The sequence below is a fragment of the Schistocerca cancellata genome, unplaced genomic scaffold, assembly GCF_023864275.1.
Source record: "Schistocerca cancellata isolate TAMUIC-IGC-003103 unplaced genomic scaffold, iqSchCanc2.1 HiC_scaffold_791, whole genome shotgun sequence".
Taxonomy (NCBI): Eukaryota; Metazoa; Arthropoda; class Insecta; order Orthoptera; family Acrididae; genus Schistocerca; species Schistocerca cancellata.
Window position 1 is genome coordinate 1 of NW_026046802.1, and position 72,089 is coordinate 72,089.

Below are 72,089 nucleotides of genomic sequence, written 5' to 3' on the forward strand. Positions count from 1 at the left end.
AAACAACCTGCAGAAAAATGTATGTTTTGGGCTCCTCTGCCGTTTATGTTCTTGCCCCAGAACAATCATAGAAAACCCGCCTGCTGTCTCGTTGGCCCCAGCTAATATATTGCCTGACAAAAATGAAAATATCTGAATGTGTGCTAAATAGTATCTCGAGTGCCAACCACTCATAACAGATCCAAACAAATAAGACATTTTCTATGGGTCCATTTGTGCTATGGTAGGCAGCAAATTTTGCTCACCTTGCATATAGGAACAGTCATATTCTCAAATGAAGAGACACAAAGAATGAGCCATCACAAGCCAACTACTTCTGCTCTCAAAAAATGCACCACTCCTGCTACAGTTCTCACCTACATTTGCTCTACCACTGTGTTATTCATTGCATTCCTTGGTTTATATTCACAGATACAATCACAAAATTTACCCCACAACCATTTGTTCCCTCTCTTCAGTATTCCACATGCAATACATTCTCATAGCACACTGGACCATCATTAAGCTCACCATCCCATTTAAACTATCACACTGTATTATCTGTCACATTTGAACAGTAAATCCACAGTTCAAGGAATACACCAAGAAATGCACTAATAACACTGTTCAAAATGTGAATGCCATGGCTGCAGCCAACCAAATTCTACTGCACAATCACTGCATGAAGGAGATTTACCACCAGTAGCCTTTAGATGAAACATGTAAGCTACATAAAGGTTCAACAAAACCTCAACACCAGGGACTGCATTAGCTACCATACAAATAGCTACAAGCACTTACCTTTCTTTCAATCACTCTGCTCTGCACACTACAGCACATGTATGTATTCTCAAAATGAGGCAAAGCCTTGCACAACATTACAGTTCTTCCTGTCCCATGTAACACACACCACATAGGATACTGTATTCAATGTGAGTGCCCTTACTAGGCACTGTGCAGCCTAACACATCAATCATCTCAAGTCAACAAACTCATTGCCCAATATTATCAACAGCAGTTCCATGGTCATAAGTTCTAATTATCAAGGTGTACACACAGCAGTGTCCAAAAAGGATCAAACATCCATATAATGATCAGGACACAAACACAAATTATAACACTGGCAGTGCTGTGAAAATGATTTAAGTACAACACTGGCCTCCCACACACTCACCAACTCTCACTGTACTGCCCTAGTCTCCTCCACTAAATTCTGACAGAAGTTTTGTCAAATCCTACATTTATCAGTAACCACTGCATGTGTGTACCACTAGTATGCTATGGAGCAAGAATTGCCACTGGACAGAACCACATTTCAACTGTCCACATTGGCATCTTTATTCACACATAGCAGTTGCACAACATCTTACACTGAGGAGAATGTTTCTCACCAGCTGTCAAAGACATGTACACAATTCATCAGTGAACACAGCCTAGTCTGTGTACATGGTCCCTAACAACCATCAGCCAAACACTTCCACAAGTGCAGAATGTGTTCACAGATAAACACAGCTTGAAGCATTGTTTCCATGAGACTTACACCCCCTGAGGAGCTGCCAAAAATTGCCACAGAGTCGGTATTTCACGTCTCTCTGGCGGGGTATTGGTAAAAGTTTTCAACTAGCAATAATCGCACCTCAGTTATACTTCATTGGTTACGATATTGCCACTGCGCAAAGATTAACTACCTTGCGCCTGGCACTGCTATTTATACCTGACGTTCGTTCCAAGCACCTACAGGTACTTGCATCATCGCTACCTATCAGTATTACCTTACACTACTCAAGTTCCTTTGGGGAAAACAAATACAGAAATATACAGAAAAAAAAAACAGTAAAACACATTTTATTAGAGGCAGACTCTCTGTTCTTTGCTCCTTGTGTCTAATAGTTGCTTACACGCCCACTTACCGCCATCTTAAACACTCAAAATTGCACAGTAGTTCTCCCCTTGACCGACAGGCGCGCTACTGCTCACTCGCCTAGCCCCCCCACAGGCGAAAGTAGCACAACCTCATTTAGCAAATACCGGCACACCCATTAAGACTCATCGTTAGATTTTGTTATTTTGTGGCCGCTGGTTAGTACTAGACACCAAGAAAACTGCCAACTGCATTTACATTAACTTAACAAACCATACACTTGTCAGCAAAAGCTGTTTGACGTACTGAGCAGTAGAACGCTAGTTTTACTCGAATCATGCCGTGAAATTGATTAATGTCGATGGGTGAAATATTCGTGTAACAGATTAGGCACCCTGGAAACACAATGAAATGAGATTTACAAATCCTCTCATGTGGCTGGGTTAAGTTGTTGAAATGAGTTTACCTTGCAGGAAAGTACAACTAGAATTCAGTCAGTAAATTGCTTCATAGCGCTGGGAACACATGCTGCAGTCTTAAATATACACGATACACACTTATTCCACATTGCGCCAAACAACCTGCAGAAAAATGTATGTTTTGGGCTCCTCTGCCGTTTATGTTCTTGCCCCAGAACAATCATAGAAAACCCGCCTGCTGTCTCGTTGGCCCCAGCTAATATATTGCCTGACAAAAATGAAAATATCTGAATGTGTGCTAAATAGTATCTCGAGTGCCAACCACTCATAACAGATCCAAACAAATAAGACATTTTCTATGGGTCCATTTGTGCTATGGTAGGCAGCAAATTTTGCTCACCTTGCATATAGGAACAGTCATATTCTCAAATGAAGAGACACAAAGAATGAGCCATCACAAGCCAACTACTTCTGCTCTCAAAAAATGCACCACTCCTGCTACAGTTCTCACCTACATTTGCTCTACCACTGTGTTATTCATTGCATTCCTTGGTTTATATTCACAGATACAATCACAAAATTTACCCCACAACCATTTGTTCCCTCTCTTCAGTATTCCACATGCAATACATTCTCATAGCACACTGGACCATCATTAAGCTCACCATCCCATTTAAACTATCACACTGTATTATCTGTCACATTTGAACAGTAAATCCACAGTTCAAGGAATACACCAAGAAATGCACTAATAACACTGTTCAAAATGTGAATGCCATGGCTGCAGCCAACCAAATTCTACTGCACAATCACTGCATGAAGGAGATTTACCACCAGTAGCCTTTAGATGAAACATGTAAGCTACATAAAGGTTCAACAAAACCTCAACACCAGGGACTGCATTAGCTACCATACAAATAGCTACAAGCACTTACCTTTCTTTCAATCACTCTGCTCTGCACACTACAGCACATGTATGTATTCTCAAAATGAGGCAAAGCCTTGCACAACATTACAGTTCTTCCTGTCCCATGTAACACACACCACATAGGATACTGTATTCAATGTGAGTGCCCTTACTAGGCACTGTGCAGCCTAACACATCAATCATCTCAAGTCAACAAACTCATTGCCCAATATTATCAACAGCAGTTCCATGGTCATAAGTTCTAATTATCAAGGTGTACACACAGCAGTGTCCAAAAAGGATCAAACATCCATATAATGATCAGGACACAAACACAAATTATAACACTGGCAGTGCTGTGAAAATGATTTAAGTACAACACTGGCCTCCCACACACTCACCAACTCTCACTGTACTGCCCTAGTCTCCTCCACTAAATTCTGACAGAAGTTTTGTCAAATCCTACATTTATCAGTAACCACTGCATGTGTGTACCACTAGTATGCTATGGAGCAAGAATTGCCACTGGACAGAACCACATTTCAACTGTCCACATTGGCATCTTTATTCACACATAGCAGTTGCACAACATCTTACACTGAGGAGAATGTTTCTCACCAGCTGTCAAAGACATGTACACAATTCATCAGTGAACACAGCCTAGTCTGTGTACATGGTCCCTAACAACCATCAGCCAAACACTTCCACAAGTGCAGAATGTGTTCACAGATAAACACAGCTTGAAGCATTGTTTCCATGAGACTTACACCCCCTGAGGAGCTGCCAAAAATTGCCACAGAGTCGGTATTTCACGTCTCTCTGGCGGGGTATTGGTAAAAGTTTTCAACTAGCAATAATCGCACCTCAGTTATACTTCATTGGTTACGATATTGCCACTGCGCAAAGATTAACTACCTTGCGCCTGGCACTGCTATTTATACCTGACGTTCGTTCCAAGCACCTACAGGTACTTGCATCATCGCTACCTATCAGTATTACCTTACACTACTCAAGTTCCTTTGGGGAAAACAAATACAGAAATATACAGAAAAAAAAACAGTAAAACACATTTTATTAGAGGCAGACTCTCTGTTCTTTGCTCCTTGTGTCTAATAGTTGCTTACACGCCCACTTACCGCCATCTTAAACACTCAAAATTGCACAGTAGTTCTCCCCTTGACCGACAGGCGCGCTACTGCTCACTCGCCTAGCCCCCCCACAGGCGAAAGTAGCACAACCTCATTTAGCAAATACCGGCACACCCATTAAGACTCATCGTTAGATTTTGTTATTTTGTGGCCGCTGGTTAGTACTAGACACCAAGAAAACTGCCAACTGCATTTACATTAACTTAACAAACCATACACTTGTCAGCAAAAGCTGTTTGACGTACTGAGCAGTAGAACGCTAGTTTTACTCGAATCATGCCGTGAAATTGATTAATGTCGATGGGTGAAATATTCGTGTAACAGATTAGGCACCCTGGAAACACAATGAAATGAGATTTACAAATCCTCTCATGTGGCTGGGTTAAGTTGTTGAAATGAGTTTACCTTGCAGGAAAGTACAACTAGAATTCAGTCAGTAAATTGCTTCATAGCGCTGGGAACACATGCTGCAGTCTTAAATATACACGATACACACTTATTCCACATTGCGCCAAACAACCTGCAGAAAAATGTATGTTTTGGGCTCCTCTGCCGTTTATGTTCTTGCCCCAGAACAATCATAGAAAACCCGCCTGCTGTCTCGTTGGCCCCAGCTAATATATTGCCTGACAAAAATGAAAATATCTGAATGTGTGCTAAATAGTATCTCGAGTGCCAACCACTCATAACAGATCCAAACAAATAAGACATTTTCTATGGGTCCATTTGTGCTATGGTAGGCAGCAAATTTTGCTCACCTTGCATATAGGAACAGTCATATTCTCAAATGAAGAGACACAAAGAATGAGCCATCACAAGCCAACTACTTCTGCTCTCAAAAAATGCACCACTCCTGCTACAGTTCTCACCTACATTTGCTCTACCACTGTGTTATTCATTGCATTCCTTGGTTTATATTCACAGATACAATCACAAAATTTACCCCACAACCATTTGTTCCCTCTCTTCAGTATTCCACATGCAATACATTCTCATAGCACACTGGACCATCATTAAGCTCACCATCCCATTTAAACTATCACACTGTATTATCTGTCACATTTGAACAGTAAATCCACAGTTCAAGGAATACACCAAGAAATGCACTAATAACACTGTTCAAAATGTGAATGCCATGGCTGCAGCCAACCAAATTCTACTGCACAATCACTGCATGAAGGAGATTTACCACCAGTAGCCTTTAGATGAAACATGTAAGCTACATAAAGGTTCAACAAAACCTCAACACCAGGGACTGCATTAGCTACCATACAAATAGCTACAAGCACTTACCTTTCTTTCAATCACTCTGCTCTGCACACTACAGCACATGTATGTATTCTCAAAATGAGGCAAAGCCTTGCACAACATTACAGTTCTTCCTGTCCCATGTAACACACACCACATAGGATACTGTATTCAATGTGAGTGCCCTTACTAGGCACTGTGCAGCCTAACACATCAATCATCTCAAGTCAACAAACTCATTGCCCAATATTATCAACAGCAGTTCCATGGTCATAAGTTCTAATTATCAAGGTGTACACACAGCAGTGTCCAAAAAGGATCAAACATCCATATAATGATCAGGACACAAACACAAATTATAACACTGGCAGTGCTGTGAAAATGATTTAAGTACAACACTGGCCTCCCACACACTCACCAACTCTCACTGTACTGCCCTAGTCTCCTCCACTAAATTCTGACAGAAGTTTTGTCAAATCCTACATTTATCAGTAACCACTGCATGTGTGTACCACTAGTATGCTATGGAGCAAGAATTGCCACTGGACAGAACCACATTTCAACTGTCCACATTGGCATCTTTATTCACACATAGCAGTTGCACAACATCTTACACTGAGGAGAATGTTTCTCACCAGCTGTCAAAGACATGTACACAATTCATCAGTGAACACAGCCTAGTCTGTGTACATGGTCCCTAACAACCATCAGCCAAACACTTCCACAAGTGCAGAATGTGTTCACAGATAAACACAGCTTGAAGCATTGTTTCCATGAGACTTACACCCCCTGAGGAGCTGCCAAAAATTGCCACAGAGTCGGTATTTCACGTCTCTCTGGCGGGGTATTGGTAAAAGTTTTCAACTAGCAATAATCGCACCTCAGTTATACTTCATTGGTTACGATATTGCCACTGCGCAAAGATTAACTACCTTGCGCCTGGCACTGCTATTTATACCTGACGTTCGTTCCAAGCACCTACAGGTACTTGCATCATCGCTACCTATCAGTATTACCTTACACTACTCAAGTTCCTTTGGGGAAAACAAATACAGAAATATACAGAAAAAAAACAGTAAAACACATTTTATTAGAGGCAGACTCTCTGTTCTTTGCTCCTTGTGTCTAATAGTTGCTTACACGCCCACTTACCGCCATCTTAAACACTCAAAATTGCACAGTAGTTCTCCCCTTGACCGACAGGCGCGCTACTGCTCACTCGCCTAGCCCCCCCACAGGCGAAAGTAGCACAACCTCATTTAGCAAATACCGGCACACCCATTAAGACTCATCGTTAGATTTTGTTATTTTGTGGCCGCTGGTTAGTACTAGACACCAAGAAAACTGCCAACTGCATTTACATTAACTTAACAAACCATACACTTGTCAGCAAAAGCTGTTTGACGTACTGAGCAGTAGAACGCTAGTTTTACTCGAATCATGCCGTGAAATTGATTAATGTCGATGGGTGAAATATTCGTGTAACAGATTAGGCACCCTGGAAACACAATGAAATGAGATTTACAAATCCTCTCATGTGGCTGGGTTAAGTTGTTGAAATGAGTTTACCTTGCAGGAAAGTACAACTAGAATTCAGTCAGTAAATTGCTTCATAGCGCTGGGAACACATGCTGCAGTCTTAAATATACACGATACACACTTATTCCACATTGCGCCAAACAACCTGCAGAAAAATGTATGTTTTGGGCTCCTCTGCCGTTTATGTTCTTGCCCCAGAACAATCATAGAAAACCCGCCTGCTGTCTCGTTGGCCCCAGCTAATATATTGCCTGACAAAAATGAAAATATCTGAATGTGTGCTAAATAGTATCTCGAGTGCCAACCACTCATAACAGATCCAAACAAATAAGACATTTTCTATGGGTCCATTTGTGCTATGGTAGGCAGCAAATTTTGCTCACCTTGCATATAGGAACAGTCATATTCTCAAATGAAGAGACACAAAGAATGAGCCATCACAAGCCAACTACTTCTGCTCTCAAAAAATGCACCACTCCTGCTACAGTTCTCACCTACATTTGCTCTACCACTGTGTTATTCATTGCATTCCTTGGTTTATATTCACAGATACAATCACAAAATTTACCCCACAACCATTTGTTCCCTCTCTTCAGTATTCCACATGCAATACATTCTCATAGCACACTGGACCATCATTAAGCTCACCATCCCATTTAAACTATCACACTGTATTATCTGTCACATTTGAACAGTAAATCCACAGTTCAAGGAATACACCAAGAAATGCACTAATAACACTGTTCAAAATGTGAATGCCATGGCTGCAGCCAACCAAATTCTACTGCACAATCACTGCATGAAGGAGATTTACCACCAGTAGCCTTTAGATGAAACATGTAAGCTACATAAAGGTTCAACAAAACCTCAACACCAGGGACTGCATTAGCTACCATACAAATAGCTACAAGCACTTACCTTTCTTTCAATCACTCTGCTCTGCACACTACAGCACATGTATGTATTCTCAAAATGAGGCAAAGCCTTGCACAACATTACAGTTCTTCCTGTCCCATGTAACACACACCACATAGGATACTGTATTCAATGTGAGTGCCCTTACTAGGCACTGTGCAGCCTAACACATCAATCATCTCAAGTCAACAAACTCATTGCCCAATATTATCAACAGCAGTTCCATGGTCATAAGTTCTAATTATCAAGGTGTACACACAGCAGTGTCCAAAAAGGATCAAACATCCATATAATGATCAGGACACAAACACAAATTATAACACTGGCAGTGCTGTGAAAATGATTTAAGTACAACACTGGCCTCCCACACACTCACCAACTCTCACTGTACTGCCCTAGTCTCCTCCACTAAATTCTGACAGAAGTTTTGTCAAATCCTACATTTATCAGTAACCACTGCATGTGTGTACCACTAGTATGCTATGGAGCAAGAATTGCCACTGGACAGAACCACATTTCAACTGTCCACATTGGCATCTTTATTCACACATAGCAGTTGCACAACATCTTACACTGAGGAGAATGTTTCTCACCAGCTGTCAAAGACATGTACACAATTCATCAGTGAACACAGCCTAGTCTGTGTACATGGTCCCTAACAACCATCAGCCAAACACTTCCACAAGTGCAGAATGTGTTCACAGATAAACACAGCTTGAAGCATTGTTTCCATGAGACTTACACCCCCTGAGGAGCTGCCAAAAATTGCCACAGAGTCGGTATTTCACGTCTCTCTGGCGGGGTATTGGTAAAAGTTTTCAACTAGCAATAATCGCACCTCAGTTATACTTCATTGGTTACGATATTGCCACTGCGCAAAGATTAACTACCTTGCGCCTGGCACTGCTATTTATACCTGACGTTCGTTCCAAGCACCTACAGGTACTTGCATCATCGCTACCTATCAGTATTACCTTACACTACTCAAGTTCCTTTGGGGAAAACAAATACAGAAATATACAGAAAAAAAACAGTAAAACACATTTTATTAGAGGCAGACTCTCTGTTCTTTGCTCCTTGTGTCTAATAGTTGCTTACACGCCCACTTACCGCCATCTTAAACACTCAAAATTGCACAGTAGTTCTCCCCTTGACCGACAGGCGCGCTACTGCTCACTCGCCTAGCCCCCCCACAGGCGAAAGTAGCACAACCTCATTTAGCAAATACCGGCACACCCATTAAGACTCATCGTTAGATTTTGTTATTTTGTGGCCGCTGGTTAGTACTAGACACCAAGAAAACTGCCAACTGCATTTACATTAACTTAACAAACCATACACTTGTCAGCAAAAGCTGTTTGACGTACTGAGCAGTAGAACGCTAGTTTTACTCGAATCATGCCGTGAAATTGATTAATGTCGATGGGTGAAATATTCGTGTAACAGATTAGGCACCCTGGAAACACAATGAAATGAGATTTACAAATCCTCTCATGTGGCTGGGTTAAGTTGTTGAAATGAGTTTACCTTGCAGGAAAGTACAACTAGAATTCAGTCAGTAAATTGCTTCATAGCGCTGGGAACACATGCTGCAGTCTTAAATATACACGATACACACTTATTCCACATTGCGCCAAACAACCTGCAGAAAAATGTATGTTTTGGGCTCCTCTGCCGTTTATGTTCTTGCCCCAGAACAATCATAGAAAACCCGCCTGCTGTCTCGTTGGCCCCAGCTAATATATTGCCTGACAAAAATGAAAATATCTGAATGTGTGCTAAATAGTATCTCGAGTGCCAACCACTCATAACAGATCCAAACAAATAAGACATTTTCTATGGGTCCATTTGTGCTATGGTAGGCAGCAAATTTTGCTCACCTTGCATATAGGAACAGTCATATTCTCAAATGAAGAGACACAAAGAATGAGCCATCACAAGCCAACTACTTCTGCTCTCAAAAAATGCACCACTCCTGCTACAGTTCTCACCTACATTTGCTCTACCACTGTGTTATTCATTGCATTCCTTGGTTTATATTCACAGATACAATCACAAAATTTACCCCACAACCATTTGTTCCCTCTCTTCAGTATTCCACATGCAATACATTCTCATAGCACACTGGACCATCATTAAGCTCACCATCCCATTTAAACTATCACACTGTATTATCTGTCACATTTGAACAGTAAATCCACAGTTCAAGGAATACACCAAGAAATGCACTAATAACACTGTTCAAAATGTGAATGCCATGGCTGCAGCCAACCAAATTCTACTGCACAATCACTGCATGAAGGAGATTTACCACCAGTAGCCTTTAGATGAAACATGTAAGCTACATAAAGGTTCAACAAAACCTCAACACCAGGGACTGCATTAGCTACCATACAAATAGCTACAAGCACTTACCTTTCTTTCAATCACTCTGCTCTGCACACTACAGCACATGTATGTATTCTCAAAATGAGGCAAAGCCTTGCACAACATTACAGTTCTTCCTGTCCCATGTAACACACACCACATAGGATACTGTATTCAATGTGAGTGCCCTTACTAGGCACTGTGCAGCCTAACACATCAATCATCTCAAGTCAACAAACTCATTGCCCAATATTATCAACAGCAGTTCCATGGTCATAAGTTCTAATTATCAAGGTGTACACACAGCAGTGTCCAAAAAGGATCAAACATCCATATAATGATCAGGACACAAACACAAATTATAACACTGGCAGTGCTGTGAAAATGATTTAAGTACAACACTGGCCTCCCACACACTCACCAACTCTCACTGTACTGCCCTAGTCTCCTCCACTAAATTCTGACAGAAGTTTTGTCAAATCCTACATTTATCAGTAACCACTGCATGTGTGTACCACTAGTATGCTATGGAGCAAGAATTGCCACTGGACAGAACCACATTTCAACTGTCCACATTGGCATCTTTATTCACACATAGCAGTTGCACAACATCTTACACTGAGGAGAATGTTTCTCACCAGCTGTCAAAGACATGTACACAATTCATCAGTGAACACAGCCTAGTCTGTGTACATGGTCCCTAACAACCATCAGCCAAACACTTCCACAAGTGCAGAATGTGTTCACAGATAAACACAGCTTGAAGCATTGTTTCCATGAAACTTACACCCCCTGAGGAGCTGCCAAAAATTGCCACAGAGTCGGTATTTCACGTCTCTCTGGCGGGGTATTGGTAAAAGTTTTCAACTAGCAATAATCGCACCTCAGTTATACTTCGTTGGTTACGATATTGCCACTGCGCAAAGATTAACTACCTTGCGCCTGGCACTGCTATTTATACCTGACGTTCGTTCCAAGCACCTACAGGTACTTGCATCATCGCTACCTATCAGTATTACCTTACACTACTCAAGTTCCTTTGGGGAAAACAAATACAGAAATATACAGAAAAAAAACAGTAAAACACATTTTATTAGAGGCAGACTCTCTGTTCTTTGCTCCTTGTGTCTAATAGTTGCTTACACGCCCACTTACCGCCATCTTAAACACTCAAAATTGCACAGTAGTTCTCCCCTTGACCGACAGGCGCGCTACTGCTCACTCGCCTAGCCCCCCCACAGGCGAAAGTAGCACAACCTCATTTAGCAAATACCGGCACACCCATTAAGACTCATCGTTAGATTTTGTTATTTTGTGGCCGCTGGTTAGTACTAGACACCAAGAAAACTGCCAACTGCATTTACATTAACTTAACAAACCATACACTTGTCAGCAAAAGCTGTTTGACGTACTGAGCAGTAGAACGCTAGTTTTACTCGAATCATGCCGTGAAATTGATTAATGTCGATGGGTGAAATATTCGTGTAACAGATTAGGCACCCTGGAAACACAATGAAATGAGATTTACAAATCCTCTCATGTGGCTGGGTTAAGTTGTTGAAATGAGTTTACCTTGCAGGAAAGTACAACTAGAATTCAGTCAGTAAATTGCTTCATAGCGCTGGGAACACATGCTGCAGTCTTAAATATACACGATACACACTTATTCCACATTGCGCCAAACAACCTGCAGAAAAATGTATGTTTTGGGCTCCTCTGCCGTTTATGTTCTTGCCCCAGAACAATCATAGAAAACCCGCCTGCTGTCTCGTTGGCCCCAGCTAATATATTGCCTGACAAAAATGAAAATATCTGAATGTGTGCTAAATAGTATCTCGAGTGCCAACCACTCATAACAGATCCAAACAAATAAGACATTTTCTATGGGTCCATTTGTGCTATGGTAGGCAGCAAATTTTGCTCACCTTGCATATAGGAACAGTCATATTCTCAAATGAAGAGACACAAAGAATGAGCCATCACAAGCCAACAACTTCTGCTCTCAAAAAAAAAAAAAAAAAAAAAAAAAAAAAAAAAAAAAAAAATGCACCACTCCTGCTACAGTTCTCACCTACATTTGCTCTACCACTGTGTTATTCATTGCATTCCTTGGTTTATATTCACAGATACAATCACAAAATTTACCCCACAACCATTTGTTCCCTCTCTTCAGTATTCCACATGCAATACATTCTCATAGCACACTGGACCATCATTAAGCTCACCATCCCATTTAAACTATCACACTGTATTATCTGTCACATTTGAACAGTAAATCCACAGTTCAAGGAATACACCAAGAAATGCACTAATAACACTGTTCAAAATGTGAATGCCATGGCTGCAGCCAACCAAATTCTACTGCACAATCACTGCATGAAGGAGATTTACCACCAGTAGCCTTTAGATGAAACATGTAAGCTACATAAAGGTTCAACAAAACCTCAACACCAGGGACTGCATTAGCTACCATACAAATAGCTACAAGCACTTACCTTTCTTTCAATCACTCTGCTCTGCACACTACAGCACATGTATGTATTCTCAAAATGAGGCAAAGCCTTGCACAACATTACAGTTCTTCCTGTCCCATGTAACACACACCACATAGGATACTGTATTCAATGTGAGTGCCCTTACTAGGCACTGTGCAGCCTAACACATCAATCATCTCAAGTCAACAAACTCATTGCCCAATATTATCAACAGCAGTTCCATGGTCATAAGTTCTAATTATCAAGGTGTACACACAGCAGTGTCCAAAAAGGATCAAACATCCATATAATGATCAGGACACAAACACAAATTATAACACTGGCAGTGCTGTGAAAATGATTTAAGTACAACACTGGCCTCCCACACACTCACCAACTCTCACTGTACTGCCCTAGTCTCCTCCACTAAATTCTGACAGAAGTTTTGTCAAATCCTACATTTATCAGTAACCACTGCATGTGTGTACCACTAGTATGCTATGGAGCAAGAATTGCCACTGGACAGAACCACATTTCAACTGTCCACATTGGCATCTTTATTCACACATAGCAGTTGCACAACATCTTACACTGAGGAGAATGTTTCTCACCAGCTGTCAAAGACATGTACACAATTCATCAGTGAACACAGCCTAGTCTGTGTACATGGTCCCTAACAACCATCAGCCAAACACTTCCACAAGTGCAGAATGTGTTCACAGATAAACACAGCTTGAAGCATTGTTTCCATGAGACTTACACCCCCTGAGGAGCTGCCAAAAATTGCCACAGAGTCGGTATTTCACGTCTCTCTGGCGGGGTATTGGTAAAAGTTTTCAACTAGCAATAATCGCACCTCAGTTATACTTCATTGGTTACGATATTGCCACTGCGCAAAGATTAACTACCTTGCGCCTGGCACTGCTATTTATACCTGACGTTCGTTCCAAGCACCTACAGGTACTTGCATCATCGCTACCTATCAGTATTACCTTACACTACTCAAGTTCCTTTGGGGAAAACAAATACAGAAATATACAGAAAAAAAACAGTAAAACACATTTTATTAGAGGCAGACTCTCTGTTCTTTGCTCCTTGTGTCTAATAGTTGCTTACACGCCCACTTACCGCCATCTTAAACACTCAAAATTGCACAGTAGTTCTCCCCTTGACCGACAGGCGCGCTACTGCTCACTCGCCTAGCCCCCCCACAGGCGAAAGTAGCACAACCTCATTTAGCAAATACCGGCACACCCATTAAGACTCATCGTTAGATTTTGTTATTTTGTGGCCGCTGGTTAGTACTAGACACCAAGAAAACTGCCAACTGCATTTACATTAACTTAACAAACCATACACTTGTCAGCAAAAGCTGTTTGACGTACTGAGCAGTAGAACGCTAGTTTTACTCGAATCATGCCGTGAAATTGATTAATGTCGATGGGTGAAATATTCGTGTAACAGATTAGGCACCCTGGAAACACAATGAAATGAGATTTACAAATCCTCTCATGTGGCTGGGTTAAGTTGTTGAAATGAGTTTACCTTGCAGGAAAGTACAACTAGAATTCAGTCAGTAAATTGCTTCATAGCGCTGGGAACACATGCTGCAGTCTTAAATATACACGATACACACTTATTCCACATTGCGCCAAACAACCTGCAGAAAAATGTATGTTTTGGGCTCCTCTGCCGTTTATGTTCTTGCCCCAGAACAATCATAGAAAACCCGCCTGCTGTCTCGTTGGCCCCAGCTAATATATTGCCTGACAAAAATGAAAATATCTGAATGTGTGCTAAATAGTATCTCGAGTGCCAACCACTCATAACAGATCCAAACAAATAAGACATTTTCTATGGGTCCATTTGTGCTATGGTAGGCAGCAAATTTTGCTCACCTTGCATATAGGAACAGTCATATTCTCAAATGAAGAGACACAAAGAATGAGCCATCACAAGCCAACTACTTCTGCTCTCAAAAAATGCACCACTCCTGCTACAGTTCTCACCTACATTTGCTCTACCACTGTGTTATTCATTGCATTCCTTGGTTTATATTCACAGATACAATCACAAAATTTACCCCACAACCATTTGTTCCCTCTCTTCAGTATTCCACATGCAATACATTCTCATAGCACACTGGACCATCATTAAGCTCACCATCCCATTTAAACTATCACACTGTATTATCTGTCACATTTGAACAGTAAATCCACAGTTCAAGGAATACACCAAGAAATGCACTAATAACACTGTTCAAAATGTGAATGCCATGGCTGCAGCCAACCAAATTCTACTGCACAATCACTGCATGAAGGAGATTTACCACCAGTAGCCTTTAGATGAAACATGTAAGCTACATAAAGGTTCAACAAAACCTCAACACCAGGGACTGCATTAGCTACCATACAAATAGCTACAAGCACTTACCTTTCTTTCAATCACTCTGCTCTGCACACTACAGCACATGTATGTATTCTCAAAATGAGGCAAAGCCTTGCACAACATTACAGTTCTTCCTGTCCCATGTAACACACACCACATAGGATACTGTATTCAATGTGAGTGCCCTTACTAGGCACTGTGCAGCCTAACACATCAATCATCTCAAGTCAACAAACTCATTGCCCAATATTATCAACAGCAGTTCCATGGTCATAAGTTCTAATTATCAAGGTGTACACACAGCAGTGTCCAAAAAGGATCAAACATCCATATAATGATCAGGACACAAACACAAATTATACCACTGGCAGTGCTGTGAAAATGATTTAAGTACAACACTGGCCTCCCACACACTCACCAACTCTCACTGTACTGCCCTAGTCTCCTCCACTAAATTCTGACAGAAGTTTTGTCAAATCCTACATTTATCAGTAACCACTGCATGTGTGTACCACTAGTATGCTATGGAGCAAGAATTGCCACTGGACAGAACCACATTTCAACTGTCCACATTGGCATCTTTATTCACACATAGCAGTTGCACAACATCTTACACTGAGGAGAATGTTTCTCACCAGCTGTCAAAGACATGTACACAATTCATCAGTGAACACAGCCTAGTCTGTGTACATGGTCCCTAACAACCATCAGCCAAACACTTCCACAAGTGCAGAATGTGTTCACAGATAAACACAGCTTGAAGCATTGTTTCCATGAGACTTACACCCCCTGAGGAGCTGCCAAAAATTGCCACAGAGTCGGTATTTCACGTCTCTCTGGCGGGGTATTGGTAAAAGTTTTCAACTAGCAATAATCGCACCTCAGTTATACTTCATTGGTTACGATATTGCCACTGCGCAAAGATTAACTACCTTGCGCCTGGCACTGCTATTTATACCTGACGTTCGTTCCAAGCACCTACAGGTACTTGCATCATCGCTACCTATCAGTATTACCTTACACTACTCAAGTTCCTTTGGGGAAAACAAATACAGAAATATACAGAAAAAAAACAGTAAAACACATTTTATTAGAGGCAGACTCTCTGTTCTTTGCTCCTTGTGTCTAATAGTTGCTTACACGCCCACTTACCGCCATCTTAAACACTCAAAATTGCACAGTAGTTCTCCCCTTGACCGACAGGCGCGCTACTGCTCACTCGCCTAGCCCCCCCACAGGCGAAAGTAGCACAACCTCATTTAGCAAATACCGGCACACCCATTAAGACTCATCGTTAGATTTTGTTATTTTGTGGCCGCTGGTTAGTACTAGACACCAAGAAAACTGCCAACTGCATTTACATTAACTTAACAAACCATACACTTGTCAGCAAAAGCTGTTTGACGTACTGAGCAGTAGAACGCTAGTTTTACTCGAATCATGCCGTGAAATTGATTAATGTCGATGGGTGAAATATTCGTGTAACAGATTAGGCACCCTGGAAACACAATGAAATGAGATTTACAAATCCTCTCATGTGGCTGGGTTAAGTTGTTGAAATGAGTTTACCTTGCAGGAAAGTACAACTAGAATTCAGTCAGTAAATTGCTTCATAGCGCTGGGAACACATGCTGCAGTCTTAAATATACACGATACACACTTATTCCACATTGCGCCAAACAACCTGCAGAAAAATGTATGTTTTGGGCTCCTCTGCCGTTTATGTTCTTGCCCCAGAACAATCATAGAAAACCCGCCTGCTGTCTCGTTGGCCCCAGCTAATATATTGCCTGACAAAAATGAAAATATCTGAATGTGTGCTAAATAGTATCTCGAGTGCCAACCACTCATAACAGATCCAAACAAATAAGACATTTTCTATGGGTCCATTTGTGCTATGGTAGGCAGCAAATTTTGCTCACCTTGCATATAGGAACAGTCATATTCTCAAATGAAGAGACACAAAGAATGAGCCATCACAAGCCAACTACTTCTGCTCTCAAAAAATGCACCACTCCTGCTACAGTTCTCACCTACACTTGCTCTACCACTGTGTTATTCATTGCATTCCTTGGTTTATATTCACAGATACAATCACAAAATTTACCCCACAACCATTTGTTCCCTCTCTTCAGTATTCCACATGCAATACATTCTCATAGCACACTGGACCATCATTAAGCTCACCATCCCATTTAAACTATCACACTGTATTATCTGTCACATTTGAACAGTAAATCCACAGTTCAAGGAATACACCAAGAAATGCACTAATAACACTGTTCAAAATGTGAATGCCATGGCTGCAGCCAACCAAATTCTACTGCACAATCACTGCATGAAGGAGATTTACCACCAGTAGCCTTTAGATGAAACATGTAAGCTACATAAAGGTTCAACAAAACCTCAACACCAGGGACTGCATTAGCTACCATACAAATAGCTACAAGCACTTACCTTTCTTTCAATCACTCTGCTCTGCACACTACAGCACATGTATGTATTCTCAAAATGAGGCAAAGCCTTGCACAACATTACAGTTCTTCCTGTCCCATGTAACACACACCACATAGGATACTGTATTCAATGTGAGTGCCCTTACTAGGCACTGTGCAGCCTAACACATCAATCATCTCAAGTCAACAAACTCATTGCCCAATATTATCAACAGCAGTTCCATGGTCATAAGTTCTAATTATCAAGGTGTACACACAGCAGTGTCCAAAAAGGATCAAACATCCATATAATGATCAGGACACAAACACAAATTATAACACTGGCAGTGCTGTGAAAATGATTTAAGTACAACACTGGCCTCCCACACACTCACCAACTCTCACTGTACTGCCCTAGTCTCCTCCACTAAATTCTGACAGAAGTTTTGTCAAATCCTACATTTATCAGTAACCACTGCATGTGTGTACCACTAGTATGCTATGGAGCAAGAATTGCCACTGGACAGAACCACATTTCAACTGTCCACATTGGCATCTTTATTCACACATAGCAGTTGCACAACATCTTACACTGAGGAGAATGTTTCTCACCAGCTGTCAAAGACATGTACACAATTCATCAGTGAACACAGCCTAGTCTGTGTACATGGTCCCTAACAACCATCAGCCAAACACTTCCACAAGTGCAGAATGTGTTCACAGATAAACACAGCTTGAAGCATTGTTTCCATGAGACTTACACCCCCTGAGGAGCTGCCAAAAATTGCCACAGAGTCGGTATTTCACGTCTCTCTGGCGGGGTATTGGTAAAAGTTTTCAACTAGCAATAATCGCACCTCAGTTATACTTCATTGGTTACGATATTGCCACTGCGCAAAGATTAACTACCTTGCGCCTGGCACTGCTATTTATACCTGACGTTCGTTCCAAGCACCTACAGGTACTTGCATCATCGCTACCTATCAGTATTACCTTACACTACTCAAGTTCCTTTGGGGAAAACAAATACAGAAATATACAGAAAAAAAACAGTAAAACACATTTTATTAGAGGCAGACTCTCTGTTCTTTGCTCCTTGTGTCTAATAGTTGCTTACACGCCCACTTACCGCCATCTTAAACACTCAAAATTGCACAGTAGTTCTCCCCTTGACCGACAGGCGCGCTACTGCTCACTCGCCTAGCCCCCCCACAGGCGAAAGTAGCACAACCTCATTTAGCAAATACCGGCACACCCATTAAGACTCATCGTTAGATTTTGTTATTTTGTGGCCGCTGGTTAGTACTAGACACCAAGAAAACTGCCAACTGCATTTACATTAACTTAACAAACCATACACTTGTCAGCAAAAGCTGTTTGACGTACTGAGCAGTAGAACGCTAGTTTTACTCGAATCATGCCGTGAAATTGATTAATGTCGATGGGTGAAATATTCGTGTAACAGATTAGGCACCCTGGAAACACAATGAAATGAGATTTACAAATCCTCTCATGTGGCTGGGTTAAGTTGTTGAAATGAGTTTACCTTGCAGGAAAGTACAACTAGAATTCAGTCAGTAAATTGCTTCATAGCGCTGGGAACACATGCTGCAGTCTTAAATATACACGATACACACTTATTCCACATTGCGCCAAACAACCTGCAGAAAAATGTATGTTTTGGGCTCCTCTGCCGTTTATGTTCTTGCCCCAGAACAATCATAGAAAACCCGCCTGCTGTCTCGTTGGCCCCAGCTAATATATTGCCTGACAAAAATGAAAATATCTGAATGTGTGCTAAATAGTATCTCGAGTGCCAACCACTCATAACAGATCCAAACAAATAAGACATTTTCTATGGGTCCATTTGTGCTATGGTAGGCAGCAAATTTTGCTCACCTTGCATATAGGAACAGTCATATTCTCAAATGAAGAGACACAAAGAATGAGCCATCACAAGCCAACTACTTCTGCTCTCAAAAAATGCACCACTCCTGCTACAGTTCTCACCTACACTTGCTCTACCACTGTGTTATTCATTGCATTCCTTGGTTTATATTCACAGATACAATCACAAAATTTACCCCACAACCATTTGTTCCCTCTCTTCAGTATTCCACATGCAATACATTCTCATAGCACACTGGACCATCATTAAGCTCACCATCCCATTTAAACTATCACACTGTATTATCTGTCACATTTGAACAGTAAATCCACAGTTCAAGGAATACACCAAGAAATGCACTAATAACACTGTTCAAAATGTGAATGCCATGGCTGCAGCCAACCAAATTCTACTGCACAATCACTGCATGAAGGAGATTTACCACCAGTAGCCTTTAGATGAAACATGTAAGCTACATAAAGGTTCAACAAAACCTCAACACCAGGGACTGCATTAGCTACCATACAAATAGCTACAAGCACTTACCTTTCTTTCAATCACTCTGCTCTGCACACTACAGCACATGTATGTATTCTCAAAATGAGGCAAAGCCTTGCACAACATTACAGTTCTTCCTGTCCCATGTAACACACACCACATAGGATACTGTATTCAATGTGAGTGCCCTTACTAGGCACTGTGCAGCCTAACACATCAATCATCTCAAGTCAACAAACTCATTGCCCAATATTATCAACAGCAGTTCCATGGTCATAAGTTCTAATTATCAAGGTGTACACACAGCAGTGTCCAAAAAGGATCAAACATCCATATAATGATCAGGACACAAACACAAATTATAACACTGGCAGTGCTGTGAAAATGATTTAAGTACAACACTGGCCTCCCACACACTCACCAACTCTCACTGTACTGCCCTAGTCTCCTCCACTAAATTCTGACAGAAGTTTTGTCAAATCCTACATTTATCAGTAACCACTGCATGTGTGTACCACTAGTATGCTATGGAGCAAGAATTGCCACTGGACAGAACCACATTTCAACTGTCCACATTGGCATCTTTATTCACACATAGCAGTTGCACAACATCTTACACTGAGGAGAATGTTTCTCACCAGCTGTCAAAGACATGTACACAATTCATCAGTGAACACAGCCTAGTCTGTGTACATGGTCCCTAACAACCATCAGCCAAACACTTCCACAAGTGCAGAATGTGTTCACAGATAAACACAGCTTGAAGCATTGTTTCCATGAGACTTACACCCCCTGAGGAGCTGCCAAAAATTGCCACAGAGTCGGTATTTCACGTCTCTCTGGCGGGGTATTGGTAAAAGTTTTCAACTAGCAATAATCGCACCTCAGTTATACTTCATTGGTTACGATATTGCCACTGCGCAAAGATTAACTACCTTGCGCCTGGCACTGCTATTTATACCTGACGTTCGTTCCAAGCACCTACAGGTACTTGCATCATCGCTACCTATCAGTATTACCTTACACTACTCAAGTTCCTTTGGGGAAAACAAATACAGAAATATACAGAAAAAAAACAGTAAAACACATTTTATTAGAGGCAGACTCTCTGTTCTTTGCTCCTTGTGTCTAATAGTTGCTTACACGCCCACTTACCGCCATCTTAAACACTCAAAATTGCACAGTAGTTCTCCCCTTGACCGACAGGCGCGCTACTGCTCACTCGCCTAGCCCCCCCACAGGCGAAAGTAGCACAACCTCATTTAGCAAATACCGGCACACCCATTAAGACTCATCGTTAGATTTCGTTATTTTGTGGCCGCTGGTTAGTACTAGACACCAAGAAAACTGCCAACTGCATTTACATTAACTTAACAAACCATACACTTGTCAGCAAAAGCTGTTTGACGTACTGAGCAGTAGAACGCTAGTTTTACTCGAATCATGCCGTGAAATTGATTAATGTCGATGGGTGAAATATTCGTGTAACAGATTAGGCACCCTGGAAACACAATGAAATGAGATTTACAAATCCTCTCATGTGGCTGGGTTAAGTTGTTGAAATGAGTTTACCTTGCAGGAAAGTACAACTAGAATTCAGTCAGTAAATTGCTTCATAGCGCTGGGAACACATGCTGCAGTCTTAAATATACACGATACACACTTATTCCACATTGCGCCAAACAACCTGCAGAAAAATGTATGTTTTGGGCTCCTCTGCCGTTTATGTTCTTGCCCCAGAACAATCATAGAAAACCCGCCTGCTGTCTCGTTGGCCCCAGCTAATATATTGCCTGACAAAAATGAAAATATCTGAATGTGTGCTAAATAGTATCTCGAGTGCCAACCACTCATAACAGATCCAAACAAATAAGACATTTTCTATGGGTCCATTTGTGCTATGGTAGGCAGCAAATTTTGCTCACCTTGCATATAGGAACAGTCATATTCTCAAATGAAGAGACACAAAGAATGAGCCATCACAAGCCAACTACTTCTGCTCTCAAAAAATGCACCACTCCTGCTACAGTTCTCACCTACACTTGCTCTACCACTGTGTTATTCATTGCATTCCTTGGTTTATATTCACAGATACAATCACAAAATTTACCCCACAACCATTTGTTTCCTCTCTTCAGTATTCCACATGCAATACATTCTCATAGCACACTGGACCATCATTAAGCTCACCATCCCATTTAAACTATCACACTGTATTATCTGTCACATTTGAACAGTAAATCCACAGTTCAAGGAATACACCAAGAAATGCACTAATAACACTGTTCAAAATGTGAATGCCATGGCTGCAGCCAACCAAATTCTACTGCACAATCACTGCATGAAGGAGATTTACCACCAGTAGCCTTTAGATGAAACATGTAAGCTACATAAAGGTTCAACAAAACCTCAACACCAGGGACTGCATTAGCTACCATACAAATAGCTACAAGCACTTACCTTTCTTTCAATCACTCTGCTCTGCACACTACAGCACATGTATGTATTCTCAAAATGAGGCAAAGCCTTGCACAACATTACAGTTGTTCCTGTCCCATGTAACACACACCACATAGGATACTGTATTCAATGTGAGTGCCCTTACTAGGCACTGTGCAGCCTAACACATCAATCATCTCAAGTCAACAAACTCATTGCCCAATATTATCAACAGCAGTTCCATGGTCATAAGTTCTAATTATCAAGGTGTACACACAGCAGTGTCCAAAAAGGATCAAACATCCATATAATGATCAGGACACAAACACAAATTATAACACTGGCAGTGCTGTGAAAATGATTTAAGTACAACACTGGCCTCCCACACACTCACCAACTCTCACTGTACTGCCCTAGTCTCCTCCACTAAATTCTGACAGAAGTTTTGTCAAATCCTACATTTATCAGTAACCACTGCATGTGTGTACCACTAGTATGCTATGGAGCAAGAATTGCCACTGGACAGAACCACATTTCAACTGTCCACATTGGCATCTTTATTCACACATAGCAGTTGCACAACATCTTACACTGAGGAGAATGTTTCTCACCAGCTGTCAAAGACATGTACACAATTCATCAGTGAACACAGCCTAGTCTGTGTACATGGTCCCTAACAACCATCAGCCAAACACTTCCACAAGTGCAGAATGTGTTCACAGATAAACACAGCTTGAAGCATTGTTTCCATGAGACTTACACCCCCTGAGGAGCTGCCAAAAATTGCCACAGAGTCGGTATTTCACGTCTCTCTGGCGGGGTATTGGTAAAAGTTTTCAACTAGCAATAATCGCACCTCAGTTATACTTCATTGGTTACGATATTGCCACTGCGCAAAGATTAACTACCTTGCGCCTGGCACTGCTATTTATACCTGACGTTCGTTCCAAGCACCTACAGGTACTTGCATCATCGCTACCTATCAGTATTACCTTACACTACTCAAGTTCCTTTGGGGAAAACAAATACAGAAATATACAGAAAAAAAACAGTAAAACACATTTTATTAGAGGCAGACTCTCTGTTCTTTGCTCCTTGTGTCTAATAGTTGCTTACACGCCCACTTACCGCCATCTTAAACACTCAAAATTGCACAGTAGTTCTCCCCTTGACCGACAGGCGCGCTACTGCTCACTCGCCTATCCCCCCCACAGGCGAAAGTAGCACAACCTCATTTAGCAAATACCGGCACACCCATTAAGACTCATCGTTAGATTTTGTTATTTTGTGGCCGCTGGTTAGTACTAGACACCAAGAAAACTGCCAACTGCATTTACATTAACTTAACAAACCATACACTTGTCAGCAAAAGCTGTTTGACGTACTGAGCAGTAGAACGCTAGTTTTACTCGAATCATGCCGTGAAATTGATTAATGTCGATGGGTGAAATATTCGTGTAACAGATTAGGCACCCTGGAAACACAATGAAATGAGATTTACAAATCCTCTCATGTGGCTGGGTTAAGTTGTTGAAATGAGTTTACCTTGCAGGAAAGTACAACTAGAATTCAGTCAGTAAATTGCTTCATAGCGCTGGGAACACATGCTGCAGTCTTAAATATACACGATACACACTTATTCCACATTGCGCCAAACAACCTGCAGAAAAATGTATGTTTTGGGCTCCTCTGCCGTTTATGTTCTTGCCCCAGAACAATCATAGAAAACCCGCCTGCTGTCTCGTTGGCCCCAGCTAATATATTGCCTGACAAAAATGAAAATATCTGAATGTGTGCTAAATAGTATCTCGAGTGCCAACCACTCATAACAGATCCAAACAAATAAGACATTTTCTATGGGTCCATTTGTGCTATGGTAGGCAGCAAATTTTGCTCACCTTGCATATAGGAACAGTCATATTCTCAAATGAAGAGACACAAAGAATGAGCCATCACAAGCCAACTACTTCTGCTCTCAAAAAATGCACCACTCCTGCTACAGTTCTCACCTACACTTGCTCTACCACTGTGTTATTCATTGCATTCCTTGGTTTATATTCACAGATACAATCACAAAATTTACCCCACAACCATTTGTTCCCTCTCTTCAGTATTCCACATGCAATACATTCTCATAGCACACTGGACCATCATTAAGCTCACCATCCCATTTAAACTATCACACTGTATTATCTGTCACATTTGAACAGTAAATCCACAGTTCAAGGAATACACCAAGAAATGCACTAATAACACTGTTCAAAATGTGAATGCCATGGCTGCAGCCAACCAAATTCTACTGCACAATCACTGCATGAAGGAGATTTACCACCAGTAGCCTTTAGATGAAACATGTAAGCTACATAAAGGTTCAACAAAACCTCAACACCAGGGACTGCATTAGCTACCATACAAATAGCTACAAGCACTTACCTTTCTTTCAATCACTCTGCTCTGCACACTACAGCACATGTATGTATTCTCAAAATGAGGCAAAGCCTTGCACAACATTACAGTTCTTCCTGTCCCATGTAACACACACCACATAGGATACTGTATTCAATGTGAGTGCCCTTACTAGGCACTGTGCAGCCTAACACATCAATCATCTCAAGTCAACAAACTCATTGCCCAATATTATCAACAGCAGTTCCATGGTCATAAGTTCTAATTATCAAGGTGTACACACAGCAGTGTCCAAAAAGGATCAAACATCCATATAATGATCAGGACACAAACACAAATTATAACACTGGCAGTGCTGTGAAAATGATTTAAGTACAACACTGGCCTCCCACACACTCACCAACTCTCACTGTACTGCCCTAGTCTCCTCCACTAAATTCTGACAGAAGTTTTGTCAAATCCTACATTTATCAGTAACCACTGCATGTGTGTACCACTAGTATGCTATGGAGCAAGAATTGCCACTGGACAGAACCACATTTCAACTGTCCACATTGGCATCTTTATTCACACATAGCAGTTGCACAACATCTTACACTGAGGAGAATGTTTCTCACCAGCTGTCAAAGACATGTACACAATTCATCAGTGAACACAGCCTAGTCTGTGTACATGGTCCCTAACAACCATCAGCCAAACACTTCCACAAGTGCAGAATGTGTTCACAGATAAACACAGCTTGAAGCATTGTTTCCATGAGACTTACACCCCCTGAGGAGCTGCCAAAAATTGCCACAGAGTCGGTATTTCACGTCTCTCTGGCGGGGTATTGGTAAAAGTTTTCAACTAGCAATAATCGCACCTCAGTTATACTTCATTGGTTACGATATTGCCACTGCGCAAAGATTAACTACCTTGCGCCTGGCACTGCTATTTATACCTGACGTTCGTTCCAAGCACCTACAGGTACTTGCATCATCGCTACCTATCAGTATTACCTTACACTACTCAAGTTCCTTTGGGGAAAACAAATACAGAAATATACAGAAAAAAAACAGTAAAACACATTTTATTAGAGGCAGACTCTCTGTTCTTTGCTCCTTGTGTCTAATAGTTGCTTACACGCCCACTTACCGCCATCTTAAACACTCAAAATTGCACAGTAGTTCTCCCCTTGACCGACAGGCGCGCTACTGCTCACTCGCCTAGCCCCCCCACAGGCGAAAGTAGCACAACCTCATTTAGCAAATACCGGCACACCCATTAAGACTCATCGTTAGATTTTGTTATTTTGTGGCCGCTGGTTAGTACTAGACACCAAGAAAACTGCCAACTGCATTTACATTAACTTAACAAACCATACACTTGTCAGCAAAAGCTGTTTGACGTACTGAGCAGTAGAACGCTAGTTTTACTCGAATCATGCCGTGAAATTGATTAATGTCGATGGGTGAAATATTCGTGTAACAGATTAGGCACCCTGGAAACACAATGAAATGAGATTTACAAATCCTCTCATGTGGCTGGGTTAAGTTGTTGAAATGAGTTTACCTTGCAGGAAAGTACAACTAGAATTCAGTCAGTAAATTGCTTCATAGCGCTGGGAACACATGCTGCAGTCTTAAATATACACGATACACACTTATTCCACATTGCGCCAAACAACCTGCAGAAAAATGTATGTTTTGGGCTCCTCTGCCGTTTATGTTCTTGCCCCAGAACAATCATAGAAAACCCGCCTGCTGTCTCGTTGGCCCCAGCTAATATATTGCCTGACAAAAATGAAAATATCTGAATGTGTGCTAAATAGTATCTCGAGTGCCAACCACTCATAACAGATCCAAACAAATAAGACATTTTCTATGGGTCCATTTGTGCTATGGTAGGCAGCAAATTTTGCTCACCTTGCATATAGGAACAGTCATATTCTCAAATGAAGAGACACAAAGAATGAGCCATCACAAGCCAACTACTTCTGCTCTCAAAAAATGCACCACTCCTGCTACAGTTCTCACCTACACTTGCTCTACCACTGTGTTATTCATTGCATTCCTTGGTTTATATTCACAGATACAATCACAAAATTTACCCCACAACCATTTGTTCCCTCTCTTCAGTATTCCACATGCAATACATTCTCATAGCACACTGGACCATCATTAAGCTCACCATCCCATTTAAACTATCACACTGTATTATCTGTCACATTTGAACAGTAAATCCACAGTTCAAGGAATACACCAAGAAATGCACTAATAACACTGTTCAAAATGTGAATGCCATGGCTGCAGCCAACCAAATTCTACTGCACAATCACTGCATGAAGGAGATTTACCACCAGTAGCCTTTAGATGAAACATGTAAGCTACATAAAGGTTCAACAAAACCTCAACACCAGGGACTGCATTAGCTACCATACAAATAGCTACAAGCACTTACCTTTCTTTCAATCACTCTGCTCTGCACACTACAGCACATGTATGTATTCTCAAAATGAGGCAAAGCCTTGCACAACATTACAGTTCTTCCTGTCCCATGTAACACACACCACATAGGATACTGTATTCAATGTGAGTGCCCTTACTAGGCACTGTGCAGCCTAACACATCAATCATCTCAAGTCAACAAACTCATTGCCCAATATTATCAACAGCAGTTCCATGGTCATAAGTTCTAATTATCAAGGTGTACACACAGCAGTGTCCAAAAAGGATCAAACATCCATATAATGATCAGGACACAAACACAAATTATAACACTGGCAGTGCTGTGAAAATGATTTAAGTACAACACTGGCCTCCCACACACTCACCAACTCTCACTGTACTGCCCTAGTCTCCTCCACTAAATTCTGACAGAAGTTTTGTCAAATCCTACATTTATCAGTAACCACTGCATGTGTGTACCACTAGTATGCTATGGAGCAAGAATTGCCACTGGACAGAACCACATTTCAACTGTCCACATTGGCATCTTTATTCACACATAGCAGTTGCACAACATCTTACACTGAGGAGAATGTTTCTCACCAGCTGTCAAAGACATGTACACAATTCATCAGTGAACACAGCCTAGTCTGTGTACATGGTCCCTAACAACCATCAGCCAAACACTTCCACAAGTGCAGAATGTGTTCACAGATAAACACAGCTTGAAGCATTGTTTCCATGAGACTTACACCCCCTGAGGAGCTGCCAAAAATTGCCACAGAGTCGGTATTTCACGTCTCTCTGGCGGGGTATTGGTAAAAGTTTTCAACTAGCAATAATCGCACCTCAGTTATACTTCATTGGTTACGATATTGCCACTGCGCAAAGATTAACTACCTTGCGCCTGGCACTGCTATTTATACCTGACGTTCGTTCCAAGCACCTACAGGTACTTGCATCATCGCTACCTATCAGTATTACCTTACACTACTCAAGTTCCTTTGGGGAAAACAAATACAGAAATATACAGAAAAAAAACAGTAAAACACATTTTATTAGAGGCAGACTCTCTGTTCTTTGCTCCTTGTGTCTAATAGTTGCTTACACGCCCACTTACCGCCATCTTAAACACTCAAAATTGCACAGTAGTTCTCCCCTTGACCGACAGGCGCGCTACTGCTCACTCGCCTAGCCCCCCCACAGGCGAAAGTAGCACAACCTCATTTAGCAAATACCGGCACACCCATTAAGACTCATCGTTAGATTTTGTTATTTTGTGGCCGCTGGTTAGTACTAGACACCAAGAAAACTGCCAACTGCATTTACATTAACTTAACAAACCATACACTTGTCAGCAAAAGCTGTTTGACGTACTGAGCAGTAGAACGCTAGTTTTACTCGAATCATGCCGTGAAATTGATTAATGTCGATGGGTGAAATATTCGTGTAACAGATTAGGCACCCTGGAAACACAATGAAATGAGATTTACAAATCCTCTCATGTGGCTGGGTTAAGTTGTTGAAATGAGTTTACCTTGCAGGAAAGTACAACTAGAATTCAGTCAGTAAATTGCTTCATAGCGCTGGGAACACATGCTGCAGTCTTAAATATACACGATACACACTTATTCCACATTGCGCCAAACAACCTGCAGAAAAATGTATGTTTTGGGCTCCTCTGCCGTTTATGTTCTTGCCCCAGAACAATCATAGAAAACCCGCCTGCTGTCTCGTTGGCCCCAGCTAATATATTGCCTGACAAAAATGAAAATATCTGAATGTGTGCTAAATAGTATCTCGAGTGCCAACCACTCATAACAGATCCAAACAAATAAGACATTTTCTATGGGTCCATTTGTGCTATGGTAGGCAGCAAATTTTGCTCACCTTGCATATAGGAACAGTCATATTCTCAAATGAAGAGACACAAAGAATGAGCCATCACAAGCCAACTACTTCTGCTCTCAAAAAATGCACCACTCCTGCTACAGTTCTCACCTACACTTGCTCTACCACTGTGTTATTCATTGCATTCCTTGGTTTATATTCACAGATACAATCACAAAATTTACCCCACAACCATTTGTTCCCTCTCTTCAGTATTCCACATGCAATACATTCTCATAGCACACTGGACCATCATTAAGCTCACCATCCCATTTAAACTATCACACTGTATTATCTGTCACATTTGAACAGTAAATCCACAGTTCAAGGAATACACCAAGAAATGCACTAATAACACTGTTCAAAATGTGAATGCCATGGCTGCAGCCAACCAAATTCTACTGCACAATCACTGCATGAAGGAGATTTACCACCAGTAGCCTTTAGATGAAACATGTAAGCTACATAAAGGTTCAACAAAACCTCAACACCAGGGACTGCATTAGCTACCATACAAATAGCTACAAGCACTTACCTTTCTTTCAATCACTCTGCTCTGCACACTACAGCACATGTATGTATTCTCAAAATGAGGCAAAGCCTTGCACAACATTACAGTTCTTCCTGTCCCATGTAACACACACCACATAGGATACTGTATTCAATGTGAGTGCCCTTACTAGGCACTGTGCAGCCTAACACATCAATCATCTCAAGTCAACAAACTCATTGCCCAATATTATCAACAGCAGTTCCATGGTCATAAGTTCTAATTATCAAGGTGTACACACAGCAGTGTCCAAAAAGGATCAAACATCCATATAATGATCAGGACACAAACACAAATTATAACACTGGCAGTGCTGTGAAAATGATTTAAGTACAACACTGGCCTCCCACACACTCACCAACTCTCACTGTACTGCCCTAGTCTCCTCCACTAAATTCTGACAGAAGTTTTGTCAAATCCTACATTTATCAGTAACCACTGCATGTGTGTACCACTAGTATGCTATGGAGCAAGAATTGCCACTGGACAGAACCACATTTCAACTGTCCACATTGGCATCTTTATTCACACATAGCAGTTGCACAACATCTTACACTGAGGAGAATGTTTCTCACCAGCTGTCAAAGACATGTACACAATTCATCAGTGAACACAGCCTAGTCTGTGTACATGGTCCCTAACAACCATCAGCCAAACACTTCCACAAGTGCAGAATGTGTTCACAGATAAACACAGCTTGAAGCATTGTTTCCATGAGACTTACACCCCCTGAGGAGCTGCCAAAAATTGCCACAGAGTCGGTATTTCACGTCTCTCTGGCGGGGTATTGGTAAAAGTTTTCAACTAGCAATAATCGCACCTCAGTTATACTTCATTGGTTACGATATTGCCACTGCGCAAAGATTAACTACCTTGCGCCTGGCACTGCTATTTATACCTGACGTTCGTTCCAAGCACCTACAGGTACTTGCATCATCGCTACCTATCAGTATTACCTTACACTACTCAAGTTCCTTTGGGGAAAACAAATACAGAAATATACAGAAAAAAAAACAGTAAAACACATTTTATTAGAGGCAGACTCTCTGTTCTTTGCTCCTTGTGTCTAATAGTTGCTTACACGCCCACTTACCGCCATCTTAAACACTCAAAATTGCACAGTAGTTCTCCCCTTGACCGACAGGCGCGCTACTGCTCACTCGCCTAGCCCCCCCACAGGCGAAAGTAGCACAACCTCATTTAGCAAATACCGGCACACCCATTAAGACTCATCGTTAGATTTTGTTATTTTGTGGCCGCTGGTTAGTACTAGACACCATGAAAACTGCCAACTGCATTTACATTAACTTAACAAACCATACACTTGTCAGCAAAAGCTGTTTGACGTACTGAGCAGTAGAACGCTAGTTTTACTCGAATCATGCCGTGAAATTGATTAATGTCGATGGGTGAAATATTCGTGTAACAGATTAGGCACCCTGGAAACACAATGAAATGAGATTTACAAATCCTCTCATGTGGCTGGGTTAAGTTGTTGAAATGAGTTTACCTTGCAGGAAAATACAACTAGAATTCAGTCAGTAAATTGCTTCATAGCGCTGGGAACACATGCTGCAGTCTTAAATATACACGATACACACTTATTCCACATTGCGCCAAACAACCTGCAGAAAAATGTATGTTTTGGGCTCCTCTGCCGTTTATGTTCTTGCCCCAGAACAATCATAGAAAACCCGCCTGCTGTCTCGTTGGCCCCAGCTAATATATTGCCTGACAAAAATGAAAATATCTGAATGTGTGCTAAATAGTATCTCGAGTGCCAACCACTCATAACAGATCCAAACAAATAAGACATTTTCTATGGGTCCATTTGTGCTATGGTAGGCAGCAAATTTTGCTCACCTTGCATATAGGAACAGTCATATTCTCAAATGAAGAGACACAAAGAATGAGCCATCACAAGCCAACTACTTCTGCTCTCAAAAAATGCACCACTCCTGCTACAGTTCTCACCTACACTTGCTCTACCACTGTGTTATTCATTGCATTCCTTGGTTTATATTCACAGATACAATCACAAAATTTACCCCACAACCATTTGTTCCCTCTCTTCAGTATTCCACATGCAATACATTCTCATAGCACACTGGACCATCATTAAGCTCACCATCCCATTTAAACTATCACACTGTATTATCTGTCACATTTGAACAGTAAATCCACAGTTCAAGGAATACACCAAGAAATGCACTAATAACACTGTTCAAAATGTGAATGCCATGGCTGCAGCCAACCAAATTCTACTGCACAATCACTGCATGAAGGAGATTTACCACCAGTAGCCTTTAGATGAAACATGTAAGCTACATAAAGGTTCAACAAAACCTCAACACCAGGGACTGCATTAGCTACCATACAAATAGCTACAAGCACTTACCTTTCTTTCAATCACTCTGCTCTGCACACTACAGCACATGTATGTATTCTCAAAATGAGGCAAAGCCTTGCACAACATTACAGTTCTTCCTGTCCCATGTAACACACACCACATAGGATACTGTATTCAATGTGAGTGCCCTTACTAGGCACTGTGCAGCCTAACACATCAATCATCTCAAGTCAACAAACTCATTGCCCAATATTATCAACAGCAGTTCCATGGTCATAAGTTCTAATTATCAAGGTGTACACACAGCAGTGTCCAAAAAGGATCAAACATCCATATAATGATCAGGACACAAACACAAATTATAACACTGGCAGTGCTGTGAAAATGATTTAAGTACAACACTGGCCTCCCACACACTCACCAACTCTCACTGTACTGCCCTAGTCTCCTCCACTAAATTCTGACAGAAGTTTTGTCAAATCCTACATTTATCAGTAACCACTGCATGTGTGTACCACTAGTATGCTATGGAGCAAGAATTGCCACTGGACAGAACCACATTTCAACTGTCCACATTGGCATCTTTATTCACACATAGCAGTTGCACAACATCTTACACTGAGGAGAATGTTTCTCACCAGCTGTCAAAGACATGTACACAATTCATCAGTGAACACAGCCTAGTCTGTGTACATGGTCCCTAACAACCATCAGCCAAACACTTCCACAAGTGCAGAATGTGTTCACAGATAAACACAGCTTGAAGCATTGTTTCCATGAGACTTACACCCCCTGAGGAGCTGCCAAAAATTGCCACAGAGTCGGTATTTCACGTCTCTCTGGCGGGGTATTGGTAAAAGTTTTCAACTAGCAATAATCGCACCTCAGTTATACTTCATTGGTTACGATATTGCCACTGCGCAAAGATTAACTACCTTGCGCCTGGCACTGCTATTTATACCTGACGTTCGTTCCAAGCACCTACAGGTACTTGCATCATCGCTACCTATCAGTATTACCTTACACTACTCAAGTTCCTTTGGGGAAAACAAATACAGAAATATACAGAAAAAAAAACAGTAAAACACATTTTATTAGAGGCAGACTCTCTGTTCTTTGCTCCTTGTGTCTAATAGTTGCTTACACGCCCACTTACCGCCATCTTAAACACTCAAAATTGCACAGTAGTTCTCCCCTTGACCGACAGGCGCGCTACTGCTCACTCGCCTAGCCCCCCCACAGGCGAAAGTAGCACAACCTCATTTAGCAAATACCGGCACACCCATTAAGACTCATCGTTAGATTTTGTTATTTTGTGGCCGCTGGTTAGTACTAGACACCAAGAAAACTGCCAACTGCATTTACATTAACTTAACAAACCATACACTTGTCAGCAAAAGCTGTTTGACGTACTGAGCAGTAGAACGCTAGTTTTACTCGAATCATGCCGTGAAATTGATTAATGTCGATGGGTGAAATATTCGTGTAACAGATTAGGCACCCTGGAAACACAATGAAATGAGATTTACAAATCCTCTCATGTGGCTGGGTTAAGTTGTTGAAATGAGTTTACCTTGCAGGAAAGTACAACTAGAATTCAGTCAGTAAATTGCTTCATAGCGCTGGGAACACATGCTGCAGTCTTAAATATACACGATACACACTTATTCCACATTGCGCCAAACAACCTGCAGAAAAATGTATGTTTTGGGCTCCTCTGCCGTTTATGTTCTTGCCCCAGAACAATCATAGAAAACCCGCCTGCTGTCTCGTTGGCCCCAGCTAATATATTGCCTGACAAAAATGAAAATATCTGAATGTGTGCTAAATAGTATCTCGAGTGCCAACCACTCATAACAGATCCAAACAAATAAGACATTTTCTATGGGTCCATTTGTGCTATGGTAGGCAGCAAATTTTGCTCACCTTGCATATAGGAACAGTCATATTCTCAAATGAAGAGACACAAAGAATGAGCCATCACAAGCCAACTACTTCTGCTCTCAAAAAATGCACCACTCCTGCTACAGTTCTCACCTACACTTGCTCTACCACTGTGTTATTCATTGCATTCCTTGGTTTATATTCACAGATACAATCACAAAATTTACCCCACAACCATTTGTTCCCTCTCTTCAGTATTCCACATGCAATACATTCTCATAGCACACTGGACCATCATTAAGCTCACCATCCCATTTAAACTATCACACTGTATTATCTGTCACATTTGAACAGTAAATCCACAGTTCAAGGAATACACCAAGAAATGCACTAATAACACTGTTCAAAATGTGAATGCCATGGCTGCAGCCAACCAAATTCTACTGCACAATCACTGCATGAAGGAGATTTACCACCAGTAGCCTTTAGATGAAACATGTAAGCTACATAAAGGTTCAACAAAACCTCAACACCAGGGACTGCATTAGCTACCATACAAATAGCTACAAGCACTTACCTTTCTTTCAATCACTCTGCTCTGCACACTACAGCACATGTATGTATTCTCAAAATGAGGCAAAGCCTTGCACAACATTACAGTTCTTCCTGTCCCATGTAACACACACCACATAGGATACTGTATTCAATGTGAGTGCCCTTACTAGGCACTGTGCAGCCTAACACATCAATCATCTCAAGTCAACAAACTCATTGCCCAATATTATCAACAGCAGTTCCATGGTCATAAGTTCTAATTATCAAGGTGTACACACAGCAGTGTCCAAAAAGGATCAAACATCCATATAATGATCAGGACACAAACACAAATTATAACACTGGCAGTGCTGTGAAAATGATTTAAGTACAACACTGGCCTCCCACACACTCACCAACTCTCACTGTACTGCCCTAGTCTCCTCCACTAAATTCTGACAGAAGTTTTGTCAAATCCTACATTTATCAGTAACCACTGCATGTGTGTACCACTAGTATGCTATGGAGCAAGAATTGCCACTGGACAGAACCACATTTCAACTGTCCACATTGGCATCTTTATTCACACATAGCAGTTGCACAACATCTTACACTGAGGAGAATGTTTCTCACCAGCTGTCAAAGACATGTACACAATTCATCAGTGAACACAGCCTAGTCTGTGTACATGGTCCCTAACAACCATCAGCCAAACACTTCCACAAGTGCAGAATGTGTTCACAGATAAACACAGCTTGAAGCATTGTTTCCATGAGACTTACACCCCCTGAGGAGCTGCCAAAAATTGCCACAGAGTCGGTATTTCACGTCTCTCTGGCGGGGTATTGGTAAAAGTTTTCAACTAGCAATAATCGCACCTCAGTTATACTTCATTGGTTACGATATTGCCACTGCGCAAAGATTAACTACCTTGCGCCTGGCACTGCTATTTATACCTGACGTTCGTTCCAAGCACCTACAGGTACTTGCATCATCGCTACCTATCAGTATTACCTTACACTACTCAAGTTCCTTTGGGGAAAACAAATACAGAAATATACAGAAAAAAAAACAGTAAAACACATTTTATTAGAGGCAGACTCTCTGTTCTTTGCTCCTTGTGTCTAATAGTTGCTTACACGCCCACTTACCGCCATCTTAAACACTCAAAATTGCACAGTAGTTCTCCCCTTGACCGACAGGCGCGCTACTGCTCACTCGCCTAGCCCCCCCACAGGCGAAAGTAGCACAACCTCATTTAGCAAATACCGGCACACCCATTAAGACTCATCGTTAGATTTTGTTATTTTGTGGCCGCTGGTTAGTACTAGACACCAAGAAAACTGCCAACTGCATTTACATTAACTTAACAAACCATACACTTGTCAGCAAAAGCTGTTTGACGTACTGAGCAGTAGAACGCTAGTTTTACTCGAATCATGCCGTGAAATTGATTAATGTCGATGGGTGAAATATTCGTGTAACAGATTAGGCACCCTGGAAACACAATGAAATGAGATTTACAAATCCTCTCATGTGGCTGGGTTAAGTTGTTGAAATGAGTTTACCTTGCAGGAAAGTACAACTAGAATTCAGTCAGTAAATTGCTTCATAGCGCTGGGAACACATGCTGCAGTCTTAAATATACACGATACACACTTATTCCACATTGCGCCAAACAACCTGCAGAAAAATGTATGTTTTGGGCTCCTCTGCCGTTTATGTTCTTGCCCCAGAACAATCATAGAAAACCCGCCTGCTGTCTCGTTGGCCCCAGCTAATATATTGCCTGACAAAAATGAAAATATCTGAATGTGTGCTAAATAGTATCTCGAGTGCCAACCACTCATAACAGATCCAAACAAATAAGACATTTTCTATGGGTCCATTTGTGCTATGGTAGGCAGCAAATTTTGCTCACCTTGCATATAGGAACAGTCATATTCTCAAATGAAGAGACACAAAGAATGAGCCATCACAAGCCAACTACTTCTGCTCTCAAAAAATGCACCACTCCTGCTACAGTTCTCACCTACACTTGCTCTACCACTGTGTTATTCATTGCATTCCTTGGTTTATATTCACAGATACAATCACAAAATTTACCCCACAACCATTTGTTCCCTCTCTTCAGTATTCCACATGCAATACATTCTCATAGCACACTGGACCATCATTAAGCTCACCATCCCATTTAAACTATCACACTGTATTATCTGTCACATTTGAACAGTAAATCCACAGTTCAAGGAATACACCAAGAAATGCACTAATAACACTGTTCAAAATGTGAATGCCATGGCTGCAGCCAACCAAATTCTACTGCACAATCACTGCATGAAGGAGATTTACCACCAGTAGCCTTTAGATGAAACATGTAAGCTACATAAAGGTTCAACAAAACCTCAACACCAGGGACTGCATTAGCTACCATACAAATAGCTACAAGCACTTACCTTTCTTTCAATCACTCTGCTCTGCACACTACAGCACATGTATGTATTCTCAAAATGAGGCAAAGCCTTGCACAACATTACAGTTGTTCCTGTCCCATGTAACACACACCACATAGGATACTGTATTCAATGTGAGTGCCCTTACTAGGCACTGTGCAGCCTAACACATCAATCATCTCAAGTCAACAAACTCATTGCCCAATATTATCAACAGCAGTTCCATGGTCATAAGTTCTAATTATCAAGGTGTACACACAGCAGTGTCCAAAAAGGATCAAACATCCATATAATGATCAGGACACAAACACAAATTATAACACTGGCAGTGCTGTGAAAATGATTTAAGTACAACACTGGCCTCCCACACACTCACCAACTCTCACTGTACTGCCCTAGTCTCCTCCACTAAATTCTGACAGAAGTTTTGTCAAATCCTACATTTATCAGTAACCACTGCATGTGTGTACCACTAGTATGCTATGGAGCAAGAATTGCCACTGGACAGAACCACATTTCAACTGTCCACATTGGCATCTTTATTCACACATAGCAGTTGCACAACATCTTACACTGAGGAGAATGTTTCTCACCAGCTGTCAAAGACATGTACACAATTCATCAGTGAACACAGCCTAGTCTGTGTACATGGTCCCTAACAACCATCAGCCAAACACTTCCACAAGTGCAGAATGTGTTCACAGATAAACACAGCTTGAAGCATTGTTTCCATGAGACTTACACCCCCTGAGGAGCTGCCAAAAATTGCCACAGAGTCGGTATTTCACGTCTCTCTGGCGGGGTATTGGTAAAAGTTTTCAACTAGCAATAATCGCACCTCAGTTATACTTCATTGGTTACGATATTGCCACTGCGCAAAGATTAACTACCTTGCGCCTGGCACTGCTATTTATACCTGACGTTCGTTCCAAGCACCTACAGGTACTTGCATCATCGCTACCTATCAGTATTACCTTACACTACTCAAGTTCCTTTGGGGAAAACAAATACAGAAATATACAGAAAAAAAACAGTAAAACACATTTTATTAGAGGCAGACTCTCTGTTCTTTGCTCCTTGTGTCTAATAGTTGCTTACACGCCCACTTACCGCCATCTTAAACACTCAAAATTGCACAGTAGTTCTCCCCTTGACCGACAGGCGCGCTACTGCTCACTCGCCTAGCCCCCCCACAGGCGAAAGTAGCACAACCTCATTTAGCAATTACCGGCACACCTATTAAGCCACCCCTTCACCTACCACCACCCTGACGATGTAACCCATGCCGCCTCCTTTCTCCAGCAGTCCTTGTCTGAGGCCGTGGAGGCCCACGTGCTAACTGTCGCCATCCACCCCCACTGTCCTACCTTACCCCCCACAGGCCGTCCTCCTCCGCCATGAATCCCGCCGTCTCTACCGTGCCTTCCTCCGCACGCGTGACCTGGACACACTATGACGCCACCATCAGCTCCAGCGACACGTTCGTAATTTGCTCGCGGTTAAGAAACGCCGGGACTGGCGACAGACATGCACCCATTTAAATGCTACCCTTCCTATTAACTCGTCCAAGATCTGGTCTACCTTCCGCCGCCTTACCAGAACTAAACCCTCCCCTTACTATTCTCTTCTTCATGATGATCACCCCTTCCCTGACACCCTTAGTAAGGCCGATCACTTTGCCTCCTACCTCTCTGATATGTTTTCCATACCCGATGATCCCCAGTTCGATTACTCCCTATTCCCCTATGTCCGTGATCGAACTGACAACTCTGTCCCTCCCCTCGCGCCTGCTTCGAGTACTTGGACAACATTGCACACACAGAACTCAATGCCCCTATCACTATACAGGATCTCATTGATACACTCCGCACAAAACGCAACACCGCTCCTGGTCACGATAGTGTCGCCTATCATCACCTTTGTGAAACTCCTGTCTCATTCCTCTCCACCCTGGCCAGGCTCCACAATGTAGTCCTGTCCACTGGTTTCTACCCCAACCTGTGGAAAACCTCCCGTATCCTAATGTTCCTTAAGCCTGGCAAACCGCCGTCCGCCGTCTTCTCTTACCGTCCCATCAGCCTTGACTCGGTCTTCAGCAAGGTCCTGGAATCTACCCTCACCCAACGCATCCACCAGCATCTCCGCCAGCACAGCGTCCTTCCCGTCACCCAGTGTGGCTTTCGGCCGTCCTTCTCTTCCAACGACCTTCTCCTTCACCTCACTCATCTCCTTTCCGACCAGATTAATTCCCGTCGCTCCACAATATTCCTCTCCCTGGACCTCGATCGTGCTTATGATCGCATATGGCGTCTCCTCTTCAAGCTCCAAACCTTCGCCCTTCCCATTAACTACGTCCATCTGATCAGCTCCTTTCTCTCCCCCCCCGTCCTTCCTATGACACCATCCATACCACAGATTCCTACACCTTCTTCCCTTCCGCCAGTGTGCCCCAAGGCTCCGTCCTCTCCCCCCTTCTGTACCTTTTGTATACAGCGGACATGCCACCGCCGTCACCCCCCGTCCACCTTCTCCAGTTTGCCGATGACACCGTGTTCCTTGCCCTTGGCCCCACCCTGCAGTGCTGCCCATACCTTCTCCAATTCCACCTTGACCAGTTCACCACTTGGTGCAACCAGTGGTTGCTCAAGGTCAATCCCTCCAAAACCCAGACAATCCTTGTAGGCAAAACCACCCATTCCCTCTGCCTCCTTCATTTCTATCTCACCATCTATGGCCGTCCTATCGCCCTCACTCCCACCCTTAAGTACCTTGGCGTCACCCTCGACCGTCGCCTCTCCAGGACTCCCCATCTCCGGACGATGCAAGCCAAGGCACGCTCCCAACTCCGTCTCCTCTAGCTCCTTTCCAGCCGTACGTGGCGTCTGGACCCCTCCACCATCCTCCACACCTATAAATCTCTCATCCGCCCTATCCTTTGTTACGCCCATCCAGCCTGGATCTCCGCCCCACCTACCTTTTATAAATCCTTCCAAGTCCTTGAACGCTATGCTCTCTGCCTCGCCTATCGCATACGTCTCCCATCCCCCATGCGGATCCTGTACGATCTCGTCCCCTTCCCCCACCTCCTCCTTTAGCTTGAAAGGATACGGATCCTGTACACCTCATGTAAACTCGATCCTCCTCACCTGCTTGTCTCACCCCTCCTCTCCCACACCCACCCAGTGCCGTGCCTGTATTCCAATGTCCCACCTGGTCCCCATCCCTCCACCCTCCTTACCCTCTCCCAAGGTGGCTTCCGCCAGCTCCCCTCCCTGATGATGCCCTCGTCCCCTCCTTCTACCCCAACTTTGATCCTCCCCCACTTCCTGTGCCCTTTCCTTTAGGCACCCTCCCTCCCTTCTCTTTCCTTTTCCTCTGTCCCCTCCCTCCATCCCTGTTCCTCCGGGCTTCCCACCCCATTCCTTTCTTCTCCCTATCTCCCCTGCCCATGGCAACTGCTCTCCCTTCTCCCTCTCCCAGCCGCCCTCCTCCTCTCCTGGCAGGTCCCCGCACTCGTACATGGTTAGTGAACATTCGCGCGCCGGAGATTAACGGTTGGTTGGTTGGTTTGTTGAAGGATTAAAGGGACCAAACTGCAGAGGTCATCGGTCCCTTTTTCCAAAAAAAAAAACAAAAATACCCACAGAGAATAAACATAAAACGTTCAACAGAATAGGAGACAGACGACACAGAACAAAAGAAACGTAGACAAGGACCAGACAAAACGAAATAAAATCACACAGAGTGGGACAGTGGTTGGCCGACCAGAGGAACAAGAAAAGGAAAAGCCAACCACCGAAAACACATTAAAAACTGAAGTTAAAACCGTAGGCCAAAGGCCAGAATCAACACAAGACATTAAAATAAAACAAACACTCATTAAATGATGAAAACCCCCTGCCCAAATAAAACGCAAAACTAAGTCCACCATGGCAGAGTCATCTAGTGAAAGTGCAGAGAGCACGTCAGGCAGCGCAAACGTCTCCTTGAGCACAGCTGAAAGTGGACAGTCCAATAAAATGTGGACCACTGTCAAAACGGAGCCACAGCGACATAAAGGTGGGTCCTCACGTCGCAATAGGTGGCCGTGCTTCATTAATGTGTGCCCAATGCGCAGCCGGCACAGGACAACAGACTCCTTGCGAGAGACCCGCTAGGAGGACCGCCACACACCAGTAGCCTCCTTGATGGCCCAAAGTTTGTTTCGTGAAGGCAGGGCGCGCCAGTCAGTGTCCCAAAGGTCCAGAATTTTGCTGCGTAGGAACGCTCGCAAATCTGTCTCCAGGAGGCCAATGTACGGGTCACCTCATTCGCCAGGTGGTCAACATTCTCATTTCCAGGTATCCCAACATGGCCTGGGGTCCACGTGAAGACCACAGAGCGGCCACAACGCGCAAGGATATGCAGGGAGTCATGGATAGCCATCATCAGACGAGAACGAGGGAAACACTGGTCGAGAGCTCGTAAACCGCTCAGGGAATCGCTACAGATAACTAAGGACTCACCTGAGCAGGAGCGGATATACTCTAGGGCACGAAAGATGGCAACCAACTCAGCAGTGTAAACGCTGCAGCCATCCGGCAAGGAACGTTGTTTGGAATGGTCCCCTAGAGTTAGCGCATACTCGACACGACCAGCAACCATAGAACCGTCAGTGTAAACAATTCCAGAGCCCTGATACGTGGCCAGGATGGAATAAAAGCGGCGGCGGAAGGCCTCTGGAGAGACTGAGTCCTTCGAGCCCTGTACCAAGTCGAGCCGAAGGTAAGGGCGAGGAACACACCACAGGGGTGTACGCAGAGGTGCCTGGAAAGGAGGTGGAACAGGGAAAACCCAAGCCCAGAGAGAAGCTCCTTGACGCGTACGGCGATCGGACAACCCTACGGGGGCCGACGGTCTGGCAGATGGACGACTGACTGTGGGAACAGGACACGGTAATTTGGATGCCCAGGCAAGCTAAAAACATGGGCAGCATAAGCAGCCAGTAATTTTTGGCGTCGTAACCGCAGTGGAGGGACACCTGCCTCCACTAGTATGCTGTCCACAGGACTGGTGCGGAAGGCACCAGTGGCAAGGCGTATCCCGCTATGGAGAATTGGGTCCAGCACCCGCAACGCAGATGGGGAAGCTGAGCCATAAGCCAGGCTCCCATAATCCAGACGAGACTGGAGTAACGCCTGGTAGAGCCGGAACGGGGTATCGGTCAGCGCCCCAGCGGGTGTGGCTCAAACATCGCAGAGCATTGAGATGCCGCCAACACGCCTGTTTGAGCTGCCCGATATGAGGCAGCCAAGTCAATCGGGCATCGAAAACCACCCCCAAAAACCTGTGTGATCTAACCACTGACAGAAGTGCGCCATTAAGAGAAAGCTGCGGCTCCGGGTGGACAGAACGTCGCCGGCAGAAATGCATGACGCAGGTCGTGGCTGCCGAAAACTGGAACCCATGAGCTACAGCCCAAGACTGCGCATTGCGGATTGCGCCCTGTAGCTGACATTCAGCAGCTGCAATGCCAATAGAGCTGTAGTAAAGGCTGAAGTCGTCAGCATACAGGGAAGCGGAGACAGAATTTCCCACGGCCGCAGCGAGACCGTTAATGGCTATTAAAAACAGGCAGACACTTAAAACAGAACCCTGTGGCACGCCGTTCTCCTGGACGTGGGAGGAACTATATGAGGCTGCGACTTGCACGTGGAAGGTACGATACGACAGGAAATTGCGGATAAAGATCGGCAGAGGGCCCCGAAGACCCCATCCATGAAGCGTAGAGAGGATATGATGACGCCATGTTGTATCGTACGCCTTCCGCACGTCGAAAAAGACAGCGACCAGGTGCTGACGGCGAGCAAAGGCAGTACGGATGGACGACTCCAGGCTCACCAGATTGTCGGCGGCGGAGCGGCCTTTCCGGAACCCACCCTGAGACGGAGCCAGAAGGCCCCGAGACTCCAGTACCCAAATCAAGCGCTGGCACACCATCCGTTCGAGAAGCTTAAAAAGAACGTTGGTGAGGCTAATGGGGCGGTAGCTGTCCACCTCCAAAGGGCTCTTGTCCGGTTTCAAAACGGGGATGAAAATGCTTTCCCGCCATTGCGACGGAAACTCACCCTCGACCCAGAGACGGTTGTAAAGGTCGAGGAGGCGTCGCTTGCAGACCACTGAAAGGTGTTTGAGCATCTGACAGTGGATGCGATCGGGCCCGGGAGCGGTATCAGGGCAAGTGGCAAGGGCACTGTGAAATTCCCACTCACTGAATGGAGCATTGTAGGATTCAGAAGTGTGGGTGTGAAATGAAAGACTCCGACGTTCCATCCGCTCTTTAATGGAGCGGAAGGCGTGGGGGTAATTCGCAGAAGCGGAACTCATAGCAAAATGCTCTGCTAAGCGGTTTCCAATGACGTCGGAGTCAGTACAAACTGCTCCATTCATTCAGTGAGAGCGCCGTGACGCTGGCAGGGCTCCGATAGCGGTAAACGCGTCAAATCTTGGCCCAGACCTGCGATGGAGTGACGTGGAGGCCAATGGTGGACACATACCGCTCCCAGCACTCCTCCTTGCCCTGGCGAATAAGGAGGCGGGCCCGCGCACGCAGCTGTTTGAAGGTGATGAAGTGTTCAATGCAGGGATGTCGCTTGTGACGCTGTAGCGCACGCCGGCGATCTTTAATCGCTGCAGCGATCTCAGGCGACCACCAAGGCACAGTCCCCCGCCGAGGGGACCCAGAGGAACGGGGAATGGCAGATTCGGCGGCAGTAACGATGCCGGTGGTGACCGATGTAACCACCGCATCAATGTCATCATTAGAGAGAGGCTCAATAACGGCAGTGGAGGAGAACAAGTCCCAGTCAGCCTTATTCATAGCCCATCTGCTAGGGCGCCCAGAAGAGTGACGCTGTGGTAGTGACAGAAAGATCGGAAAGTGGTCACTACCACACAGGTCGTCATGCACATTCCATTGGACAGACGGTAAGAGGCTAGGGCTACAGATTGAAAGGTCAATGGCGGAGTATGTGCCATGCGCCACACTGAAGTGTGTGAAGGCACCATCTTTCAAAATCGAGAGATCGAGCTGCAACAATAAATGCTCAACGGTGGCGCCTCGACTTGTTGCCACTGACCCACCCCAAAGAGGGTTATGGGCGTTAAAGTCGCCCAGTAACATGAAAGGTGGCGGCAATTGGGCTATCAGCGCAGGCAGGACATGCTGCGCGACATCACCCTCCGGTGGAAGGTAAAGACTGCAGACGGTAAGAGCCTGCGGCGTCCACACCCTAACAGCGACAGCCTCTAAAGCTGTTTGTAGAGGGACAGACTCGCTGTGAAGAGAGTTAAGGACACAGACGCGGACGCCACCAGACATCCTTTCATAAGCTGCCCGGTTCTTATAATAACCCCGATAGCCACGGAGGGCGGGGGTGCGCATTGCTGGAAACCAAGTTTCCTGCAGAGCAATGCAGAGGAAAGGGTGAAGGCTGATAAGTTGGTGGAGCTCAGCTACATGGTGGAAGAAACCGCTGCAGTTCTACTGGAGGATGGTTATGTCCATGGCTGAGAAAGGCGTGACGGGACTGGGAAGGCAGATTACGCCGCTGGGTCACCTGCTGCCTCCGATTGAGCAACTGTGCTAGTGCTATTCATGGCGTCTGAGGGACTGGCGAGATCGAGGTCCTCAGCGGACGCCAGAATCTCCACCTCGTGCTCAGACGCAGAGCTGGAAGGTTGCGGCGGGGTAGCTGCCACCGCGAGTTCCTTGGGCTTAGACCTCTTCTTCTTTGATTTCTCACGCTGCTCCTTGGGTTTAACTGGCTGGGAGGGCTTCACCGATTCAGTCTCCGGGACTGAGGAGGATCGTGAAGCCCTTTTACCAGCTGATAGTGGGCACTTACGCCACTGTCTGTCGTCAGCCTTCCCACTGGTGGAAACCTGGGAAGGGAGGGTCCCAAGGGACCCCTTGCGAGCGTGAGAAGCCGAAGAAGTTGGACATTTCTCCGGCTTAGAAGCGGGGACCGACGTCCCCGATGGGGGGGATGGTGTTGCTCCTGAGGTAGGTGGCACAGCCCCCCACTGACAAGGGGGCAGGAGGAGTTGTACCACTCATCGACCCGGCTGGAAGTCGCGAAACGGATGGGGCGAGCACAGGTGTTGTAGCAGCGGCGTAGGAAGATGTCATTCTCACTGGATGTGATCAGTCGTATTTCCTTTTGGCCTCAGTATAAGTCAGTCAGTCCAGGGTCTTATATTCCATGATTTTGCGCTCTTCCTGGAATATTCTGCAGTCTGGCGAGCAAGGTGAATGGTGCTCCCCGCAGTTGACACAGATGGGAGGTGGGGGCACATGGAGTATCGGGATGAGATGGGCGTCCGCAAATCTCGACATGTGAGGCTGGAAGTGCAGCGGGATGACATATGGCCGAACTTCCAGCACTTGAAGCACCGCATCGTGGGAGGGATATAGGGCTTGACTTCACATCGGTTGACCATCACCTTGACCTTTTCTGGTAACATATCACCCTCGAAGGCCAAGATGAAGGCACCGGTAGCAACCTGATTGTCCCTCGGACCCCAATGAACGCGCCGGACGAAATGAACACCTCTACGTTCTAAGTTGGCGCGCAGCTCGTCATCAGACTGCAAAAGGAGGTCCCTATCGAAAGTAACACCCTGGACCATATTTAAACTCTTACGTGGTGTAATAGTAACGTTAACATCCCCCAACTTGTCACAAGCAAGTAACCTGCGTGACAGGGCAGAGGATGCCGTTTGTATCAGTACTGACCCAGAGCGCATTTTAGACAAACCCTCCACCTCCCCAAACTTGTCCTCTAAATGCTTGACGAAGAACTGAGGCTTTGTGGAGAGAAAAGACTCCCCATCAGCTCTCGTGCAAACTAAGAATCGGGGCGAATAACTGTTGCCTCCATCGTGAGACTTACGCTCTTCCCACGGCGTGGCCAGGGAGGGGGACGTTTTCGGATCGTACTTCTGAGCATTAAATTGAGCCCGAGAACGCTTAGAGACTGCTGGCAGCTGGCCGCCAGCGAGAGATGATGTACCACGCTTCATTGCGGGTCATCCGCCCTGATGCCACCTACTCCGACCAAGGGCCCTCCCCACGGGCGCCACCCAGCCACAGCAAAAGCCACCTCGCAGGATAGAAGTTGCCGGGAGTCCCGATATCCCAGGAGGATAGGCATCTACTCCTTGGCATACATGGGGAGTTAACGGCGCAGGCATCAGTAGAGCGATCCCTGTGTTGTCAGGGGGCTACAACCAACAGGGTACATGGCGGCCCCACCACAATGGACAGGCTACCGTGCTGCATCTTAGGTGCAAAAATGTCCAAGGTCGTCGTCGCAGTTAAAAGAAACACTGCAGAGTGCAGCGTGGGAATCGCGGCCAGGGACGTATCCTCGCCCAAGAGATCGAAAACGAGCGGGACACCACTGCAACGACGAGAAAGCCGGCTAAAGGTCTCAATGCACGACGGATACAGTGCACCATTTAAGGCGCCCTTCCCCAATTAGCTCGCTCTTCGGAATAATTTAGAAAGATGGAGGTCAAACCGGAGAGGGGACCATCAAATAAGGCCGAAACATGTGAGACTCCTTTTAGTCACGACAGGCAGGAATACCGTGGGCCTATTCTAACCCCCGAACCCGAGGGGGGGGGGGGCTGTATTGGGGCACTGTGCCAGGGCTCTTTGGAGTTCCCACAAACTAAATGGGGTGTTATACGCCTCAGGGTGGCGAGAAGCAAAAGAAAACCGTTTGCATTCCTCCTGGCGTTTTAGCGCGCGAAACAAAGGTGGGTAATTCCCTGACGCAGAGGCCCGAACATAGTGCTGAGCGAAATGCTCTGCGATTATATCAGTATCGGAGGATACCGCCCCGTTGATGATAAGCCCTGAGACACCAGTAGAGTGCTGCAATCCAAAGATGCGCCGAATCTTCATCCACACCTGGGAGGGTGAAGTATGGGAAACGTACCTCTCGCAGCACTCCTGTTTCCGCCTTTTGATGAGCCGCCGTGGCTGAGCACGGAGACGCTTGAAAAAAATGAGGTTCTCCAAAGACGGGTGCCGCTTATGTCGCTGAAAAGCCCGCCGACGTTCTTTAATGGCTTCAGCTACCTCCGGAGACCACCAAGGCACTGACTTTCGCCTGGGGCACCCTAACAAACAAGGAATGGTACGTTCCACAGCGGAAACAACCGCTGCAGTCAGTTCCTCAACAGCCACATCGATGGTACCTTGGGGGAGAGATTCAACAGTGGCAGCAGAGGACAACGTTTCCCAGTTTGCCTTGCTAAATGCCCATCGAGGCAGGCGTTCATGGCATCGACGCTGGGGTAGTGAAAGGAAGATGGGAAAATGGTCACTACCACACAAGTCGTCATGGACTCTCCAGCCCTGGGCTGTACAACGACTGATCTATGGTCGAGAACGTGCCATGCGCCACACTGAAATGTGTGGCGGCGCCAGTGTTTAAGAGGCAGAGGTCGAGTTGGGAGATGAGATTCTCGACCTCTCTGCCTCGGCCAGTAACCTTCGTTCCACCCCACAGGGGATTGTGGGCGTTAAAATACCCCAGGAGAAGAAAAGGCGTGGGGAGTTGGGCGACAAGTGCAGCCAATTCGGTCCGGGAGACTGTACCACCTGGAGGGAGATAGACACTGCAGACGGTTATGTCCTGGGTAGTCCTTACGCGTACAGCCACAGCTTCCAATGATGTTTGAAGGGGCACAGGAGCACTATATACAGAGGTAAGGACATACACGCAGGCTCCACCTGACACACAATTGTAAGTGCTACAGTTGCAGTAATAACCCCTGTATCCATGAAGGAGAGGGGTCTGCATCGCTGGGAACCAGGTTTCCTGGAGGGCAATGCAGAAAGCAGGTGTGAGGCTTAGAAGCTGTCGTAGCTCAGGGAGATGGCTAAAATAACCGCCAGAATTCCACTGGAGGATCGTACAAAGCTTATCCTGTAAGGGCATGAAGGTACTGAAAGAGCAAATTACTTCACAGAGTCACATGCTGCCACCGACTGAGTGACTGACGTCGCAACTGCCATCGTTTCTGAGACGGCGAGATCGAGGTCATCTGGGGACACAAAGAGCTCGACCTCATCCTCAGAGGCTGAGCTGACAGGAAGCGTTGGCGCGGGAACCACTGGGTCCTTAGGCTTCTTAGAGAGCTTCTTCTTCTCTCTCTTGTCTTTGGGGGGAGGGTTCACATGCTGGGAGGGCTTTCCTGATGCATTGTCAGGAACAGAGGAAGAGCGTGAAGCCCTTAGACCAGCAGCTGCTGGATTCCTCAACCACTGGCTAGCGTCTAGCGAGACACTGGTAAAATCCTTGGAAGGGACTCCCCCAAGGGACCCCTTCAGAACGAGTGAGGCCTGAGGAGGCTGTTGCTTCTCCGGCTGAGCAGCCGGAAGAGGCTGTTGCCTCTCCAGCTGAGGAGCCGGAAGAGGCTGTTGCCTCTCCAGCTGAGGAGCCGGAAGAGGCTGTTGCCTCTCCAGCTGAGGAGCCGGAAGAGGCTGTTGCCTCTCCAGCTGAGGAGCCGGAAGAGGCTGTTGCCTCTCCAGCTGAGGAGCCGGAAGAGGCTGTTGCCTCTCCAGCTGAGGAGCCGGAAGAGGCTGTTGCCTCTCCAGCTGAGGAGCCGGAAGAGGCTGTTGCCTCTCCAGCTGAGGAGCCGGAAGAGGCTGTTGCCTCTCCAGCTGAGGAGCCGGAAGAGGCTGTTGCCTCTCCAGCTGAGGAGCCGGAAGAGGCTGTTGCCTCTCCAGCTGAGGAGCCGGAAGAGGCTGTTGCCTCTCCAGCTGAGGAGCCGGAAGAGGCTGTTGCCTCTCCAGCTGAGGAGCCGGAAGAGGCTGTTGCCTCTCCAGCTGAGGAGCCGGAAGAGGCTGTTGCCTCTCCAGCTGAGGAGCCGGAAGAGGCTGTTGCCTCTCCAGCTGAGGAGCCGGAAGAGGCTGTTGCCTCTCCAGCTGAGGAGCCGGAAGAGGCTGTTGCCTCTCCAGCTGAGGAGCCGGAAGAGGCTGTTGCCTCTCCAGCTGAGGAGCCGGAAGAGGCTGTTGCCTCTCCAGCTGAGGAGCCGGAAGAGGCTGTTGCCTCTCCAGCTGAGGAGCCGGAAGAGGCTGTTGCCTCTCCAGCTGAGGAGCCGGAAGAGGCTGTTGCCTCTCCAGCTGAGGAGCCGGAAGAGGCTGTTGCCTCTCCAGCTGAGGAGCCGGAAGAGGCTGTTGCCTCTCCAGCTGAGGAGCCGGAAGAGGCTGTTGCCTCTCCAGCTGAGGAGCCGGAAGAGGCTGTTGCCTCTCCAGCTGAGGAGCCGGAAGAGGCTCTTGCCTCTCCAGCTGAGGAGCCGGAAGAGGCTCTTGCCTCTCCAGCTGAGGAGCCGGAAGAGGCTCTTGCCTCTCCAGCTGAGGAGCCGGAAGAGGCTCTTGCCTCTCCAGCTGAGGAGCCGGAAGAGGCTCTTGCCTCTCCAGCTGAGGAGCCGGAAGAGGCTCTTGCCTCTCCAGCTGAGGAGCCGGAAGAGGCTCTTGCCTCTCCAGCTGAGGAGCCGGAAGAGGCTCTTGCCTCTCCAGCTGAGGAGCCGGAAGAGGCTCTTGCCTCTCCAGCTGAGGAGCCGGAAGAGGCTCTTGCCTCTCCAGCTGAGGAGCCGGAAGAGGCTCTTGCCTCTCCAGCTGAGGAGCCGGAAGAGGCTCTTGCCTCTCCAGCTGAGGAGCCGGAAGAGGCTCTTGCCTCTCCAGCTGAGGAGCCGGAAGAGGCTCTTGCCTCTCCAGCTGAGGAGCCGGAAGAGGCTCTTGCCTCTCCAGCTGAGGAGCCGGAAGAGGCTCTTGCCTCTCCAGCTGAGGAGCCGGAAGAGGCTCTTGCCTCTCCGGCTGAGCAGCCGGAAGAGGCTCTTGCCTCTCCAGCTGAGGAGCCGGAAGAGGCTCTTGCCTCTCCGGCTGAGCAGCCGGAAGAGGCTCTTGCCTCTCCGGCTGAGCAGCCGGAGGAGGCTGGTGCCTCTCTGGCTGAGAGGTGGGGACTGATGTCCCCAGTTGTTTGGGGTCCACTGCCCCCAAACCGGGTGTTTTGGGAGCAGTGGAAGAGAGTGCGGCCCCTAGCAGCGGTGGGGCAGGCGTAACTTTACTGCTCTGTGGGCCAACTGAGAAGGGAGTCTTTGCAGGAACTGGTGGCGGCAGAGTTGCAGCAGCATAACTCCTCAACATAGATGTGGGGTTGAGCCAGTGTAGCTTCTTCCTTGCCTCTTGGTAAGTTAAATGGTCCAGGGTCCTAATTTCTTGTATCTTTCGCTCTCTTTGGTATACTGCACAGTCTGGCGAGCAGGGAGAATGATGCTCCCCACAGTTAACGCAGGTGGAAGGCGGAGCACATGGAGCATTAGGATGTGAAGGTTGTCCACAATAACGACACGTGGGGCTGGCAGTGCATTTGGAGGACATATGTCCGAACATCCAGCACTCGAAGCATCGCATAAGGGGCGGGACATAGGGCTTGACATCGCACTGGTAGATCATGACCTTGAACATCTCAGGCAAGCAATCACCCTCAAAGGCCAGGATGAAGGCACCGGTAGCGACCCTATTGTCCTTGGGCCACCTAAAGACAAGACGGACAAAGTGCACACCTCGTCATGCCAGGTTCTCCCGTAGCTCGTCATCAGACTGTAGCAGAAGATCTTTATGAAAGATAATCCCCTGGACCAAATTTAAGGACTTATGGGGAGTGACATGAACGGGGATGTCACCGAGCTTCTCACAGGCGAGTAACGCTCGTGACTGTGCAGATGAAACTGTTTGTATCAAGATAGCCCCGTTCCTCATTTTGGAAACAGATGCCACTTCCCCAAACTTATCTTCAAGATGGTGAATAAAGAAGAGAGGTTTAGTCCCCAAAAACGAATCCCCTTCGGTTCTGCTGCAAACAAGGTATCGTGGTGAATACGGCTCCTGTCTGTCCGCAGCCCTACGTTCCTCCCATGGTGTGGCTAGGGAAGGGAACGATTTGGGGTTATATGTCACAGCATTAAATTCCGTCTTACCGCGCTTAGAGACGTTGGCGGTTGTGCGACAACTGGATTGAAACTTCACCCGCTTCATTGCGGGGCATCCGCCCTGATGCCACCCACTCCGACCAGGGGCTCTCCCCACGGGCGCCACCCAGCCACAGCAAAGGCCACCTGGCAGGATGGCCGTTGCCGGGAGTCCTGATGCCCCAGAGAGACGAGCATCGACTCCTTGGCTTACATGGGGAGGTGTCAGCTCAGGCATCGGCAGTACTATCCCTGTGTTGTCAGTGGGCTACAACCTAGAGGGTACATGACAACCCCACCACAACGGGCTGGCTACCGTGCTGGATTTTATGTGCCATGGGTAGTCCATAGTGATCGTGGGTGCAAATGGTGACTCACTAAGGGCGTTACGCACACAATCCATCAGGTGTGTATGCCCAAAATTAGGGATGGAGGGTGCAGTTACGACGCCAAGACGATCAAGAGTGCCAAGGCCTTAGGGCACAGAGGACTGATAGTGCACCACGTAAGGTGTCCTTCCCCAAAAGGCTCATACTTCTGTGGAATTTGGAAAAATTGAGGTCAAACCCTAAAGGGGACCATCACATTAAGGCCAAAACTTTTGAGACTCCTTTTAGTCGCCTATTACGACAGGCAGAAATACCGTGGGCCTATTCTAACCCCCGAACCCGCAGGGGGTGGCAGTACAGATGGCCGACTTCAGGCTCACCAGATTGTCGGCGGCGGAGCGGCCTTTATGGAACCCACCCTGAGACGGAGCAAGAAGGCCCCGAGACTCCAGTACCCAATTCAAGCGCCAGCTCACCATCCGTTCGAGAAGCTGGCAAAGAACGTTGGTGAGGCTAATGGGGCGGTAGCTGTCCACCTCCAAAGGGCTCGTGCCCGGTTTCAAAACGGGGATGACAATGCTTTCCCGCCATTGCGACGGAAACTCACCCTCGACCCAGAGACGGTTGTGAAGGTCGAGGAGGAGTCGCTTGCAGTCCACTGAAAGGTGTTTCAGCATCTGACAGTGGATGCGATCGGGCCCGGGAGCGGTATCAGGGCAAGTGGCAACGGCACTGTTAAATTTCCACTCACGGAATGGAGCATTGTAGGATTAAGAAGTGTGGGTGCGAAAAGAAAGGCTCCGACGTTCCATCCGCTCTTTAATGGAGCGGAAGGCGTGGGGATAATTCGCAGAAGCGGAACTCCTAGCAAAATGCTCTGCTAAGCGGTTTCCAATGACGTCGGAGTCAGTACAAACTGCTCCATTCATTCAGTGAGAGCGCAGGGACGCTGACATGTGTCCGATAGCCGTAGACGCGTCGTATCTTGGCCCAGACCTGCGATGGAGTGACATGGAGGCCAATGGTGGACACATACCTCTCCCAGCATTCCTGCTTGCTTTGGCGGATAAAGCGGCGGGCAGGCGCACGCAGCCGTTTGAAGGTGATGATGTGTTCAATGCAGGGATGTCGCTTGTGACGCTGGAGCGCCCGCCGGCGATCTTTAATCGCTGCAGCGATCTCAGGCGACCACCAAGGCACAGTCCGTCGCCGAGGGGACCCAGAGGAACGGGGAATGGCAGATTCGGCGGCAGTAATGATGCTGGTGGTGTTCGATTGAACCACCGCATCAATGTCATCATTAGAGAGAGGCAGTTGAGGGGAACAAGTCCCAGTCAGCCTTATTCATAGCCCATCTTCTAGGGCGCCCAGTGTGAGAAGGACACACTAAAAAGGAAAGGAAACACAAGGAAAAGAGAACAGAAACCGAAGGGAAACAAGGAGGTAATCGTGACTGGCTGACCTCTCACCTAAAACCTGGGTGAGCCAGTCCCCAGCAGCACATTAAAACCCTCTTCCTAAAATCCGAGGCAACAAATTGGACAGGACACAAAACAGTAAGACCTTAACTACAGTCGTTGCGTCATCTTGCAAAATCGAGGGCAAATCCGGTGGCAAAGAAACCACCGCTTACTGGTCAGAGAATAAAACACAGTCAAGTAAAATGTGGCGGACAGTAATCTGGACGTCACAAGCACTGCAGATTGGGGGATCCTCCCGCCGTAGTAAAAAACCATGCGTGAAGGGACTGTGCCCGATGCGGAGGCGAGTGAGGAGATCCTCATCCCGCCTGCATGCCTGGTAGGACGTACGCCATGGCCGCGTGGTGGCTTTGACAAGGCGCAGCTTATTTTCACTGACGGCCAGCCACTCCTCTTCCCACTGACGCATAACGCGAAAACGCAGGAAGGAGGTAACAGCATGGAGGGTGACGGCACATTCAACAACGTGAGGGAGGGAACATGCATCTTTGGCAGCCACATCCGCCAGTTCGTTTCCCCTAATACCTACGTGCCCCGGCACCCAGCAGGAGGAAACCTCCTTCCCCTGCCGTTGCAGATGGAGTAGGGCATCATGGATGTTCTGGACGACCGTATCCGCTGGGTACAAGTGTGGCATGGTCTGAAGGGCACTCAGCGAGTCAGAACAGATGAGGAACTTAAGACTGGGAACACATCTCATCTGGTTCAATGCCCGCAAGATCGCAAACAATTCGGCATCAAAGATGGTAAACGCCGCAGGAAGCCGTAACTTGACGACGCGATCAGGGAAAACAACAGCACAACCAACAGAGTCCCCCCCCCCCCCTGTTTAGAGCCATCGGTACATGGTCGGGATGCTGGGTTAAAATATCATAAAATAAGGAGGTAAAAACAAACGCAGGAGTGCAGCTCCTCCGGTACTCCGACAAGGCTAAAAGGACGCTGGGTCTCTGGAGCAACCAGGGAGGCAGGCGAGTAAAACCTTGTCGTTGGGGGGCGACACGCTCCACACCAAGGGACTCAAGCGAATGCCTGGCACTAATGCCAAATGGTCTCGTTGCCCTGGGACGACTGGAAAAGAGACGTGCCATAGGCGGTCGGGCAACGGTAGGGTACGCAGGGGAAGTAGGACAGGCAAGGAATTGACACCTGTCGCACCATGAGGAGTTTCCCCCTGATGGCGAGCGGCGGTTCCCCTGCCTCATTGCACAGGCTGGGGACGGGACTTGTATGGAAGGCACCACTGGCCAGCCTGATACCCTCATGGTGTCTGCGTCAAGAATCTTCAGATACGAAGGCCTTGCTGACCCATACACGGTGCAGCCATAATCAAGACGCGATCGGACGAAAGCCCTATAAAACTGCAGCAGACGCGCCCGATCTGCTCCCCAGGACCGATGGCTCAGACACTTCAAAATATTCAGTACCTTCAGGGCTTGCACCTTGAGGTCTTTAAGTTGAGGCAACCACGACAACTTGGAATCAAAGGTGAGGCCCAGGAACCGCACAGTGTCGCGAAAAGGAAGAATGTTGTCCCTCAGACGCAATTCAGGGGAGGTAAAAAGACGTAGAGAACGATTAAAATGAACACACACACATTTGTCTGCAGAAAAGGTAAAACCTGTCTTTGCAGTCCATGCCTCTAATCGCTGTATCGTAAGCGGCAACTGCCGACTAGCAGTGACAAGACTGGAGGAACAACAGAAAACAGCAAAATCGTCCACAAACAAGGAGCATTGGGCAGGACTCCGGATAGTGGACGTGATACTGTTAATGGCTACGGCAAAGAGGGTGACACTTGAAACGCTTCCCTGAGGAACACCATTCTCCTGCACATACTAATCAGATAGCACATTACCAACCCAATATCGAAAGAGGCGGTGGGAAAGTAAGGACCGAATGAAGATGGGGAGGCGGCCACGAAAGCCCCACTCATGGAGTTGGTTGTTTGGTTCAATGATTAAAGGGACCAAACTGCAGAGGTGATCGGTCCCTTTTTCCAAAATACTAAAAATACCCACAGAGAATAAAAAAAGTTCAACAGAATAGGAGACAGATGACACAGAACAAAAGAAACATAGACAAGGACCAGACAAAACGAAATAAAATCACACGGAGTGTGACGGTGGTTGGCCAACCATAGGAACAATAAAGGAAAAGCCAACCACCGAAAACACATTAAAAACTTAGTTTAAAACCGTGAGCCAAAGGCCACAATCAACACAAAACAATAAAAGAAAACAGAAACACTCAGATTAAAGAATAAAAATCCCCTGCCCTAATAAAACGTAAAACTAAGTCAGCCATAACAGGGTCATCAGATAAAAGGGCAAGGAGCGTATCAGGCAGCGCAAATGTCTGCCTGACCACAGCTAAAAGGGGAGCCGCACCGCAGCGACATACAGAAGGGTCCTCCCGGCGCAGTAAATAACTGTGTGTCAGCCGGGAGTGGCCAATGCGGAGCCGACAAAGGACGAATGAGTCCCTGCGGTTGCCTCGCATGGATGACCGCCACACAGTCGTCGTCTCCTTAATGGCACGGAGTTTATTGGGCGTGATCCGATCGCGCCATTCAGCGTCCCAAAGCGCAAAAACATTTCGGCGGAGGACTGCCCGCAAATCAGTCCCTGGGAGGCCAACATCCAGAGATGGTTGTCTCGTGGCCTCTTTCGCCAGGTGGTCAACATGTTCATTGCCCGGGATACCGACATGACCGGGGGTCCACACAAAGACCACAGACCGGCCGCATCACGCAAGAGTATGCAGGGACTCATGGATAGCCATCACCAGACAAGAACGAGGAAAAACACTGGTTGAGAGCTCGTAAACTGCTCAGGGAATCTCTACAGATAAAGAAGGACTCACTGAGCAGGAGCGGATATACTCTAAGGCTCGAAAGATGGCGACCAGCTCACCAGTGTAAACGCTGCAACCACCGCCAAGGACCGTTGTTCGGAATGGTCCCCTAGCGTTAGCGCATACCCGACAAGACCAGCAACCATCGAACCGTCAGTGTAAACAATTCCAGAGCCCTGATACGTGGCCAGGATGGAATAAAAGCGGCGGCGGAAGGCCTCTGGAGGGACTGAGTCCTTCGAGCCCTGTGCCAAGTCGAGCCGAAGGCAAGGGCGAGGAACACACCACGGGGGTGTACGCAGAGGTGCCGGGAAAGGAGGTGGAACAGGGAAAAACCCAAGCCCGCAAAGAAGCTCAATGATGCGTACGGCGATCGGACAACTCGACTGGGGCCGACGGTTTGGCAGATGGACGACTGACTGTGGGAAAAGGACACGGTAATTTGGATGCCCGGGCAAGCTAAAAACATGGGCAGCATAAGCAGCCAGTAATTGTTGGCGTCGTAATCGCAGTGGAGGGACACCCGCCTCAACAAGGATGCTGTCCACAGGGCTGGTGCGGAAGGCACCAGTGGCAATGCGTATCCCGCTGTGTAGTATTGGGTCCAGCACCCGCAACGCAGAGGGCGATGCTGAGCCATAAGCCAGGCTCCCATAATCCAGACGGGACTGGATTAACGCCTGGTAGAGCCGCAACCGGGTAGATCGGTCGGCGCCCCAGCGGGTGTGGCTCAAACTTCGCAGAGCATTGAGATGCCGCCAAAACGCCTGTTTGAGCCGCCCGATATGAGGCAGCCAAGTCAACCGGGCATCGAAAACCACCCCCAAAAACCTGGCGGACAGTGCGTCGCCGGCAGAAATGCATAACGCAGGTCTTGGCTGCCAAAAACTGGAACCCATGAGCTACAGCTCAAGATTGCGCCTTGCGGATAGCACCCTTTAGCTGACGTTCATCAGCTGCAATGCCAGTAGAGCTGTAATAAAGACGGAAGTCGTCAGCATACAGGGAAGCAGAGACAGAATTTCCCACGGCCGCAGCGAGCCCGTTAATGGCTATTAAAAACAGGCAGACACTTAAAACAGAACCCTGTGGCACACCGTTCTCCTGGACGTGGGTGGAACTATATGAGGCTGCAACTTGCACGCGCAAGGTACGATACGACAGAAAATTTCTGATAAAGATCGGCAGAGGGCCCCGAAGACCCCATCCATGAAGCTTAGAAAGGATGTGATGACGCCATGTCGTATCGTACGCCTTCCGCATGTCGAAAAAGACAGTGACCAGGTGCTGACGGCGGGCAAAGGCATTACGGATGGCGGACTTCAGGCTCACCAGATTGTCGGCGGCGGAGCGACCTTTACGGAACCCACCCTGAGACGGAGCCAGAAGGCCCCGAGACTCCAGTACCCAATTCAAGCGCCAGCTCACCATCCGTTCAAGCAACCTGCAAAGAACGTTGGTGAGGCTAATGGGACGGTAGCTGTCCACCTCCACAGGGTTCTTTCCAGGTTTCAAAACGGGGATGACAATGCTTTCCCGCCCCTGCGACGGAAACTCCCCCGACCCATAGACAGTTGTAAAGGTCGAGGAGGCGTCGCTTGCAGTCCACTGAAAGGTGTTTCAGCATCTGACAATGGATGCCATCCGGCCCAGGAGCGGTATCAGGGCAAACGGCTAGGGCACTGCGAAATTCCCACTCACTGAATGGAGCATTATAGGATTCTGGGTGGTGGGTGCGAAACGAAATGCTCCGACTTTCCATCCGCGGAAGGCCTGTGGGTAATTCGCAGAAGCGGAACTCATAGCAAAATGCTCTGCTAAGCGGTTTGCAATGACGTCGGAGTCAGTACAAACTTCTCCATTCAGTGAGAGCGCAGGGACGCTGGCAGGGCTCCGATAGCCGTAGACGTGTCGAATCTTGGCCCAGACCTGCGATGGAGTAACATGGAGGCCAATGCTGGACACATACCGCTCCCAGCACTCCTTGCCTTGGCGGATGAGGCGGGCCCGCGCACACAGCTGTTTCAAGGCGATAAGGTGGTCTACAGAGGGATGTCGCTTGTGACGCTGGAGCGCCTGCCGGGGATCTTTAATTGCTTAATTGCTTCAGCGATCTCAGGCGACCACCAAGGCACAGCCCTCCGCCGAGGGGACCCAGAAGAACGGGTAATGGCAGATTCGGCGGCAGTAACGATGCTGGCGGTGACCGATTGAACCACCGCATCAATGTCTAGTAGAGTAGTAGAAGCGTTTTGTGGGCGCACGACAGTAAGGTTTTCAGCGCTAGTTCAGTATCATAGTGAGACGGGGGTCAAGAAAGAAACTCACAACATTTACATCAAACGGAACATAAAACACGGGGAACAATCATGGGAAAATATGTGCTCACCCACACCGAAGCGTGGGATGAAGCAGGGCGTCACAGTAAAACATGGACAACACAGGAAGAAAAAGGTAGAGGGAGCTAAAACAATGGAGCAGATGGAAGTGGCTGGCTGACCGCAAGGAAAAAAGGGAGGAGTCAGCCACTCTGCAATACACTAAAACCGCCAGCCTAAAAGTGTAGGCCAGAGTCCAGACACATCACAAAACTTAAAAACCCTAGACACACACGTCTCATCGTTAGCTAAAACACAGGGCAGACCCCCATCAACTTGTGCTTCTGCCCTTGCATCACGGTATAAAACGCAGTTTGTTAAAATGTGCCGGACAGAGATGTGCACACCACAAACATCACAAAACGGAGGATCCTCCCACCGTAATAAATAGCTATGTGTCAGAGGACAGTGCCCGATCCGAAGACGTGTGAGCGCCACCTCTTCCCGCCTGAGCAGCCGGCAGGAGGAACGCCACGGCCGAGTGGTTGACTTTACCGACCGCAGTTTAATGGCCGTCACCGCCAGCCATTCGTCCTCCCATAACTCCATGCACTTCCTGTGGAGTGCAGCGATGACGGACTGCAAGGGGATAGGACACTGGACCACATACTGCTCTCTGCAGGCCTCCTTGGCAGCCCGATCAGCCTGTTCATTGCCCCATATGCCGACATGACCAGGTACCCAGCAGAAGGATACCTCTTTACCCCGCCGTTGGAGCAAGTACAGTTGGTCATGTATCAGCTGGACCATCTCTTCTGTCGCGTAGAGGTTCTGCAGTGATTGTAAGGCACTGAGAGAATCGGAGTAGAGAAGAAATCGATCGCCCCGAACTCGATGCATCTGCTCCTGTGCCGTCAGGATCGCGTGGAGCTCCGCTGCGAAAATGGTATATTCAGCAGGGAGGCGAATCCGGGTAACATGATCAGGGAACACCACAGAACAGTCAAGGAAAGTCTCCTGTTTGGAGCCATCAGTATAAACGACAGTGAAACCGTGATGCGCATCTAAAATGTTAAAAAACAGAGATTGGAACGTAAAATCTGGTGTGCCAGCTTTCTTAAAATTAGTCAAATCTAAAATAAGTTTGGGTCTCAGGAGGAGCCAAGGTGGAGATCTGCGCCAACCGTGACGTAAAACACGAAGACCAGCCGTAGACATCGCACCGAGGCAATCCTGCGCGCGAATCCCATAGGGCTGCGTCGCACGTTGCTGGTTATGAAACAATCGTGCCAGAGGAGGCTGAGCAGCGGTATGGTATGCGGGGGTGTAGGGTGTGGACAAAGTTTTATACGCCTGGCGCACTGTAAGTAGCTGTCGCCGCATATGAAGTGGCAGTTCACCAGCCTCTGCACAGAGGCTTGGTATGGGGCTAGTTCGGAATGCCCCAGTGGCCAACCGAAGCCCTTCATGGTACACAACGTCCAACAACTTTAAGTAAGAAGGCTTCGCAGACCCATACACCGTGCACCCATAATCGAGCCGAGATCGCACAAACGTCCTGTAGAACTGGAGAAGACAAGTCCTTTCAGCTCCCCATGTACTGTGGCTAAGACATTTTAAAATACTTAAAGCCTGAAGCGACCGCCGTTTCAGGTCTTTAAGATGAGGTAACCACGTGAGCTTCGAGTCAAAAATGAGCCCCAGAAATCTCACCGTGTCTTTAAAAGTAAGCATAGCGTCCCTCATCCTCAACTCAGGAAAGGTTAAAATCGAACGAGAACGGTTAAAAAGAACACATACAGACTTCTCGGTGGAAAACTTAGAACCACTCTTCTGCGCCCAGTCATCCAAACGCCTAATCGTAAGTTGCAACTGACGAGTTGTCGTTGCACGGCTTGAAGAAGAGCAAAACAAAGAGAAATCATCCACAAACAAAGAACACTGGACAGGACTTTTCACTATGGACGTAATGCTATTAATAGCGATGGCAAAGAGAGTCACACTTAAAACGCTACCCTGAGGGACACCGTTCTCCTGCTCAAAGCGATCAGACAGGACGTCACCAATCCGGTATCTAAAATATCGTGGCGAGAGGAAAGACTGAATAAAAAGAGGAAGACAACCACGAAAACTCCATTCGTGAAGCTGCACCAGGATGAGACGCCTCCTAGTAGTATCGTAGGCCTTCTCGATATCGAAAAATACACCGAGAAGGTGATGACGGCGTAGGAAAGCTTGTTGTATAGCCGCCTCCCGGAGGGCAAGGTTATCGAAGGTGGAACGAAACCTCCTGAACCCACACTGAAAGCGACTAAGGAGTTGCCGGGATTCTAACATCCAGACAAGGCAGCGGTTGACCATCTGCTTCAAGGTCTTCCCTATGCAACTAGTGAGGGCAATACTACGGTAGCTACTTGGGCTCGTGCGGTATTTCACAGGTTTTAAAAAAGGGACTAAAACTGCCTTACGCCACGCGTCAGGAAAGTGACCCGACGCCCAAACGGCATTAAAAAGTGCGAGGAGTTCTCTGTTGCGCATTGTGAGGTGACATAGCATACTGTAATTGATCCTGTCGTGACCAGGGGATGTGTCACGAGCCCCAGACAATGAAGAATCCAGCTCCCACATAGAAAATGGGCAGTTGTAAACTTCAGGAGAGGTGGACTGGAAGTTCAGACTACATCTCTCAGCAACCGCTCTATGGCACTGGAAACCGGGATCCTGACTGGTTGTCGCAGTAACTGTGGCAAAATACGCTGCCATAGTCTGGGCAATGTCTCGCGGATCCATATGGAGAGTGCCGTTAGTCATTACAGCAGCTATGGGGCACCTCCCTCCTCTGCCAGAAATTCTCCTTATGGTCTCCCACACAATGGAACGTTTGGTGGAACGAGTAATGGTGTTCAGGAACGTTTGCCACGGCCTCTTCTTGCTCTCACGAATAATGCGGCGACATCTTGCCCTCGCCACCCGAAAGGCTGCAAGATTCTCGGCAGTCGGCCGACACTTGAACCGACGCAGAGCCGCACGCCTGGTCCTGATCGCAGAGCGGCATTCGGCACTCCACCAAGGCACAGGATGCCTCTTCCGGTGGCCTGTGGACTGTGGAATGGATGCTGCAGCGGCGTGGTGGACCGTTTTGGTAATATGATCCACCCACACCTCAACATTCGCACAGTGTTCGAATTGGGCCAACTGGCTATAAAGTGTCCAGTCAGCTCCACTGAGCAGCCAACGTGGTGGTCTCCTTTCGGGGCCCACGCCATCTGGCAGGTGGATCCAGATTGGGAAATGATCACTGCCGTGCAAGTCAGCGACCACTTCGCAGTGAGCACTGGCGGCAAGAGCTGGAGAGCAAAGCGAGAGATGAATGGCAGAGAACGACCCAGTCGCTGTGGAGAAATGAGTACTCTGTCCTCCATTGAGCAAGTAGGCACAGGATGACAGGAGAAGCCTCTCAATTGCTCTACCCCTGGGGCAGGTAATTGCAGAGCCCAAAAGCACAGTGTGGGCATTAAAATCACCACAAATAATGAATGGCTGGGGGAGCTGGGTAAGAAGGTCAGTGAGGGCCGCTTCATCAAGAGCATCATTTGGGGGCAAGTAAAGTGAACATGCAGTCAATGGATGACGCACGTGCACGGACACAGCGACGGCCTGTAAAGTCGTCGTAAGTGAGAGAGGCGAGGAGTGGTAGTCCATCCTGACGAAAATACCTACGCCTCCTCTAGCTCTCTCTCCACGCAGGTCGTCCTTTTTGTGGAGCGTGTAGCCTCATATCTCAGGGGAGTATGATGGATAGAAACACGTCTCCAGGAGACAGAGACACAGTGGTCTACCCTGAGAGAGTAGACGAAGTTCCTCCACATGCGTCCTGAACCCTTGCAAGTTCCACTGGAGTATGGGAGCCATCTATGTTGGGGGTAGCACCTTCATCCTGTCCCTCTGATGGGGCGGGGAGACAGCAGCAGGTGGAGGGGTAGGCGTGGGACGAGATGATTGTCCCACACATACATCGTACTCCATCAACTCTGGGGAAGAGTCAGACGAAGCCTCACGTAAAACAACATCCGCATGGTCAGATGGTTTACCACGGGATTTGACGCGCTGTTGCTGCTGTACAGTAGCTTTCTGTGGTTTGGTGGACTTTGGGGGAGCTGATGTGGGAGTGGTAATTGGCGCACTAGGCTTGGGAACAGCCTCAGCTGTTGGAGGCGCCAGGGGCTGGCCCAAGTTCGCCACTGTACCTTTGTCTGCCGTTCGAGTAGGGGCTACTGGCTCTGAAACACTCGCTGCGTTGCAAGTGCACTGACAACTGCAGGTGTTAGTGCCAACACTCACCACCTCAGTCTGCGTTGAGGCATCGACTTTTGGAGTAGGCTTCTGAACCAGGGATGCAAAAGATGTAGCAAATGTGGGAGGTTCCATCGACTTATAGATCTTCTTGGCCTCACCATAGGGGATACGCTAGGTTGTTTTTGTTTCCTGGACCTTGCGTTCCTCTAAAAATATTCGGCAGTCCCTACTCCAAACAGGGTGGTTCCCAGAGCAATTAATAAATTTAGCCGGAGACGAGCAACCAACTCCTTCATGAGCTGCCTGACCACAGTTTCCACAAGTCGCTTCGCCTTTACAGCCTAAGGTGGTATGCCCAAAACGCTGGCATTTGAAACAGCGCATTGGGGTCGGGAAATAAGGCTTCACACTAAGGCGAAGGAAGCCAGCTTTAACATGTTCAGGAAGTTTTGTGCTACTGAAGGTCAGAATAAAGGAGTCGGATTTGACAAGAGTGCCATCAATCCGCTTCATTATGTGTTGGACATTAACGATACCTTCTGGAGCCCACTCACGTTGCAGTTCTTCCTTGGGAATGTCAACTAGATCCCGGCATGTCACAACACCTTTGCTGTAGTTCTATGTGCTGTGCAGTTCAGTGTCTACGGCATACTCTCCAAGGCATTTAGCAGATTGGAGGTTAGTTGCTTGCTGGGAAGTGGAAGTTTCCACTAGCAAGGTCCCATTACGTAAGCGCTTCACCGATTTTAAGGAACCACAGATTCCCTCCAATCCCTTTTTTACAAAGCTACCACAGATTCCCTCCAATCCCTTTTTCACGAGGCTACCCTCCTTCCGTTTCACAATGAGAAACAATTCGGATTACCAGAATGCATTCTGTTACCTAAGACTGGACTTTTCAAAGAAGCGCCGGAGTCAGGGGGACTGACTGCACGGGCCCTCTTAAGAGACTGGGTGTTAGAACCTTCCAGCGGCCCACCCTTTCCGCTGGGAGGAAGAAAAGAGGATTTCGAAGGATCCATCTCGGTCCCACGAGCAGCTAGGGAACTAGAAGTCCACCTAGACAGAGCCCCGCGTGCCTAGGTAAGCCTTATACAACTGAGGTGCGGCAGGTTCCCCAGAGGTTGCCCGCTATCGACTGTTCCACCTCAACAGCCATGCATCTCATCAGCGCGCAGCACACCTTGAGATAGAGGGGTTTTTTATAGAGGTTTATTCCATCCTCGCGATCCGGGTGGTCAAGCAAAGATCCCCATTCCCTGAGTCACACAACGATCCACCCCCGCGCCACACGGTGGTCGCTGAAGTATGCTCAGAGCTTACGGTGACAGGGGACTGGTGGCGCTCACCAGTCCCCAGCTCAGGAACCCCGGGGTCGCCAAGCCAGTACCCAGCAAATGAATGCTGAGCCCCTGGGGGCGGGGCGCCCAGAAGTGTGGCACTGTGGCAGTGACAGAAAGATCAGAAAGTGGCCACTACCACACAGGTCGTCATGTACACTCGATTGGACAGACGGTAAGAGGCTAGGGCTACAGATTGAAAGGTCAATGGCGGAGTATGTGCCATGCGCCACACTGAAGTGTGTGAAGGCACCATCATTTAACAGCGAGATATCCCGCTGCGACAATGAATGCTCAATGGTGGCGCCTCGACCTGTTGCCATTGACCCACCCCACAGAGTGTTATGGGCGTTGAAGTCGCCCAATAGCAAGAAAGGTGGCTGCAATTGGGCTATCAGTGCAGCCAGGACATGCTGCGAGGCATCACCATCCGGTGGAAGGTAAAGACTACAGACGGTAACAGCCTGTGGCGTCCACACCCAAACAGCGGCAGCCTCTAATGGTGTTGGGAGAGGGACAGACTCGCTGTGGAGAGAGTTAAGGACATAGATGCAGACGCCACCGGACATCCTTTCATAAGCTACCCGGTTTTTATAATAACCCTGATAGCCACGGAGGGCAGGGGTTCGCATTGCTGGAAACCAGGTTTTCTGAAGTGCAATGAAGAAGAAAGGGTGAAGGCCGGTAAGTTGGCGGAGCTCAGCTAGATGTTGGAAGAAACCGCTGCAGTTCCACTGGAGGATGGTATTGTCGATGGCTGAGAAAGGCGTGACGGGACTGGGAAGGCAGATTACGACGCAGGGACACCTGCTGCCTCCGATTGAGCACCTGTGCCAGTGCTTTCCATGGCGTCTGAAGGATCGGCGAGATCGAGGTCCTCAGCGGACGCCAGAATCTCCACCTCATCCTCAGACGCAGAGCTGGAAGGTTGCGGTGGGGTGGCTGCCACCGCGAGTTCCTTGGGCTTAGAGCTCTTATTCTTGGATTTCTCACACTGCTCCCTGGGTTTAACTGGCTGGGAGGGCTTCACCGATTCAGTCCCCGGGACTGAGGAGAATCGTGAAGCCCTTCGACCAGCTAATTGTGGGCACTTGCGCCACTGTCGGTCGTCAGCCTTCCCACTGGTGGAAATCTGGGAAGAGAGGAACCCAAGGGACCCCTTGCGAGCGTGAGAAGCCGAAGAAGTTGGACATTTCTCCAGCTTAGAAGCGGGGACCGACGTCCCCGATGGGGGGGATGGTGTTGCTCCTGAGGTAGGTGGCACAGCCCCCCACTGGCAAGGGGGCAGGAGGAGTTGTACCACTCATCGATCCGGCTGGAAGTCGCGAAACTGATGGGGCGAGCACAGGTGTTGTAGCAGCGGCATAGGAAGATGTCATTCTCATGGGATGTAATCGGTCGTATTTCCTTTTTGCCTCAGTATAAGTCAGTCGGTCCAGGGTCTTATATTCCATGATTTTGCGTTCTTTCTGGAAGATTTTGCAGTCTGGCGAGCAAGGTGAATGGTGCTCCCCGCAGTTGACACAGATGGGAGGTGGGGCACATGGAGTATCGGGGTGAGATGGGCGCCCGCAATTTCGACATGTGACGCTGGAAGTGCAGCGGGAAGACATATGGCCGAACTTCCAGCACTTGAAGCACCGCATCGGGGGAGGAATATAGGGCTGGACGTCACATCGGTAGACCATCACCTTGGCCTTCTCCGGTAATGTATCCCCCTTGAAGGCCAAGATGAAGGCACCGGTAGCCATCTAATTTTCCTTCGGACCCCGATGAACGCGCCGGACGAAATGTACACCTCTGCGCTCTAAGTTGGCGCGCAGCTCGTCATCAGACTGCAAAAGAAGGTCCTTATGGTAAATAACACCCTGGACCATACTTAAACTCGTATGTGGTGTGATCGTAACAGCAACATCCCCCAACTTGTCACAAGCAAGTAACCGTCGTGACTGGGCAGAGGATGCCGTTTGTATCAGGACCGATCCAGAGCGCATTTTAGACAAGCCCTCCACCTCCCCAAACTTGTCCTCTAAATGCTCGACGAAGAACTGAGGCTTTGTGGAGAGAAAAGACTCCCCATCAGCTCTTGTACAAACTAAGAATCGGGGCGAATAACTGCTACTGCCATCCTGAGATTTACGTTCCTCCTACGGTGAGGCCAGGGAGGGGATTGTTTTTGGATCGTACTTCTGAGCGTTAAAGTGAGTCCGAGAACGCTTAGAGACTACTGGCGGCTGGCCACCAGCGAGAGACGATGTACCACGCTTCATTGAGGGACATCCGCCCTGATGCCACCTACTGCGACCAAGGGCCCTCCCCACGGGCGCCACCCAGCCACAGCAAAGGCCACCTGGCAGGATGGCCATTGCTGGGAGTCCCGATACCCCAGGAGGATAGGCATCTACTCCTTGGCATACGTGGGGAGTTAACGGCGCAGGCATCAGTAGAGCGATCCCTGTGTTGCCAGGGGGCTACAACCAACAGGGTACATGGCGGCCCCACCACAATGGACTGGCTACGGTGCTGGATCTTAGGTGCAAAAATGTCCAAGGTCGTCGTCACAGTTAAAAGCAACACTGCAGAGTGCAGCGTGGGAATCGCGCCCAGGGACGTATCCTCGCCCAAGAGATCGAAAACGAGCGGGACACCACTGCAACGACGAGAAAGCCGGCTAAAGGTCTCAATGCACGACTGATACAGTGCACCGTGTAAGGCGCCCTTCCTCAATTAGCTCGCTCTTCGGAATAATTTAGAAAGATGGAGGTCAAACCCGAGAGGGGACCATCACATAAGGCCGAAACATTTGAGACTCCTTTTAGTCGCCTCTTAAGACAGGCAGGAATACCGCAGGCCTATTCTAACCCCCGAACCCGCAGGGGGCACTCGTGGAGTTGATTGAGGATATGGCGGCGCCAAGTAGTGTCATACGCCTTATGAATGTCAAAGAATACACCTGGACAATGCTGGTTACGTAGGAAGGCCTGCTGGATGGCCGCCTCAAGCAGGGTCAAGTTGTCTATAGTGGAGCGACATCTCCGAAAGCTACACTGAGAGGGGCTAAAGAGCTGCCGGGTCTCGAGCAGCCAAACCAGGCGACGGTTGATCATGCATTCCAAAATCTTCCCAACACAGCTCGTCAAAGCAATACTTCTATAACTACTGGGATGCGTTCAGTCCTTCCCCGGTTTGAGGAGAGGAATCAAAATCGCCTCCCTCCACGAGTCAGGGTATGTGCCAGATAACCATATTATATTAAAATAATTTAGAAGAACTTCCTTGGATGGCAGCAACAAGTGCTGCAGCATGCTGTACCGGATTTGATCATGACCAGTCACAGTATCATGAGCCACAGTCAGCGCCAAATCCAGTTCCCACATTGTGAAGGGGCAGTTGTAGGGTTCAGAATTTGGAGACCCGAAGTCCAAGTGACCCCTCTCGATGGCAGTTTGGTAGCGGCAGATATCTGGATCACAGTTAATAGTGGCTGTAGATTCCGCAAAATGCATGGCCAGTGTCAGGGCAATGTCTCTCGGCGACGTGAGGAGACATCCCTGATGCAGCAATGCCGTGACAGGTAGTTGGCTGCGTTCCCAGGAACTCCTCCCGATTGCTTCCTATACTTTCGTAGAATTAGTGGAGCGGGAGATGGAGGTCAGGAACGATTGCCATGACCGTCGTTTGCTCTCTTTAATCACTCGCCGCGCTTTGGCCCTTGCCACCTGAAAGGCCGCAAGATTGTCAGCTGAGGGACGGCACTTGAAGCGGCGCAGAGCTGCACGGCGGGCTCGGATGGCTGAGCGGCACTCAGTGTTCCACCAAGGGACAGGACGCCTCTTGGGATGACCGGATGACCGTGGGATGGACAATTCAGCAGCATGGGAGATCACAGCTGTAACATGGTCTACCCATTCGTGGACGCTGGCATGGTGTTCCAAAACAGCCAGTTGGCTGAAAAGTGTCCAGTCAGCTCTGCAGAGGTGCCACCAAGGCGGCACTATAATGCCACAGCCTCATCCAGGAGGCGAATCCAAAGGGGGAAGTGGTCACTAGAATGGAGGTCAGCAACAACCTCCCACAGAGCAGTATCCACGAGTGCTGGAGAGCAAAAGGAAAGGTCAATAGCCGATGGCGACCCGGAAGCAGTACAGAAATGAGTGGGAGCACCGGAGTTGAGGATGCACAGCTCTTCAGACATCATGAGGCTTTCCAGAATGCGACCCCTGGGGCAAGTAGTCGGAGAGCCCCATAAGACATTATGAGCATTGAAGTCCCCCCGCAGAAGAAATGGGCGGGGGAGTTGGCTAATAAGGTCTGTGAGAGCCTCAGAGTCTATCGCATTCTGAGGTGGTAAGTAAACTGAACAGACTGTAAGCCTCCAACCCACAAGAAGGTCAACTACAACTGCTTGCAAGTCTGTAACAAGAGGGAGCTCAGATGAGGGGTGCATGTCACGGACAAAAACCGCAACTCCACCCTTTGCCCTCTGCCCCGTCAGATCATCTTTTCGATATGCGGTATAGCCCCGTAAAGAAGGAGCATCAGTGGCCCGAAAATGTGTCTCTTGGAGACATAAGCACAAAGGGCACTCTCGTACAAGGAGTTGTAATTTGGCCACATGCGTCCTGAACCCATTCAGGTTCCACTGTAATATGGGAGCCAGTGATCAGGGTGGCTGAACTTTCACCCTGCCTCTGTGCTTTGGAGGAGAGCCCGTACTGGCCGGAGATTTATTCCTGGGGCGAGAAGATCGCCCCCGGTCGATATCAATGTCCATCATCTCCGATGACGACCCATGGGAGATGTCATGGCCTCGTCATCGGACCGACCCTGACTAGTCTCCTCAGGTGGCAAAACCTTCACCTTCGGCGTCTTTGTCTTGGAGGGCTTAGAATGCAGAGCCTTGTCAACAGGTGGAGCTTTACTCGCCTGGGCAGAAGGCGCCATAGGGGGAGAGGCAGGAAGTACCCCAATGTCAGCAACCACAGCCTTGTCCAACGTTGCGGGGAGAGCCGCAGGTTGCAGAACAACTGTAGCAGCACAAGTGCACTGGCAAACGCAGGTATTAGTGCTAACACTAGCAACCCCTGTTTGCGTAGCAACAGTGGCCATTTGTACTGGTTTTTTCAGAGCGGAAGCGAAAGATGTTGTAAACACAGGAGGTTGCATGGCCTTAAAGAGCGTCTTGGACTCAGCATAGGGGATGCGCTTAGATGTTTTAATCTCCATTATCTTCCGTTCTTCGAGATAGATGGGGCAGACCCGGCTCCAGACAAGGTGACTCCCAGAGCAATTCACGCACTTCACAGGCGATGAACAATCGGCTCCTTCATGGGCAGGCTGACCACATTTACCACAAGTTGCTATCCCATTGCACCCCAACGTAGTATGCCCAAAGCGCTGACATTTAAAACAGAGCATTGGGTTGGGAAAATATGGCCTTACTGGCAAACGTAAGAAACCCGGTTTAACATGCTCTGGGAGTCTCGGGCAACTGAACGTGAGAATAAACGAGTCGGATTTGACTAGGTCCCCATCGACTCGTTTCATAATATGCTGCACGTCAACAATACCGTCATCAACCCATTCAGATTTTAACTCATCTGTGGGGATATCTACCAAGTCCCTACATGTCACAACACCCTTACTATAGTTCAAAGTGGAGTGGAGCTCGGTCTCGATAGCGTACTCTCCGAGACAGGTTGCTTTCCGAAGAGAAGCGGTTAGTTAGTTGTTTCGGGGAAGGAGACCACCAAAAGGTGGGCCACTGTCAAAAGTGAACCGCAGTGATAACATGGCAGGGCCTCACGCCGGAGAAGATAGCCATGCATTAGCCAAGTGTGGCCAATGCGAAGGCAGTAAATGACCACAGGGTCCCTACGCGAAACCCGAATAAAAGACTTCCAATTAATTGTGCTCTCCTTGATGGTGCGGAGTTTATTTGGCGTAACCAAGCCACGCCATTCAGCACCCCAAATCCAAAGAACTTTGTGACGTAACACCAATCTACATCTACATCTACATCTATACTCCGCGAGCCACCTTACGGTGTGTGGCGGAGGGTACTTATTGTACCACTATCTGATCCCCCCTGCCCTGTTCCATTCACGAATTGTGCGTGGGAAGAACGACTGCTTGTAAGTCTCCGTATTTGCTCTAATTTCTCGGATCTTTTCGTTGTGATCATTGCGCGAGATATATGTGGGCGGTAGTAATATGTTGCCCATCTCTTCCCGGAATGTGCTCTCTCGTAATTTTGATAATAAACCTCTCCGTATTGCGTAACGCCTTTCTTGAAGTGTCCGCCACTGGAGCTTGTTCAGCATCTCCGTAACGCTCTCGCGCTGACTAAATGTCCCCATGACGAATCGCGCTGCTTTTCGCTGGATCATGTCTATCTCTTCTAATAATCCAACCTGGTAAGGATCCCATACTGATGAGCAATACTCAAGAATCGGACGAACAAGCGTTTTGTAAGCTACTTCTTTCGTCGATGAGTCACATTTTCTTAGAATTCTTCCTATGAATCTCAACCTGGCGCCTGCTTTTCCCACTATTTGTTTTATGTGATCATTCCACTTCAGATCGCTCCGGATAGTAACTCCTAAGTATTTTACGGTCATTACCGCTTCCAATGATTTACCACCTATGGCATAATCGTACTGGAATGGATTTCTGCCCCTATGTATGCGCATTATATTACATTTATCTACGTTTAGGGAAAGCTGCCAGCTGTCGCACCATGCATTAATCCTCTGCAGGTCTTCCTGGAGTACGTACGAGTCTTCTGATGTTGCTACTTTCTTGTAGGCAACCGTGTCATCTGCAAATAGCCTCACGGAGCTACCGATGTTGTCAACTAAGTTATTTATGTATATTGTAAACAATGAAGGTCCTATCACGCTTCCTTGCGGTACTCCCGAAATTACCTCTACATCTGCAGATTTTGAACCGTTAAGAATGACATGTTGTGTTCTTTCTTCTAGGAAATCCTGAATCCAATCACAAACCTGGTCCGATATTCCGTAAGCTCGTATTTTTTTCACTAAACGTAAGTGCGGAACCGTATCAAATGCCTTCCTGAAGTCCAGGAATACGGCATCAATCTGCTCGCCAGTGTCTACGGCACTGTGAATTTCTTGGGCAAATAGGGCGAGCTGAGTTTCACATGATCTCTGTTTGCGGAATCCATGTTGGTTATGATGAAGGAGATTTGTATTATCTAAGAACGTCATAATACGAGAACACAAAACATGTTCCATTATTCTACAACAGATTGACGTAAGCGAAATAGGCCTATAATTATTCGCATCTGATTTATGACCCTTCTTGAAAATGGGAACGACCTGCGCTTTCTTCCAGTCGCTAGGTACTTTTCGTTCTTCCAGCGATCTACGATAAATTGCTGATAGAAAGGGGGCAAGTTCTTTAGCATAATCACTGTAGAATCTTAAGGGTATCTCGTCTGGTCCGGATGCTTTTCCGCTACTAAGTGATAGCAGTTGTTTTTCAATTCCGATATCGTTTATTTCAATATTTTCCATTTTGGCGTCCGTACGACGGCTGAAGTCAGGGACCGTGCTACGATTTTCCGCAGTGAAACAGTTTCGCAACACTGAATTCAGTATTTCTGCCTTTCTTCGGTCGTCCTCTGTTTCGGTGCCATCGTGGTCAACGAGTGACTGAATAGGGGATTTAGATCCGCTTACCGATTTTACATATGACCAAAACTTTTTAGGGTTCTTGTTTAGATTGTTTGCCAATGTTTTATGTTCGAATTCGTTGAATGCTTCTCTCATTGCTCTCTTTACGCTCTTTTTCGCTTCGTTCAGCTTTTCCTTATCAGCTATGATTCGACTACTCTTAAACCTATGATGAAGCTTTCTTTGTTTCCGTAGTACCTTTCGTACATGATTGTTATACCACGGTGGATCTTTCCCCTTGCTTTGGACCTTAGTCGGTACGAACTTATCTAAGGCGTACTGGACGATGTTTCTGAATTTTTTCCATTTTTGTTCCACATCCTCTTCCTCAGAAATGAACGTTTGATGGTGGTCACTCAGATATTCTGCGATTTGTGCCCTATCACTCTTGTTAAGCAAATATATTTTCCTTCCTTTCTTGGCATTTCTTATTACACTTGTAGTCATTGATGCAACCACTGACTTATGATCACTGATACCCTCTTCTACATTCACGGAGTCGAAAAGTTCCGGTCTATTTGTTGCTATGAGGTCTAAAACGTTAGCTTCACGAGTTGGTTCTCTAACTATCTGCTCGAAGTAATTCTCGGACAAGGCAGTCAGGATAATGTCACAAGAGTCTCTGTCCCTGGCTCCAGTTCTGATTGTGTGACTATCCCATTCTATACCTGGTAGATTGAAGTCTCCCCCTATTACAATAGTATGATCACGAAACTTCTTCACGACGTTCTGCAGGTTCTCTC

At 47.0% G+C, this 72,089-nt stretch overlaps 16 non-coding genes across 16 annotated transcripts; all 16 read right to left on the reverse strand.

The window, feature by feature from the left end:
• Positions 1-1,520: 1,520 nt before the first annotated feature.
• LOC126143332 (U4 spliceosomal RNA) lies at positions 1,521-1,660 on the reverse strand. Its single transcript, XR_007529726.1, has one exon. It is a non-coding gene; the product is annotated as a U4 spliceosomal RNA (small nuclear RNA).
• Positions 1,661-3,934: 2,274 nt separating this feature from the next.
• LOC126143344 (U4 spliceosomal RNA) lies at positions 3,935-4,074 on the reverse strand. The gene has a single exon (XR_007529737.1). It is a non-coding gene; the product is annotated as a U4 spliceosomal RNA (small nuclear RNA).
• Positions 4,075-6,347: 2,273 nt separating this feature from the next.
• LOC126143346 (U4 spliceosomal RNA) lies at positions 6,348-6,487 on the reverse strand. The gene has a single exon (XR_007529739.1). It is a non-coding gene; the product is annotated as a U4 spliceosomal RNA (small nuclear RNA).
• A 2,272-nt stretch (positions 6,488-8,759) lies between these two features.
• Positions 8,760-8,899, reverse strand: LOC126143347 (U4 spliceosomal RNA). The gene has a single exon (XR_007529740.1). It is a non-coding gene; the product is annotated as a U4 spliceosomal RNA (small nuclear RNA).
• Positions 8,900-11,171: 2,272 nt separating this feature from the next.
• On the reverse strand, positions 11,172-11,311 carry LOC126143345 (U4 spliceosomal RNA). Its single transcript, XR_007529738.1, has one exon. It is a non-coding gene; the product is annotated as a U4 spliceosomal RNA (small nuclear RNA).
• Positions 11,312-13,618: 2,307 nt separating this feature from the next.
• Positions 13,619-13,758, reverse strand: LOC126143348 (U4 spliceosomal RNA). Its single transcript, XR_007529741.1, has one exon. It is a non-coding gene; the product is annotated as a U4 spliceosomal RNA (small nuclear RNA).
• A 2,272-nt stretch (positions 13,759-16,030) lies between these two features.
• Positions 16,031-16,170, reverse strand: LOC126143333 (U4 spliceosomal RNA). The gene has a single exon (XR_007529727.1). It is a non-coding gene; the product is annotated as a U4 spliceosomal RNA (small nuclear RNA).
• Positions 16,171-18,442: 2,272 nt separating this feature from the next.
• On the reverse strand, positions 18,443-18,582 carry LOC126143334 (U4 spliceosomal RNA). The gene has a single exon (XR_007529728.1). It is a non-coding gene; the product is annotated as a U4 spliceosomal RNA (small nuclear RNA).
• A 2,272-nt stretch (positions 18,583-20,854) lies between these two features.
• On the reverse strand, positions 20,855-20,994 carry LOC126143335 (U4 spliceosomal RNA). The gene has a single exon (XR_007529729.1). It is a non-coding gene; the product is annotated as a U4 spliceosomal RNA (small nuclear RNA).
• Positions 20,995-23,266: 2,272 nt separating this feature from the next.
• LOC126143336 (U4 spliceosomal RNA) lies at positions 23,267-23,406 on the reverse strand. The gene has a single exon (XR_007529730.1). It is a non-coding gene; the product is annotated as a U4 spliceosomal RNA (small nuclear RNA).
• A 2,272-nt stretch (positions 23,407-25,678) lies between these two features.
• LOC126143337 (U4 spliceosomal RNA) lies at positions 25,679-25,818 on the reverse strand. The gene has a single exon (XR_007529731.1). It is a non-coding gene; the product is annotated as a U4 spliceosomal RNA (small nuclear RNA).
• Positions 25,819-28,090: 2,272 nt separating this feature from the next.
• On the reverse strand, positions 28,091-28,230 carry LOC126143338 (U4 spliceosomal RNA). Its single transcript, XR_007529732.1, has one exon. It is a non-coding gene; the product is annotated as a U4 spliceosomal RNA (small nuclear RNA).
• Positions 28,231-30,502: 2,272 nt separating this feature from the next.
• Positions 30,503-30,642, reverse strand: LOC126143339 (U4 spliceosomal RNA). Its single transcript, XR_007529733.1, has one exon. It is a non-coding gene; the product is annotated as a U4 spliceosomal RNA (small nuclear RNA).
• Positions 30,643-32,915: 2,273 nt separating this feature from the next.
• Positions 32,916-33,055, reverse strand: LOC126143340 (U4 spliceosomal RNA). The gene has a single exon (XR_007529734.1). It is a non-coding gene; the product is annotated as a U4 spliceosomal RNA (small nuclear RNA).
• Positions 33,056-35,328: 2,273 nt separating this feature from the next.
• Positions 35,329-35,468, reverse strand: LOC126143341 (U4 spliceosomal RNA). Its single transcript, XR_007529735.1, has one exon. It is a non-coding gene; the product is annotated as a U4 spliceosomal RNA (small nuclear RNA).
• Positions 35,469-37,741: 2,273 nt separating this feature from the next.
• Positions 37,742-37,881, reverse strand: LOC126143343 (U4 spliceosomal RNA). The gene has a single exon (XR_007529736.1). It is a non-coding gene; the product is annotated as a U4 spliceosomal RNA (small nuclear RNA).
• Positions 37,882-72,089: the final 34,208 nt, after the last annotated feature.